We start from the raw sequence: 72,089 nt of genomic DNA, 5'->3' as shown, positions 1-72,089 counted from the left end.
GAGAAGGAGAGCATGGTTAAAACAAGAGAGTTTGACTCGCTCCCTTTGTTAAGTTTGTATTCTGTTCTGTTTGACGTGTAAGTGGCTCTGACTTCATGGAGGTTTCACAGGGTGGTTCTGTTTGTGGATAGTTACTAATGGAACTTTCTGTGGAGGGTAGTGAAGTCTAAAACTCCTGTTCTGACATCTTGAAGGGACTCATGTTGCTCAAGATGCTTCCTTGATGGCAACACTGTTTTGAATATATACCCCAAAACGAGAAGCAGTGGGGACTTAGTTATTGAGAAAATAAGAAAACAGCTGTGTGAATATAGATGTTCAGATTCTCTACTTCTTTGGGTGCATTATCACACTCCACCGCAGGCCACTAGCCCAGGAGTAGGTGTCCAATGTCCAACACAAAATAAAGTCCAGAATTCTCTCTCTCTCTCTCTCTCTCTCTCTCTCTCTCTCTCTCTCTCTCTCTCTCTCTCTCTCGCTCTCTCGCTCTCTCGCTCTCTCGCTCTCGCTCTCTATCTCTCCCTCTCTCCCTCCCTCTGTCTCTCTCTATCTCCCTCTGTGTGTGTGTCTGTGTGTATTTGTGTGTACTTTTCATTTAATTTTGTTTTGTTTGGGCATTTTTTACTGAGCTTTTGCTTGTTTGTTTTGAATTTGCAGGCATTTATTTTTGAAAGAAAGACAACAAGAGAAAGACCATAACATTTAGAGAATAGGGATATGGGGGAGGATATATGAAGAGTTGGGGAGAGGGAAAAAAAGATCAGAATATATTGCATAACACACACACACACACACACACACACACACACACACACACACACATGACTGGAGAGATAACTCAGCAGTTGAGAGCATGGGCTGGATAAAAAGAGTATTCAAGTCTTGTAGTTACTTTCTTAACATTTTTCTAGCCAATAGTCTGAACTAACACATCAATTCTTAAGGCTCAGTTCATGTTCTATACCACATGTAAGCTTTGTTAACACATTGGTCTTCAGAGCTGTCTTTCTCCTCAGAACTTTAGAGCTTTAGAGATGGATGGAAACTTGGAGTAGGCCATTTCTTAGTGACCACACAGGACGATCACTTGTTCTTATTACAACTCTGTGAGAACCAAAAAACAATTCCTCCCCTCTGTGGCAAATGCAGCTAGAACAGATGGTTTGGCAAGTGCTTGGTGAGCTAATTGTTGGCTTCCAGCAGCCCCGTGGCCAGGAGCAGCTGTACCAAGCACAACGGGCACCACACAACTTGTTCTGATCTCGTCATGTCTTTAAACATGATTTCATTTCTCCCTGCCAAATAGTATATATGCACATACAATATACATAATACTATGGTAATTTCTGAAGGCCAGAGATACAGTTACATACTTCCTTGGGTGAACCCCAGAATCCACAATAGAATGTCATCAATGAGTGAAGGATAGTCATAATTGAATTACTAAAGGTAACAATATAATGCTATCATAGAAAAGTAAAATATAATTTGAAAAATGACTAATATCCGAATTAGATGTGAATGGGGGGGAGAGAATAATTTCATGAAATCAGTGAGATGAGTTATTTCTTCACAAGGTGTTTTTGGAAAGAGCAGTTTAAAAATATTACAAGGCAAAGGAGGAGGAATCGGGTTTAGAAAGAAAAACAGAATCGAAAAAGAAGGACAAGTTGAATATTTCTAGATAAGAGAGAGGTCTGTTATTGTAACCAAAGGAAAGAGGGTTGTTCATTGTAACAAACAGGAAGCTCGGAATGCTGTGTCTATATACTGAGACTTAAAGTGGAAAATAAAAGAATATGAATAGTGAATATAATACAAGCACTAAGCAGAGGCATGAGCATTTACATATTTGGAGAAGTTTATACAACATTGGAAATATTCAGAAACAATCTTTAGACTGTGTCACTTTATTAATTTAATTGATTTGAATAAGTAAATACCATATATATGAAATTAGCTCATTTTAAGTAGCCTCTGTAATTTGTGTTTTAGTTTTTTAAAATCATGGTAATTTTCCTAATTTTATCAGTTTACTATTAAAATACCATGTTTGAAGAAAGCTTCTAATATTAATCCAGCTATTTAAAAATTAAGCTAGAAACATTTCTTATATATGATATTAGCCAATTTTCAGAGCAACACATCATGTAACACCAGTTCATCAGCACAAAGAGGAACTCTATTAGACATTTGTAGAATGTTGTCTTCATGAAAATATGAATAAGTGTTATTATTAAAGAATACATAGTTGGGGATGTGAGAAAGATTTATAGACAAATTAAAGAATGACTTTCTATCAGGTGATAAATATGGCTGAGGCACATGGATCTTTATGCTAACAAAAAGTGTCAATAAGTTATTAGGAAAAAAACTAGTGTCTTAAATAGATGAGACAGGTTTTTTTGTGGATTGGAAGGCAACATATTAAATGTCATTATTCACCCACAATTTACTGTAGATTAAATGCAAGTCCTTATGAAATCTCCACAGTTTTCTGTCATCTAGACTAGCATATTTTGAAACTTATACTGAAATCTAATGCCTGAGGATAGTTAAAAAGCAATACTGGCAAAGAAGAATAATTCTCTGGAAATTACAGGCTTACTCACTACACCGACACAACAATCAAGCGTGTGTGAAATTGCTGGAGACGTGGACACATGGATCAATAGAATAGAAGAGAAGACACAAGAATAGGCCCATACAACTCTTCAGCTGATTTTTGGCAAAGGTACAAAAGCAATTCAGTAATGAAAGGAAAGCCTGCTGAAGACACAGAGCAAGAAAAATTGCATGCCTCCAGAAAAAAAGAAACAGGCCTTAGCTCATATCTTACTCAAAAATTAACTTGAAATGATCTTAGGTTAAATCTGAAATACGATACCAGATGGGGAGGAGCTTTAGAAAAAAGATATCTAGATTCTAGGACAAGGAGGGATGTTCTTACCTATCTGTCATAAAAAGCACAATTATTTGATTGTTTCTGTTTTTGAAACAAAGCTTACTGTTTAGTCTGGCCTGGAACTGCTTGCTCATGACAATCCTCCTGATTCAGCATACAATTTTTATAAAAAGAGAAAAAATGACAAGACTTCATAAAATTTAAAGCAGTAAAAATATTCTTCCAGGGGATGCTCTTTAGCACTCTTTCTATACTTTTTGGGTTTTGTTTTGTTTGTTTGTTGTGTTTTGTTTTTTGAGACAGGGTTTTTCTGTGTCCTGGATCTCACTCTGTAGATCAGGCTCACTCACAGAGATCTGCCTGACTCTGACTCCCAAGTGCTGGGAATAAAGGTGTGTGCCATTGCCACCCGGCTCTTTCTATACTTTTTAGAAGTTGCTTCGTAGGCCCCTAAGATTTCTCTATATGTGAAGTTATTAAAAGTATTTTCCCTATTAAAAACTCATCTTCAAGATTTTTTCAATTAATATTTCAAATCACAATTTACCTTGTGATCTATAAAATGATTTACATCAGCTGTTGAGAAAGAGAATTTTTACAAGCTTTGTTGTTATTTCTGGACAGACAACTGTAGCTAGAGTTTTCCTGCCTTGCCCACAGTCAGGACAAATCGTTGTCACCTGCCAGTCCCACAGCCACTCAAACCCAACACAGAGGCTTATATTGCTTACAAACTGTATGGCCATGGCAGGCTTCTTGTTAACTGTTCTTATAGCTTAAATTAATCCATTTCCATAAATCTATACCTTGCCACATGGCTCGTGGCTTACCAGTGTCTTCACATGCTTCTTGTCATGGTGCGGCTGGCAGTGACTCCTCTGCCCTCCTGTTCCAATTCTCCTCTCCGTTAGTCCCGCCTATACTTCCTGCCTAGCCACTGGCCAATCAGTGTTTTATTTATTGACCAATCAGAGCATTTAACATACAGACCATCCCACAGCAGACAATATTACTCTTCTCCCACCTTTTACAGGCATTTGGTAGATGACCACTGCAATGGTGCACATATGCAGTTCTTGAATAGAATGGGATTGCCTGTATATTTAATTATTCTGATTAATGTCTGGAATCTATGTAACTCATTATCTAAAAATTCCTACTTCTAACAGGTGACATTTTCAGCAGTCAGAACATAGTATTACTCTCTGATTTATAGCAGCCTGGGTTGCAAGCCATAAATTTATCAAGTGGAAAAGAATAAAAAACCCAGAAGAACCACTGATAGGAAGTTTTTAGTTCTGTATCTTGGGAGAGGGGGTAGTTTTACAATCACCAAGTTTAATAAGTTATTACCACATAATGCTCTTGCTTAGCCTTAAAATGGTGCCTACCTTCTCAATTTTATAGCCTTTTGAAATGGTTGGTTAATGTAGAAGAATGTTTTTTATCAAAAGGGAACAAAAACATTAAGTCTAGTTTTTTCTTGTATTGCTGTTTGTGATTATTTATTTATTTATTCATTGGTAAGGAAAGGTACTAAAAGCTTCCATATTGATAATATCTTTGAAAAACTGATGCTGTTTTTCACATGCCATTAAACTACTCCCTTTATTTCTGAAATTGATGTGGAGGCAAATATTTATACTGTGTTGATTCTGCTTTTTAAATTGCTTTCTGAAAGGAAAAGTGAAAACAGAAATAAATATGTTTGTGACTCCCAATATACAAAAATAATATATTTTTCAAGGATCATTAAAGCCTTGGATCTTGGCTGTATTTAGATAGTTAGCATCAGAGTGACAATCTACAGCACCTTGTGTTTTAAACTCTCAGAAAAAAATCAAAAAAAAGTTTTGCTTTAATTAAGAAAAGCAAACTTTTTATTAAAAGTAAAATCAACAGATAAATGTCTTTTCTTTTTCTTCAGCAATTTAGAGTTGTTTTTAGTATTATAAATCATAGATGTCTTCAATCCCAAACAATCAAATTGATTTTAAGGAGTCCAATTTCACTTTTAGGCACAGAGCAACTGAAAGTATTCTTTCAAAACCATAATATACAATGTAGCAGGTCTTTTTTGGGACCACCAGCTCCCAAATAATAACTTGGAGACTTATTATTAAGTATGAAAATTTGACCTTAGCTTAGGCTTGTTCCCAACTAGCTCATAAAACTTAAATTAACACATTTATATTAATCCATCACAGGGCTCATTACATCTCTTCCATACTGCATGTCTGATTTCCTCCATGTCTAGCTGGTGAATCCCCTGCCCCTCAGTTTCTCCCCCTCTCACCCTCACCCCCACCCCCAAGCTATTCTCACACCCCGGAAGTCCTGCCTATCCTCTCCTGCCTAGCTACTGGCTGTTTAACTGTTTATTGAACCAATCAGAAGGTGCCTTAGGCAGATGAGGTAAAACAGACACATCTTCACAACATACAAAAGGATTATCTCACAACAATGCAATGCTTACTTATAATGTTAACTCTACCAGCATTTACAATGTACTCAAAAAAATGAACCATTTCGCAATTCTAGATTTACTTTCTATCATCAATATTTCTTCTTGCATGTAAACCTCCATGCAAGAAAAAAAAGACACTGGACAGAGACGAAAGCTAAGCCAAAGTCAAGGATGGGACAACATACTCCAAAAGGAAATCTCTGACCTTGTGAACATTTTATTCCCCTGTTTATATGCACGATGCCAGCCACACTTAGCCTGAGCTTGCTGACTTGTAAGTTTACCACATGCCCAGTCTCCTTCTTTAATAGCAATTTGTTAATAGCTTGAAATTGGCAGGCAATCTGAGGTCCATACTTTCTTTGATAGTGTTGCTACAATGGCTTGTTGTTCACAAATCAATGTTAACAAAGCATTCAGGAAGGGAGCGGTCACAAAACCCAGTGGTGAGAGTGTGGCTCCTGCTGACCTAGTAAAGAAGCCTCAGTTGTATTTGTTTGGTCACTGGGTGCTCTGTGAAATCCAATGATGAACTTTTCTTTTTAACCTTGGTCAAAAATATTGATTGACACAGCTACACATTATAACAAGTTAAAGTATTATTGTATTTAATAATAATAATATTATTATTATTTATATTTTCAATATTGCTTTGTGGGCTATTTTGTCAATATTTTTCTAAGAAAATAATTTCTGGTATTTTATTGAAAATTTCTGGCATCCACATTCATCAGGAACATTGGCCTTTAATACTGTTCTCTTGTTGGGTCTTTGGTTTGGGTTTCATAATAATACTGTATTTGTAAAAATAATTGGGAAGTGCTCTTTCCTTTGGTATTCTATTGACTAATTTGAGGAGTATAGTGGTAGTTGTTTAAAGGTCTGAAAAATCTGTACTGGAATTTTCTTAGTTGTGAGATTTAATTGTTTTGCTCCTATATTGTTGGTCATTATGAGTCTGTTTAAATTAGTTACTTCATCCTGATTTAACTTTCATAGATCACATGAATCAAGAAATTCATTCATTTTTGCATGGTTTCCATTTTGGTGGAATATAAGGTTTTAAAAGTATGTCTTCATGATTCTCCAAATTTTTTTCAGCATCTTGTAATCTCCCCCTTTCCTCTCTAATTTTATTAATTTGCATCTTCTCTTAATTTCTTTTGGTTTAATTAGCTAAAAGTTCATCAATCTTCTTAATTTTTTCAAAGACCCAGTTTTTCATTTTGTTGCTTCTTTGTATGTTTTTGTTTCTATTTAATTAATTTCAGCCCTGGTTTTGATGATCTCTTCTCATCTGTTGTTTTGGCACATGGTTTGGTCTTATTTTCCAAGGCTTTAGGTTGCATTGTTAAGTTGTGAATCTGAGATCACTCATATATTTTGATGTAGGCACCAGAGTTATAAAGTTTCCTCTTAGAACTGTCTTAATCAGGTTCTGTAGATTCAGGTATGCTGTATTTTCATTTTCATTCAATTCAGTGAAATTTCAAATTTTCCTTTAGATTTCCTTGTTAACCTAATTGTCATTCAGTAATGTGTTATTTTGTCCTCATAACTTTTTAGTCTCTGTAGTTTCTTTTGCTGTTCATATCTAGTTCTAATTTATTGTGGCTATATAGAACGCACCATATGATTTCAACCTTACTATATTCTTCTATATTAACTATATTGTTTCTTTGTGTCCAAATATTGCTGATTTTAGAAGAATTTTCATGGTCTGCTGAGAAGAATGTGCATACTTCAGTGTTTAGATGGAAGTTTCTGTAGATGCCTATTAAGTTAATTTGATTTATGATACCATTTAACTCCAATGTTTCTATTTAATTTTTGTCCAGATGACCTGTCCATTTCTGTGAGTGGTTTACTGAAATCACCCCAGGTTTCAATGTGTTGCAGTTAAACTGTGTTTTAGATTTTAGCATCTCTTTTTTGGAAATTGGGTAATCTGTATTTGGTGCATATATTATAATTGTAATTTGATTGGATTGTTGTTTTAATGAGTATTAAGTGAGTCTCCTTATCTCTTTCAACTAGTTTTGGTTTGATGTTTATTTTGTTAGATATTAGAATAGATAACTGCTTGTTTTTATTTACATTTGCTTGGAATAATTTTTCTATCTTTTATCCTAAGGATCCCATTGTTGATAATGAGGTACGCTTCTTGTAGGCAAGAACAAGATAGATCCCATTTTATAATCTAATATGATAGTATTGTCAATTTATTGGGGAACTGAGATAACTTTTATTAAGAGGTAGTCTTGAACTGTGTGTACTAATTTCTGTCATTTTGTTATTGTGTGGTATATTCTTAGATATCTTTTGATTAACTGTTTTGTAATTGTTTACTCATTCCCAGTTAACTCTTGGGTATGTGCAAACAAAATTAAAAAACACATAAAAAAATCATCCACCATGATCAACTCAACTTCAACATATGCAAGTCAATAAATGTAATCACAATATAAATAAATTATAAGACAGAAACCATACGATCATTTCATTAGAGGCAGAAAAGGACTTTGACAAATTCTAACATCTCCTCAGGATAAAAGCCCTGGAGAATCTAGGTGACATACAACAATATCCCATGGCCAATATCATGCTAAGTGGAGAAAATCTTAAAAACATTTTCACTAAAGTCAGGCATAAAACAAGGATATGCAGATTCCCCTCTGTTGCTCCACATAGTGCTTAATATCTTAGCTAGAGCAATAAGACAGAAGAAAGACACAAAGAGAATACAAATGGGAAAAGGATAAGGCAAAATATTCTTGTTTGTAGACTATTATTACACATGTAAAAGACTCTAAATCCTCCACAAGAAAATTTCTACAATTGACAAATACATTTATCAAAGCATTGCTGCAAAATTAAAATACAGAACTCAATCATTAATCTTTCTATATACAAATGACAAACATACAAAGACATCAGAGAAACAACAGCCATAAAAATACTGTGTAGTAAATTTAACGAAGCAACTGAAAAAGTTGTGTAATAAAAACTTCAGGACATTGAGGAAAGAAACACAAGGAGATGGAAAGACTTACTAATGCTAACGAGTTGTAGGACTAATATCATGAAAATTGCCACTCTACCAAAAGATACTAGAGGAAATTTAATGTAATATCCATCAAAATCCCAGTGCAATTCTTCACAGAAATTGAAATAAAAGCTTAACATTCATATGGAAACACAGAAGACTGTTGTGGGATGGTCTGTATGTCAAATTATTCTGATTGGTCAATAAATAAAATACTGATCAGCCAGTGGCTAGGCAGGAAGTATAGGTGGGACTAACAGAAAGGAGAAAAGAAAGAACAGGAAGGCGGAAGGAGTCGCTGCCAGCTGCCGCCATGATAAGCAGCATGTGAAGATGCCAGTAAGCCACAAGCCACGTGGCAAGGTATAGATTTATGGAAATGGATTAATTTAAGCTATAAGAACAGTTATCAAGAAGCCTGCCACAGTCATACAGTTTGTAAGCAATACAAGTCTCTGTGTTTACTTGGTTGGGTCTGAACGGCTATGAGATTGGCAGGTGACAAAGATTTGTCCTGACTGTGGGCAAGGCAGGAAAACTCTAGCTACAGAAGACCCAGGATAGAAAAAAAAAAAAAAACAGGATTACCAATAAAACCATTGCTAAAGGTATCACCAATCTGTTTTAAGTTATACTGCAAGGATAGAGTAGTAAAAAAAAAAAAATGGTAGTGTCAAAAACAAACATATTGCTCAGGGGAGAGAAATTTTTAAAAACCAGATAAAAGCTCACTCTCATATAGCAACCTGATTTTTCACACACTTTGCTAGTAGCTGATTTTCATTATACAAGCAGTAAAAATGTTTTCCACAAATGTATGTTTGTTCCTAGGAGTATTCCTTAGGAAATATATCCAGAAATAGGATTTCTGGGTCCATATGGATATGTTTGGCTCTGGATAATAGTAACAATTTCCAATAAATAAATAATCTTGTCTTCTAGTATGGATTCACACTGACAAGGCATTAACTTCCTGTACAGAATCTTTGATAACTACTGAAAGTGGTATATTTACCCACTCATTTTTACTATGAATAAACTCAAATGTTAATTAGCCACTTGCTCTTTGTGTTTTATGAATAGTTTGTGTGTGTTGACCAATTATCTGAGGCTTAAGTTATTTCTTCTCTTCAAAGTAGTTCAGTGCTTTCACAAATTAAGAATGTAGGCAGCCCAGGACCTGGTACCACTGCCTAGATGCCTCCCAAACAGATCAAGCCAATCGACCGTCTCATCTATTCAGAGGGCCTGATCCAGTTGGGGGCCCCTCAGCCTTTTGTCTGAATAGTATTGTAAAATTAAAAAAAAAAAAAAAAAAAGAATGCAGGCAGCCTATTACATTGTGTTTCAAATACATTTGCTTTTCTAACTTGGGTATTTTCCTTATATGTTGTTGTTGTTTGTGTTGTTGTTATTGCTGCTGCTGCTGCTGCTGTTACAGAATGCCACAGCCAGACATTGTGCAGAAGAAAGTGAGGGGCATTGGAGCACTCAGCCTTAAATGGGATGTCTCCTCCAAATCCTTCCCTTCAGTGATCAGGGAACCCTGCAGAAGAGGCAGAAACCTTGCAAAGAGGAGCCAGAGGGAATGGAATGGATCTTTTCCTTCTGTTTGATTTTGTTTGCTGGTTTGTCCAATCCAAATGTGTTAGTTTTCCTATATCTTACTATGTTTTATTTTATTTTATTTCAGTTTATTGTATTATTATCCCTTACAGGCCTGTTAGTTTTCTAATGAGAAATAAAAAGGGAGGGAGTGGATCTGGAAGGAAAGGGATGTGGGGGGGGGACCTGGGAGGAGTGGAGGAAGGGGAACCATAACCAGAATATATCATGTGGGAAAATAATCTATTGTCAATAAAAGGAAAAAGAAAAACTTACAAAGAAATAAAAAAGGATTTGGGTTTTAAGCCCAGTCTACCAGAGGTTCAAAATCCCAGCTCTATCACATGCTGGTTCTAAAAACCTTGAGTGTCTTATTTTCAATTCTCGATACCAAGGATGTGACAATAGAACCTGACTGATACACCTGTTACGATGAGAGAATAAATAAATGAGTCTACTCTACATCACTTGGAAAATTAGCAAAGTAACTTGTACTATCATATAGGTGTCCTCCATTGATGGTTAGAGACAGCCATGTTGCTCGGCTTTATATGAGTCTTGACATTGAATGTCCATTCTTGTTCTCTGTTAGTGATCTACTGAATAGTAGTCAATAAATGTAATTCCACACTTGTTCTTGACAAGAAACTGAGTTCTACTGTATTAGGGACATTAGGTAAACTGAGTTCTACTGTATTAGGGACATTAGGTAAGCCAAGTTCTACTGTATTAGGGACATTAGGTAAACTGAGTTCTACTGTATTAGGGACATGAGGTAAAACTCATTGTACCTTTCCTATTTAATTTTGCTTTTATCAATAATGCCTTACCAAAAATACTATTTTCTCTACTTCCAAATCAGCAGGCTGAAAGGGAGATATTATAAACATTAATACAAACGTACATGTTAAGATAATTTCTAATTAATTTTCATTTCACACATCATTGTGTCTTCTATGATGGCTTTTTCCAGTCTACAAAATGGGATTCTAAGAATTACTCTCACAACTTATATTCTGTAGACACTTGTATGTAGGTGATATTGTTGAGTAGGCCCTTTAAAATTCATTTTAGGTTCTTGGTTGCTAAGGTATGCAAAGTTTACCAAGAGAATATAATATAGATTCTGATTTTTTAATAAGAACATTCTGTGATGGAATATAAGTGGTTCCAAGAAGCAGATTTTGTGAAATTGCAGCCAAGTGTGGAACACAAAGGGAAACCTGTGGCATTTTCTATCACTGTGGTTGCTGTGTTATGGGAAAAAGGCAACAAATTCTGCCAATAGAAAGAAATGTTATCAGATTACAGTGTGAGGTAGTGAAGTAGGAATCAAAGAGTGGAAAGAAAATATGGACATATCCAGATATGCCACCGGTCTACTAATAACATCTTTAAAATAGGTAGATGGCTTTTAATATGGGCACTTGGGAACCAAACTCAGGTATCTCTGTGCAACAGATACTCTACTGATTGAGCTATCTTTATCATTGTCTCTGATTTGACTTGTTTTAAAGATACTTGTTTTATACATATGATCCATAAAAGTAATTTCTACCAGGTCAAATAAACTCATGAAAAATAGGCATTGTCAACACATTAAGGCTACCTCAGTTAAAAATGGTTTTGAATAGCATAACATGACCTTTTGTTTCCTGACAGTTAATCATGTAACTAGAATCTTTGTCTTTGGAGCTTGACTTGGCCTGGTTATTTATAACTGTAGATTGAGTGTCCCATAGCCCTTGGAACCACAAGTGTTTAGATTTGAATTTTTTAATTTTGGAATATTATGTATACATAACAGATATGCTGAGAGACTAGAATCTAAGTACAATATTCACTTTGTTTCATATATGCCTTATACACATAACTTGAGGTGGAGGTTGCACAGTGTTTTTAGTGCATCTGTGTTTTGACTATATACTTCATAAGATATCAGGGTCTGGAATTTTCCATTTGTAGCATCAGTCAGACTTTGGAGAATTTCAATTTCAGACTCAAATTAGTGATGCTAAGTTTGTGTAGTAATCACTCACCCTCAGTGAGTGGTCTGCGACAACTCCATCCTGAGCCCACAGACTGCTTTAATGCCCAGTAGATACCAAGATATCATAAAAATATCACTATTATAGAAAGACAAACAAACAATAAATCTCAACTAGAAAGTGGCTTTCTTAATGGCATCATCCTCCGGCAAGGCCACAGCACAGTAGGAATAAGCACAGGCAGAAGATCAGAAGTTCTGTTTCAGACATGAGCAATCTGAAACAAATTGCACTCTCCCCTAAACCCAGGCTTTTCCCTGTGAAGCAATGATGTTAACTCTTAACTCATAATTATTACATTGTGCCGGGCGGTGGTGGCGCACGCCTTTAATCCCAGCACTCGGGAGGCAGAGCCAGGCGGATCTCTGTGAGTTCGAGGCCAGCCTGGGCTACCAAGTGAGTCCCAGGAAAGGCGCAAAGCTACACAGAGAAACCCTGCTCGAAAAAAAAAAAAAAATTATTACATTGTATGTGAGGGAGCTCTGCCTCTTTGACACACCACAAATACTCAGAATAGCAAGCAGCTCAACCCAATTCTAAACGTTCATGGTTTTCCAGAACCCTTCATTTAATTTCTATTCTAATTCAAACCTGATTTCATAATTCATACCAATGTTAGCATGAACACATTGCTTTTCTAAAGTATGTGCAATTTCAATAATGCCCTTTTATACCACAGAGGTACAGAAAGCCCTGGCACATACATATTTGATATACAATTCACTAAATACCTGGAGAAGCCATTTAATAAATGTCAGTTATCTGAATAAAATTAATAACGAACACTGTGTGTCAGATGCTGTAATAAATGCATTACCTGGATTAATTTATTTAATCCATACTATAAACTAACAGAAAAGGAGCTATTTATGTTCTCTGTGCCTCAGGCAAAGCAACAGAGATAGCAGAATCCGCTCTGTTTCAGAAAAGTTGCTAAAATAATAAGCAGTCTGATTTTGTGCAGCTGTTCTTTGTATTGCCAGCTTTAGTTGAAAAATACAAGGGACCACTCCAAATTCAGGCTGTAGAATCCCACAGAATCATCCAGGTGGCTGGTTGGTAAGAGAGGTGCACAAGAGCTAGAACTAGAAGCTTTTACAAGCAAGGAAGAGGTCAGCCTAGTCCAACCCCAATACTGTTAATCAAAACAACATTTCTGTAAATCACTGGGGATTGTAAATGATAAAGGAAATTGTCTTCCTTTCAATTTTGACTCTCTTGATTTTGTGTATTCTCCAATTTAAAGACCTTCATTTTTTCACACAGATATAGGGTGTATCTATCAGAGAGTTGCAAAAGTTAGGGATCTCATTCTAAGATACCAAAGAGACAGAGTAAAGACAGACTTGTGTTGGATACATTCCATGGCTTTTGGTGACATTTTCACCATGGAATTGACTGTGGTTCTTTTTATTTCTAAACATGCAACTATAAATACGTTAAACTTGCTTTAAACTATGAGAAATATTAAATATTACTTAATTATCTTCAAGAAATGATCAGCATTTTGTTAGATATTTTGAAGCATAATGAAAGAAGTATTTCAAATAGAAATGACATCTGGCAGAATATATAATGATTATACAATTAGAACATTTTGAAAAGCTTATATATATTAAATTTTCTACTACAGTAATGAAAGAATACTTCTAAAGGCATATGGTTACATTATGCCTTCAGTCAGGAAGCAGAAAACAGGGGCACAGATGACTTCATCCTTTTTATGCAATGCGAAATTAAAACCCAAGGAATGATGCTGCCCATTTTTAGGGTGGGTCTTCCTGTCTCAATTAACCTACTCATAATAATTCATCATACGCATATGCAGAGTTCTGTCTCCTAGGTGATTCTATATTCTGTTGGATTGATTATCAATATTAACCCTCACACATTGTGATTTTTGGTTGTCAACTTGACTATATCTGGTATACACTACAATTCAGAAATCCAGATTTTCTGCTTGGTTTGAAGTGGGTGAATCCATTTCTAGTCCAGATCTTTGAGGTAGGAAGACATACACCTTTGATACAGACCTTCAGGTGGGAAGAAATACCTTTAATATGGGCCATACTGTCTACTGGAAGTCTATATAAGGACATAGAAGAAAACTTTTGCTCTTTGCCTTCTTGCTAGCACATCCTTCCATGGCATTGGAGCCTACTGCCTACTTCTTTGGGGACTCCAGCATATACAGATCAACTGAGTCATCCAGCCTTGTGGTACTGAGCAACTACTAGATTCTTGGTTTTCCTATTCACAGCTAGCCGTTGTTGGATTAGCTGGACTACAGCCTGTATAAATATTCCAATAAATTCCATTTGTGTGTGTGTGTGTGTGTGTGTGTGTGTGTGTGTGTGTGTGTGTGTAGAGAGAGAGAAAGAGGCAGAAAGAGAGAGAGAGAGATTCATTCCTGAACTTTTGTGACTCTAGCGAACGCTGAGTAATACACATGTATTTGCACATAAAATGACATTTTTTAGTTAGATGAATTATTTACTACATCCTTAATGTTATGTAAATGCTAATAACAAATGACAGATGAGAAAAAGACAACCAAAGGGGGAAAAAACATTTTCATGTTTTAGAAGCAACAAGTTCAATTTTGAAAAATGTTCAGCAGGACATGAAAGGAAAACCAAAGAAGACTTTTAGACACTCCCTATCTATTCAAGGATTGTGAATTCCATTCAAAGTTAGTGGTTCTAATACATAAGGGCATTGGAAGCACCTGAAGGATTTGCTAAAACCCATCACTGGACCACAACTTCTCAATGTCTGCTTGACTAGCAAATTCCTTGGAATTGCTAAAGGTGTTTCTAGGGTCCACAGTTTAGGAACTTCTACTCAAAAAGGAACCTCTGAAGAACTTACAATGAGGGAGAGATTCCCATGCAGGCAACTCAGTTGTACTATACAGTTCATAATGGATTCAAGAGGTGGTTATATAAAGGATGGCAAAAACTGTTTGCTGCTATATGCTATGGCAGTGAAGAAGAAAAGGGATGTTCAAGAGCTTCTGAAAATTGATGGTTCTTCTCAATGTTCTGACTGAAATACCTGGGTGAATGACAGTGATATTTTCTGTAGTAACAGTTCTTTCCAAGACCTACATTAATGGGAAAAAATGGTGTAGACACACAATGCCTGGGAGAAAATGGTGCCCTGTTGAGCATTTAACACCTTTCTCCATATAGGAAGAGGAGCAGGTAGTAGAGAACGCTGACTGAAGTGTTTAATAATTTACCTGTCCAATCAATGTAATGTCTCCAAAGAGGAAAGATATGAGCACTAACATATCAGTATATAGTATTTTAAACAAAAGGCAAATTCTGAACCTAATAATGTCACACAGGTATGATGGGCATGACTTTAAAACACCTTAAGTTGAAGGAATCACTATAAGTTTCAGACAAGCCAAACCCAGGCCAGGGTATGTTTGTGATACCAGATCACAGCCCAGGTGAGCAATGGACACAACATGCAGTAGAGGTGTGAGTCCCGGGGATGTACACAAGAGGTCAAGTGCAGTAGTGCATGCCCTCGGTGCTATCACTCAGGAAGCAGATACAAGCAGAGCAGATCTCTCTGAGTTCAAGACCAGCCTAGTCTACACAGTCAGTTCCAGGCCAGATAAGACTGAATAGTAAGAATAATCTGTCTTAAAGAAAAAAAAAAAAAGCAATGGAGAGAAGTGTGAAGGGGCGGCCTCAGAAGAACAGGGGAGTTGCAGTGGGAGTCTAAACCACAACATGGAGGGCAGGAGTATAATGGATAGTTTTATGAGGTGGGGTTGGTAACCAAGCAGAGTGTGCTAATTCAACAGCTAGATTTCAACAAGTCACTTTATCATCCTGCAGAGCACCTCTTTTGCTCATGAATTGTCACTGCTCATGGCCAATTTTTACTTTACCATGTAGAGAAGGAAGTCACTTTCCTAAACACAAAAAGAGCTCCATTAACTTCCAAATACAAAATGAAAGCTTGAATGACCTACCATTAAATGTGCAGGTTCTTTTGGTTTTGGTTTTGGACTTGGTCTTATATCTAGTACTTATGCATCCCAGGTTGACCTCATACTTGCTGTATATATGAGGATGACCTTGAACTTAAGGTCCTAAACTTCTGATCTTCCTTCTTGTGCCTCCAATGTATGACATGGAAGTATGACAGGCATATGCCACCAGGCCTTGTTTATTAGTGTTTGGGATCCAACCTATAGCTTGTTTCTTGCTAGGCAAGCACTCTACCAACTGAGCCAAAAACCCCAGCCCCTAAATATGCTTCTTGAAGCTATTAATTGGGCTGATCAAAAACAAAAGGAGGTCATGTAGTATTGGAATTTCTGAACATTGAAGACTCCACTATATAACAAATTTGAGGTCAACATGAGCTGCATAGTGTGACCCACCCTCAAAAGAATTAACTAAGAATAATAATTATCCTACCTTGTAGATCCCATAGCAACTAAATTCATTTTTATTTTCTTTTAAAGGAACTATCCAACTGTGTATCTGAGTATTGAATAGGACAAAATAGACCCCCTTCCTTTTTTTCTAAATCCTCATCTGTTTCTTGTAAGAAATAAATCATTTCAAGTTCCTGTTTATGTATTTATTGCTCTTACACCGGTATGAATTAATTTAATGGGCAAAAGTGGTGGTTCATACTGTATTCACGGTGTGGGGGCAGAGACAGGGGTAATGCCACATGTTCACCAGTCAGGGCTACACAGAGATAGGAAGTGACAAGCAGGGAGGGAAGGAGCAACCAACAGGGAGGGGAAAGAAGAAACCAATGAAAATAATTTATTAAAGTTCCAAGGCATCAGGATGATACCATAAGGAGAAAGATATTAATTTTGGTTTTCCTTACCAATTTTTACTCTAGCATTCTTTGTTATTTTTATCTGAATCTCGAAACGGCTTCTTTAAAAAGAAAGAAAAATGAATATCAGTTGCTCGGTTTCTATAGTAACCAAATCTAATTTCTGGATTTCTTCATGAGCTATGATCACGTTGAAAGCAAAAAGGACTCATGGGTCTTGCAAAATTTATAAAGTCCTGAACAAATAAGACTGGCATCTTTTGGCATTTGTTTGAAATGAAGCAGAACTGTAGCAATTCTGTGTCACAGCCATAAACCTCTCCCTTCAGCTTTCCACCTGCTATTTATATCAGATAGGGTTTAATGACATGACACATACTTGAACATCTTTTAGGTCATCTTCTCAAGTTGCAAATAAACCTTTTTTTTTTCAAGAGAAAAATGAAGAAATCAGGATATCTTCACACAAACATTTGCTCTAGAAAGCTGAAAGATAAATATACTGGAGACGAAAATCTTCCTGCTTCTTTCTGGTAATTTAATCATTAGAATCAAAATAATTCAAAACCTAAGCCATGTGCTTGAAAAGGACACTTCAGTAGTGATCTCTCTGGTAGAGTTTCTCTCTCCTAAGAAAGAATGAGAAGGGAACTAATTGAGGAGGGCATGGAGGACCTAGAGTCTTCCTCCCACCCTCTTGCCTGACAGCTGTGAGTTATGAGGTGTTACAGAGTAGAACAGAGTTACCATAAGAGCTGTCCAAATAACTTATGGCACTGAATCACAGCACCATCTTCAGGAGATAATTCATGTCACCAGTGAATGGTCAGCAATATGGATTTTTCTCCCAAACACCATATTTAACAGGCAACACCAATGAAAGGTGAATTTAATGGCAGAGTGAATTATTTAATAGAATTGAACTGTAGTCCAACATGGAACAAGAGCCGATTAAAATGTATGCAGATATGATAAAGTCATTTAAATTAAATTCTGCATGTGAGTAGCAAATAATAATCAGCCCACATTGCTAAGATGCCAACCAAACCAACGACTAAAAAAGAGTGAAGAATAACACTATAGAATGTATATATACTTAGCATTGCCTTTTCCTCATTATAGGTGTAAGTTTAAATTAAATTAAGCTTTAAATTAAATTCTAAATGTATATGATAGATATTTACCACATTACTTTAATATCACTTCTACAAAAGTAATTACTTGAATAAATGAAAGTTTAATTTATGAATTAAGACTGTCTTCAAATGGGAGCTACCATCATCTCATCAATGGCTAATTAAGACAATTATGAAATAATTATAATACACAAGAAGACTGGTAACATGTCAGTAGTGGTTCCATTTGCATATTACACAATGGGGCTCAAAAGACCTTAAGTAGCCTTAAGGCGAATTGTCATTTGCCATTGGCCTTGACCTTGTGATTAGTGTGACATTCTGCCCTGGTAGGACTCCCCAGCTCTGATCAATTGCTAGCATGTCTGGTCAGTTTATCTTACATGGCTGGAGACAATTTTCTGCATTGGGCAATCTAGTTTATTCTCTGCTCTGTGTTGATTTGAAGTTTTCTTTCTGAAATTTAAGGATTGGTCAGAATGTCCTTGGTCCCTTTCCAGTTCAAACAATTTTCCATTCCACAGATTCTCTCAATAAAAGAGATAATTGTACTGGCCAGAAGTTTTATGTAGGGCATGCATCAAAGCAAAGAATAAGTAGCTAGCACAATATTACATGAAGTATTGAAAACACTATGTACCCAGTTTATCTCCAAAATTGTCTTGTGAACTCATCATTTTCTTCAATTTCTATCCCAACACCCTAGCTCAGATCCTCATAGATCTTTTATCTGCACTTTTCCATGCATTAGTTTACAACATATTTCCTAACAGCTTCTTCCTCCCACAAGCCATCCTGCCTGCCTGCCACTTCCTATTAATCACTTGAAGGAAAAGCTCCAATTAAGTCACACCTCTGGTCAAAGTCAACAACTGTCTATACAATGGGATTGATTTCTCTCTATCTTCATGTTCACAGCCTGGCTTTGTCTCATGCTAATGCTCTACAAAATTCTCAGTGATGAACAGGAGAACAACAAAGTCCAGGCACCTTCCAGGCTGTCAGAGACTTCCTTTCTCCTACCTCATTCTGTGCAGACACAGTATATAACCATCTCTTTGCTTGCTTGATTGCTTGCTAGTTGTTTTGGTATGCAGAATGAACATTCTCCAACATCTCTGTTAAGATAACAGCTGCTGCCCCCCTAGAGGTTGGCAGATGTACCAGGCGTTGGACGAAACGCTCAATTACTGCTGCACATTGACACCCAAGAGAGTTCCAGATTCCACTTGTAGATGGGAAATTTTCTCTGATATTTCTAATCTGATGCATCCCAGATCATGATGATTGATGTTTCAAGAAAGGAAAATAGTATACTTTCTTAAAAGGCAGAAATAAATGGAGGTAGAGTTGAAAAAAAAAAAAAAAAAAAAAAATATATATATATATATATATATATATATATATATATATATATCATAAACCACTTGTGGATTTAGATACAATTTTGCTGAATTTCCTAATTCATCCTTACATTTACAAAACATATGAATCAGTAAGTATTTGAATCTAATTCTATTTAAATTCCTATCATCTATGGTCAAAATAGGCTAAAAATTTTCATAGTATATGTATATATATATATATATATATATATATATACATATACATATAAGAAAATAATATCATTATATAACTAAATTCCCTTCTATTAAAACTAGGAGCAATTACCAATAATTTCTCCCACATATATTCATCTTTATATCTTATTTTAACCATACCCCCACATATTGCCATCATATTTGTATGAGTTACCATCATATATACTACTGCAATAGTCTCCATACTCATGCTTAGTGTGTGTGTGTGTGTGTGTGTGTGTGTATGTGTGTGTGTGTGTGTGTCCCCAACTCTGCAGCTAGACTAGAGGCCAACATATTCCTCTTGCTCCTTCCTCTTAAAAAGCATTGGAGTTACAGGGTCAAACCCAGGCACAGTTGGTGTTTTAGGTGAATATTGGGGATTTGAACTCAGGCCTTCATGCTTGAGCAGCAAGTGATTTTTATCTATTGAACAGTCATTCCATCCAACTCATACTTCAATTACCCTCACAAAAAGAAAGTCAGACTTGATGACAATAAATACTACACATACAATATTTGTAATATATATGTACTGCCTTGTGATATTTTATCTGTGCACCCCAATAAAGCTTATCTGAGGATCAGAGGAAAAAGCCAGCCACTATAGTAAACTATAGTGTAGAGGTCAGGCAGTGGTAGCACATGCCCTTAATCTTTGCATTTGAGAGGCAGAGATTCATCAGGATCTCTGTAAGTTCAAGGCCACACTTGGAACAGAGCCAAGTATGGTGACACACTCCTTTAATTCCAACAGTAGTCAACCATAGAGATCTGGAGGTCTGTACAGACAGACAAGAAGTGATAGACTTTGTGGAAAGTGGAAAGTAATGTAGCTGGGTGGAGAGAGGAAGTAAGAGGGCAAGACACAAAGGCATATAGGTGTGTGTATATAGGATGTAACTCTATCTTGGCTGAGGATTTCCTAGGATAAGAACTTGTGACTGTGGCTTATTCTGTTCCTCTGCTTTCTCGGCTTTCACTCCAATATCTGGCTCCAGGGTTTTATTAATAAGACCATTTAGCAATTCATCTTACACTACCTTGGTTAAAATTCCTTAAAGTTTTCAGTTTCCATGCCCCACTCCTCACTTTTTGCATACCTTTCCAATTTCCATAAATCTGGCTGTATGAGTCAGAGCTGTGAATTACCGTTTCCCCTCAAAAGTTCATAACTGTGTAATTGATTTTACAAGGCTAGTGGGCTAGAACTTTGGGGTTGTGCTGAGTTGGAATATTGTAGATTTGGAACTAAATGATGTTGGACTATTTATGCTTAATCTTACTAGCCACTCACCGCTCACTTGAGTCTGACCTGGCATCTTTTCACCTATCAGATGAAACCTTTAAAGTATATTAACTTAACAGATCATTAACTTCCACCAACCCTAAAGGTAAGATTGTCATCATATAATATGTAAACACATAGTTTTCTCTGCTTTGCTGTGGAGTGTCTAGTTGATGTGCCCACCATGATACTTTCAAAATGCTTTCATTTAATACTTTATTTTGTTGTGTTTTTCTGTGGCTATAAAAGTTTGTATAATCTCTTTGACACTGGAGAATGTTATCCAGGGCAATCTCAACCCATATTCTAGTGCCATGGTCACATATATTTGACTAAGTATAAATGATATCCTAGTTCCTTTTAAGGAGAGAGCTCTTTTGCATTGGTAGTTTGGGCACTTAAATGTAGGGCACTAAAGATGATCCCCTTTCATTTGAGGAGCCACTGAATTGACATCATGTACTGGCAGGGGCCCTTTGTTTCAGACCATCTGTGTAGTCTCTATTCGTGGGTATTGGTGAATTCTTTCCAGATCCTGGAACACCCTTTGGTGTTGCGGGTGGCCTGTGCACCTACTAGTAGTTTGCTGTGAGATTTCCTCTTTTATTTTATTTTTTTTTCAAAAAACAGATTTGTTCTTATCCATTTACAGACAGTTTGGTCAAAGAAATCAAACCATCTGTTTTGTAGCATTCAATCTCTTCTCCTGCCACTTTCCAACGTCTAATTCTTTCTTGTGTTTTAACTTAATAATGCATCCACTCTCATTTGTGATGTCTATATACTTCTTGGTATGGGGCTCTCCTCTGGGGTATGGCCAACCTGCCAAGAGCCACGCTCTTAAATAAAACTGACTCCTCAGTCAGAAGACATCAACTCTCCATATCTCCTGAGTTAGGGATGAGGGTTCATGAATCCCTTTCCACTACAAGCTAGAATGTTGCCTGGCTTGATTTTGTGCTGGTCTAATGTAATCAACTACATTTAATATGAGTTCATGAGTTCACCCATCCTGTCAAGTCCAGAAAACAATGTTTTACTCTGGTCCTCCTCAACCTCAGGCTCTTACAATCTTTCAATCTCCCTTTCCCTAAGGGCTCTGAGCTTTGGAGAGGGGGTGTAATATAGATGTCTCATCTCTAGATGAGCAATTCTCATTCATTTATTCTCTGTAGTTTGATCAGCTGTGGGTTTCTGTGTTAACCATGAGCCACTGCACAAGGAAACTTTTCTGATGAGTTCTGGGAACTTATTGAAACTGTAGGTAAAAATAAAGGAATCTAAAGGGTAGTTTTACATTTGTTTCCATCTAGGAAAATAATACTAGTTTCCCCCCTGGGGCTTATGCATTTCCCATTCACTGATTCTTGTCCAGGTATTTAATAGCAGGTGGGTTTTTTCTGCTTAAGTCATACCTCGAGTCATGTCAGAAAGCAGTGGATTGTATCCATAACAATTGTGCCATTATTGCATCCATGAGTATATCTTGACCAGCTAGTCATTAATGCAGTTCACAGGATTCACCTCTAGATAAGACTGTTGGTTAATCTTACCACCCCAGCATGCCGCACAGCACTTCACAGTACTATGAAAACTATGTAGAAGGGAAGAAGCTTCTTGTTCAGTATTGACTTTATTTTTCTCTATCTTGTGGCAAATATACGTAGCATCTTCAGCAATAGAGCCTTGCCATTGAGTTCTGGTGAGCAACCAAGAGCAATGGCAATGGATGGCATTGTTTGAAGGGGGACCTCTTTGACATTTCAGAGTAGCAACTCAGGGAGATGCTATAGCACCCATTGATGGGTTCAGTAGTACCACATGGGGCACTGGACTATTTATTTGACCACCTGTGAATTATGGGATGAGAAAAATTACCTTGTAAGTATAGTCCAGTTAGACTCATGTATAAAATATACAGTATATGTGAAGTCTATAAGTGTGTGTGTATATATATATATATATATTGAAGCTCATAAAATAATAGGATTCCATATGCTTTTACAAACTTCCTTAGTGTTAGTTATCTCCCCCCAACACCCTCCTTTCCCCAACCCTTTCACCCCTTTCCCTACTTAAACCTCCAAAACACCAGATAGCATAGAAGCTTGAAATTTTCAGGAAAGAAAAAAAAGATACTGAAACAGAAATTGGAAAGTTAAGGGAAGAAGTGTTTGGGGAGAACAAAGATAACATGATTTGTCACTCTGGTGGGTTTTATATTGTATAATTATGGTAATTTAACTTTCAAATATTAAAATATGGGGAAATTTTATATTCCCAAAGTTAATTGTTTTATGTGGGTTGATGTGCATGCTAAACTAGATGTCCTACAAAATAAAACTAGAGGTCATAAATGGACAGCTTCTTTAATGAGAATTTAAAAATTACCTAAGAAAAGAGTTGATAAAATTGTTAGTTTACAAAAAATATTAAGTATTTTAGACACCATATCAATAAAAAAGAAGGGATTGATAAGTAAGACATTAGGTTGTTTCAGAACTAAAAATAAAGCAAAGGAATCTAACTTTCCTTAATTGCTTACTCTCTTCTATTCTTCTCTGTGTCTTTCTCATTAATCTTGTTCTCTTGTATTTTTTTTCTACTAATAATCAAGCAGAAAAAAATCTGTTTCAGCACAAAAGATTGCTCTGGCCTGTTATAAGGGTTCTAATGGATCAGTTGGTAAAGTCCTTGCTTGGTAAATATAAAGACTTGAACTTCAATCCTTAGAAGCCAATGCCAGGCATAGCAGGATGGATCTGTAATCCCAGTGCACTGTGGTGAGATGAGTGGTAAAGATCCAGAGGATCCCCAGGAACCCACGAACAACTAGCCCAGAATACCCAATGGTGAACAACAGAGACTGTGTCTCAAAGCTGACAGTAGTAACTAATACTTGAGATTGTCCTCTGACCGCCACAAGTTTACCATGGTGGTGGTGGTGGTGGTGGTGGTGGTGGTGGTGGTGGTGTGTGTGTATGTGATGAGGTTTGCTGAGCCCCTGAATTTTGTTAAATCACTTGAGATCACTTCTTGTGAACTTATAAAGTACAGTTTTCTAACTTTTGTTAATAAATTCAAATTTCTATTTTTAAGAACATTTCCCTTTGACTGCTTAGCTTTTAAAATGGAGAAAGAGAATTTTTTAAACATAATAAGCTTCCTCTTCTGACCTTTAGTTTTCATTTAAGGAAGGTCTTTACTAGAGATACACATTTTTTGCACTGTTTCTACTTATAGCATACTCTCACTAATTATTTTATTCTATTTATGATCATTGTTGAATTAATGTGATTATCTACATGTCTTTTTGTCTGTTGGTCTACTGTTAACCTATAACTATGTTTCATACTTGTATTAAGGACTGCAATATAGAGATTTTTATATAACAGTCAAACCAACAAATAACAAGAAGTTTTAGTATTTAATAAGCAGGTGATTGTGGTTCATTTTGTTTCATGTAAGTTTGGTCTTCTACTCCTTTTCAATCTGTTGGATTTGATCCATTGTCTTAGTTTTAGTGTAAATGTTAAGTCACCTTGTTTATCAGTAACTATGTTTCTATGTGCTTCCTTTATACATATGCTATATAGTATATTTATGTGATAATGTTCCTCAGAAACAGTTTGAGGAGCTGGAAAGTTGCCTCATTAGTTAAAACAGCATGCTGCTCTCTCAGAGGACCAGAATTCAGTCCTCAGCACACACACAGCAGGTAGCTCGCAACTGCCTGTAACTCCAGATGTGATGCTTTGTTCTGGCTTCTATAGGCACTAGCACACTTTTACACATATGCACAAACGTGCGTACAAATGAATAAAACATAATCGTGCAAGTATTTTTTAAAGCAGTTTGATTCAAATTGACTTAAAAGTGATACAGGGCAACAGATATCATATGTTTTATGAATTTTCAATCAACAAATAAAATTATTATAAAAGTAAGTAGCTTCCATGTAAGCTTAGCCTAAATTCCTTTAAATAAATTATGTAACAAAATGTTTAGGGCAGAATCTCCCGATCCAACTGCCCCAACAGACTAAGCTTGGTTACCTGTCTCAACATGTCAATTAAAGAGAAGAGTAATGATGAGGAGCAAAGAGAGGAAATTTTGTCAATGTGGCCACATTGAAAGGAACAAATTAAAGTGTCTAGTAGCCCATATCCATCTTCAGAGCACTAACAATGGCTTTGAATATAAAAATTGACAGAAAGGATACAAGTTATTCATGATTAAGCAAAGCTAATAAGATATCTCCTTTTATTAGCTCAGCCCTGCACATACAAGGTAGTCTGAAAAGCTCATGTTGAATGCAGACACAAGCTGGTTTTCAGGATGGTTTCTTCCCTCCCAGGAAACTTCTCTCTTGTCCTTATGGGTAGTTTCCTTCAAAGGGAGGGTATGATTAGTGGTGGGGGTCTTTGCTGTTCCTACAGTAATAAGTGACTATAAATTTAAGGTCATGACTTATCTTTATGCTTTAAGCATTAAAATGATGATTAAATAAGTGATTAGCATGGAGTAATTAGTATGCTGAGTCAATCTGACTCAGAGTAAAGGGGCCAGACAGAGACTGAAGACAGAGATGCCAGACCTTTATCCTGCCTTTCCCTTGTGACCCAGATGACAAGCCCATGCCTTTTTGACAACGACAATCACTTAGTGCCCATTATAATAAAGCTTAAGTATTCAATAAATTAATTTGTTTCAACATTCTGATAAAGGAACCAGAGGTATCATGGGTATGTGTGGCCCATGTTTCCAACATGGCTTCCTTGGTTGTCACTAAAACACAAGATCATTGTGTTAAAAATTGTTTTTCTCAATTCAAAAATTTTGCAAGGAAAAATGAGAGGAATCATCAAGAAAATTTTCTGAAAATATTAGACACATGCAAAAAGTTAGACACATAAAATATATTTTAAATGATGTTAAAGGGAAAAATTAAATACTTTTAGATGAGAAATGACTTTGTATTATAAAACAATATTGGGTTCTAACATAAAAAAATTTTCAAAAATGGGAGGGAACAGGTGAACATAAAGCCTAAGTGTGTCATACAGAGATTTGTCAAAGTCAAAACTGGTAGAAAATGGCATATGTATGACTAAGTTGTCTATAACTAAAGGTTTAAAAAAATACCTAAGGCCAAAATTTAAAACCTGATGCATAACTGGATCCTGAGTCTGTATACCAAAATAAGGTTTTCTAAAAATTTTATTCTGCCTTTAGTAATATTTATTTTCTGAGGAATTTCCCCAGAAAACTAACTTAGAGAACAATAATTTTATTTTACTCTTTACTAAAATGTATTAGAGTCTACCCAGATGTCTCCAACACAAGAAAATGAGTAAGTCTTAGCAATATGTTTTCCCATTGGATTGAAGTCTTTGTCACAAAGCCCCAAATTTAACAATTAAAAAAATCTATTATAAAGAATTGTTAGTACTTAGAACATTACTGCTCTATCAGATTACATTATTTTAGTGGACCAGATCTTTTGGGCACCATTATATCACAGAGGTTAAAATAATTCAAATTTCATCAGTATAAAAGGATAGTAAATTACACTACATTAGAAATATGTAACACTCAGAATTTCAGAATGTTCAAAACTAGAACTGGGTCAGACAGCCAAAGAGTCATGATACCAAGGTCATGACTGCTTATTAGATTCTGATTACTCTACTGTGTCTGTTCATTAAATCAATTTAATTGGTACATACTTGACAAATCTCTTTCCTAGGTTCTACTTACTGCCCTAGAAAATGAATTCATCATTTTATCATACCCTAACAACATCTAAGTTTACACAGTGACTCTCTTTCCCTTTTTCTCACTTACAGTACTGTATCATGGGGTAGTTTTTAGTCAGAAGGACACAAAAGGGAAGGAACTTTCTATGATTTTCTTACACCTTCCTACCCACCAACCCACTGTTTTCTCCAAAGTCAAGCCACAGTTTAACTCCAAAGTCGCATAGTAGTAGTATTAATAGGATGTAAGTATACTCAAACTCTAACATGATGTGTTTAGTATTTGATAAAACCATGATTAGTATCACTTTGTATCCAATGATTGAGTCCCTCTAACTTAATACTAAGAACAAGACAGCTGACAGACATACTCCTTATCAACAGTTATGTAATGTCCTTCCCTAAATCAGAACTCCTCTATCAAGATGGTAAGTAGATCAGTCTCTGAACATGAGCTTCTAGAAGTATAAGCCAAGATAAAAACCTTATTTCTTCAGAACTTGCCTACCTTGGTATTCTATTACAGTAACACCAAACTGATTAATACAGGAGGCTTTGTGAAAATATCATAGAAGCCAGTGAATTACCTCCCAGCTACCGTGAGCCACAATCCCACATCACAAGGTGTCTTGTTTTAGCCTCAAAAAAGACTTCTCAAAATCAAATACCGTGGCAATAGGAAGTCTCTGGAAAAGCTGATTCCTAATTGATAACTGATTTTTCTTCTCATTTCAAACCACAGCTATTTAAAAAGGCAAATGTACAGGGGATGGGGTTGCAGTTAGACTCAGTGGGTAAGAGCATTTGCTCTTGCAGAGGACCTAAGTTTGGTTCCCAAAGCCCTCACAATGCTCTGTAACTCCAGTTCCCAGGAGATTCAATGCTCTCTTTTGACCTCTGTGGGCACCAGGCTTGTACATGGTGCACCTACACACGTGCAGACAAAACACTCCTATGAATAAAATAAATCTAATTTTTTCAAAAGTCATCTTAGAATTCAGCACAACAGCACATCATCTCTCAAAGGGCTCCTAGAAAGGAGAGGCACACCCTAAAATCATATTCCCAGCAGCACACAGTCCATCCTACTTGCAGGAGCACATACTTCTTGCACACATCTTTCCTGAAGTGAAAACTCTTCTGTTGTCTATGTACCCATGCCAGAGAGTAAGCACAGTGGCCGCCTGTAGCTGGAGAGCTTCTTTCCAGGTCCCACCAAGCCCCCCACAGTCCTCCAACCCAAGTATAAAATAATCACTCAAACGCTTATATTACTTATAAACTGTATGGCCATGGCAGGCTTCTTGTTATCTACTTCTTTTATCTTAAATTAACCCATTTCTATTAGTCTATAAGTTACCATGTGGCTCATGGCTTACTGGTACCTTACATCTTGTTTGTCATGGCGGAGGGTGGCAGGTGTAGCAGGAATCTTAAAAGTTCTTATTAATAAAATCAAACCCGAGGCCAGTTATTGGGGTCCATGCTGGTAGATCAGAGAGACAGAACAAGCCACAGCTAACCTCACCTGGTCAACTTCTCAGCTGGTCTTGTTTCCTCAGACTGGAAGACTCTAGGTCCTCATCCGGAATGAATCCCAGCTGAACTGCTGCTGGAAAGCCTGAAGCTTAACCAGTCACAGGCTTAACCAGCCAAATGCCTCTAGTTTCTGGTCCTCAAGCCTTTTATATACCTTTCTGCTTTCTACCATCACTCCCTAGGATTAAAGGCTTGCTTCCTGGGATTAAAGGTGTGAGTCACCATGCCTGGCTGTTTCTAATGTGGCCTTGAACTCACAGAGATCCCAGATGGATTTCTGCCTCTGGAATGCTAGGATTAAAGGCGTGTACTATCACTGCCTAACTAGTGGCTTTTCTGTTCTCTGACCCCAGATAAGTTTATTAAGGTACACAATATTTTGGGGAACACAATACCACCACATCCAGGTCTCTCCCTCTGCCTTCTTGTTCCCTCGATTTTCCTCTCTGTTAGTCCTGCCTGTCCTTCCTGTCTGTTAGTCCTTCCTGTCTGGCTACTGGCCAATCAGTGTTTTATTTATACATAGCAATATCCACAGCACCCACCATATATGCACCATGGATGAATGGGTACATACACGAATAAAAGACAGCAAAATTATTTTAAAAAAAAAGAAAAAAAAAAGTAGAAGACAAATCTCAGTGTGTATACTTTTGTTGTAGATTTTAGGACCAAGTTTCCAGATTTGCTGTATTCTCTTATAATTTCTTCAAAAGACAAGCACTCAAATGATATTTTATAAGTATGCCCAAATTTGAGCTGGCTCAAAATACAACTTTATCAAATTCCACAGATGCCTGGAGTGTAAGGATATATGCTTATTTCTGGGAGTATTGCAATCTTGCTGCCTCAGCCTCCTCAATACTAGGATTACAGGTTTGTACCAATGGAGCTACCATGAAGGTCAGATTCTCTAGAAAATCCATAAGAGAATGCCTTAAAAACTATGAGCAGGCTAGATTAAAGATAATGCTTTTCAAATGCATAAAACAAAACAGATATATAGTACTATGATAGTTGTTCCCAGTTTAAAAAAAACACCCAGAAAAATAATCCCTCATCAATTACATTTCTGATTTTTATCATATTTGTGAATCTTGATCACTTATTATAACAAGCCAGCTCCTACTTTTTTGCAAAAAGTACCATATAACGCCAGGCGGTGGTGGAGAACGACTTTAATCCCAGCACTTGGGAGGCAGAGCCAGGCAGATCTCTGATTTCGAGGCCAGCCTGGTCTACAGAGTGAGATCCAGGACAGGCTCCAAAGCCACACAGAGAAACTCTGTCCTGAAAAACCAAAAAAAAAAAAAAGTGGTATATAAGAAGATTCCTTTCCTACAGTTGCTTTTGTTTATTTGGCATCTTCATTGTCTAATTTAAAAAGTCACAAAAGCTTTCAATGATCATTATTTTCAGTGGTCAATATCATTGCTAAGTACAGAATTATCCTTTGTTTAGATTAAGACATGAATCCATGATTATTTTAATCATCATTAGTAAAGTAAGATAAATCATTAAAAAATATATATAAATAGGTTGAAAGAATTTATGATTACTAGGCAATCTTACAGAGGATAATTCCTCAGAAGACAAGAATAAACACATCCAAGAATTCACAAGGACAAATAAACAGATAATCAAATGAAATCCCGAGAAAACACCATAAAATAAAAAAGGACAGAAATTAACTCACACCTTTCAATAATAACTCTAAATATTAATGGTCCAAATTTCCTAATAAAAAGACACTTACTAAGAGATTGGATTAGAAAACAGGATCCATCTTTTTGCTGCTTACAAGAAATACACCTCACAACTTACTATAGACACCACCTTAAAACAATGAGAGAAGGCATTCCAAGCAAATGAATCTAAGAAACAAACTCTGTGTATATTCTAAAAATAAACTTTATACATTTTGAAATAACTGCTTCAACTTCATAAAGGCATAAGACCTAACTACATAATTATTATAGCTGATATTACCTATTAATAAAGTTGAATATGCATTAATATTAAAATATCAAAATAAGGTATTAGGTTAGTTCACATAATCATATACATATTTATCTAAACACCAAAAAATATTAGTTTAGTTTATATTGTGACTTTTAAATTGATAGAAGACAAGAATCCTACCATAAGACCTGTGTAATAAAAATGATTCTAAAGTATCTCTTAAAGAATAATCAAAAAGACGGGATCTTTTTGCTTCCAGATTCTAGTTCCATTTCTCACTATCTTAGGACCTCATGAAAGTCTGTGTTACAACACTTCCACTTGTCCCAGTTTTTGGCTGTCTTTGCATTAGAAGAGATTGTCTGAAACTTGCATACATTAAATAGTAAAATACAGCTCTGAAGAATATTCAGGAAGGGAAATATGTTCTTTAATAACAGGTCCAAACCCAGAAAGACAAACATGGTATATAGTCACTTATAAGCGGATATTAGCTGTAATGTAAAGGATAACCATGGTACAAATCACAGACTTAGAAAGCCTAACAATGAGGGCTCTAAGGACACATAGATCTCCCCGGGAAGGGGAAATAGAACAGACTTAGCAGGTGGACTGAGGGCAGGTGGGGAGCAGACCAGGAAGGATCAGGTTTGGGGGAAGAGGGAATGGAGAGAGTGCTGGGAGAAACAACTGGAATGGGGGGGGGCGCATTTGGGGCAGCAAGGTAGAAACCTAGTGCAATGGAAACTCCCTGGAATCTACGAGGGTGAATCTAGCGAAGACTCCTAGTAATGGTGGATATGGGGCCTGAACCAGCCCTCTTCTGTAACTATAGGTCTCAAGTGGAGGGACTGGGACACCAACACAGCCACAAAACCTTCGACCTACAATGTGTCCAGCCTTCACGATGTGCTGGGGTGGTTCAGAGTGTGGCCAACTAATGACTGTGCTAATTTGAGGCCCACATCAGGAAAGGGAGTCCATGCCTGACACAGCCCGAATGACCAGAAACTGGAAGCTGAATAAACCATAGACCTATGATAGAAAAACATCAATAAAATGATTCCTAATAATATTCTTACATATTCATAGATTGATACCTAGCCTAATTGTAATCAGAGAGACTTCTGATTAGAGCAGATGCCCAAATCCACAACCAAACAAACATTAGGTGGAGAGAGAGCCCAAATTGGAGATCTCCATCAGGTCCCTCCCCTTGAAGCTCCAGTAACCTTGTTGAAGAGGGAAAGGATGAATTGTAGGAGCCAGAGGGGGCTGAGGACATGAGGAGAACATGACATCATGTTAGTCACAGACGTCAAGTTAGTAGGGCTCCCAGGGGCTCCCAGAGACTGAAGCAGCAATCGCGAGCTTGTAGGGGTCTGGGGCAAGTCCTCTGCATATATGTTATGGTTGTTAACTTGGTATTTTTGTGGGAATCCCAACAGTGGGAGTGGGAGCTATGTCTGACTCTTTAGTCTGCTCTTGGAATCTTTTTCCTCTACTGGGTTGCCTCGCTGAGCCGTGATGTGAGGGTTTATGGCCCAGTCTTATTGTATCTTGTTATGCCATGTTTGGTGGCTATCCCTGGGAAGTCTGCTCTTTTCTGAGAGATAACAGAAGGGAAGTGTGTCTGAGAGAGAGTGGACGTGGGGGTAGGGACTGGGAGGAGAAGGGGGAAGGGAAACTGTTGTCGGGATGTATTGAAGACAATATATAGATGATAGATAGATTGATACATAGATACATAGATAGATAGATACATAGATAGATAGATGATAGATACATATATACATACATACATATATACATAGATTTATACATAGATTCACAGATACATAGATAGATACATAGATACACAGATAGATACATAGATATATAGACAGACAGACAGACAGACAGGATCTGTAAGTTTTGTTTCCGGTTTCTAGTTCCATTTCTTACTGTGTCTAGGGATCTCAAGAAAGTTTGTTACAACACTTCCACTTCTCACCATTTTGTGGCAGTCCCTTCATTAGAGGAAACTGACTGAAACTAATGTACATTAAATAATAAAATACAGCTCTGGAAGATATATGGGAGGAATGCCTTCTCTAATGACAGATCAATTGTTATAAATGGCAAGTATATCAGTATAAAACTGTGGATATGATTCATGTAACTCACAGACAGCACAATGCAACAGCCACTTAAACTGTGTAAGCAGAGACGACTTGAATGTCTCTCTAACCCTTATACACTGCAGGTTCTGAATTTGAGCTGGCAAGCAGCTACAAATCTCATAATTTCATTTGTATGTGTTTTGTCATCACCAAAATAAGACACAAATGTTGATAGATAGTTCTTCCATCAAACAAGAGAACAATGGCAATCAATGATTTCTGAGTATTCTGTCAGGAAGCATTCATTCATTAAAAGACACAACAATCAAAGTATAGCCTAGCCAGTTGTTTGCATTCCTATAACTACAGCACTCGTGAGGCTGTTAATGCATAATGACTTCAAAACCACCTTATCTGGCATAGTGGGAGCCTGTCTGAAAAATACAAAAGTGAATAGATAAGTCTACAAATATGTATTGAGTTAAATTGATAGAAATGTGTGCCGGTTGCTTCCTGTCAACTTGAAACAATCCTAGACATGTCTGGGGAAAGGCAGTCTCAATCTAGAAAATGCCTCCCTGTAAGATTAGCCTGGAGGCAAGTCTATGTGGTGTTGTCTTGATTAACAATTAATGTGGGAGGAGCCAGCTCACTATGGGCAGTCCCACATCCCTAGGCAAGTGGTCCAGTGTTGTAAAAGAAATCAAACTGATCAACCCAGTAATCAACATTTCTCCATAGTCCCCAGTTCAGTTCCTGCTTCCAGATTTCTAACTTGAGTTCCAGCCCCAGCTTCCCTCACTGATAGAGTAGCACCTGAGAAATGTAAGACAAAAATTAAATGCTTTCTTCCCCATGTTGCTTTTGGTCATGGTGTGGTATTACAGCAATAGAAACTCTAACTAAAACAAAGAGAAAAACTTCTTCATGATTCTAATTTTACTTGAATAAAAATGAGTACCCCTTTAAAATATGAGAAACTAAATTAGCATAACAAATAGAATTAATTCCACTATTCTGCAAAATCCCATAATTTCTGTGTTGCCAAATTTTCATGTAGTGGTTTAAAAAAATTACCATAACATCTCTTCCTTAAGATCTCAAATAGCATGAATATTAGCTTAAATTTTTAAATTATACATAGTCATATTAGCTTGATAAATTATATCAATGGCAGCTACAAATGTGATTGTTATGTACAAAACAGTTTTTGTTGATAAATACTTGAAGCTACTATCAACTATGACCCTCAACACGAACAACTTAGGAGCTTCTATCTTAGAGCCAAGACTTTCTAATGCACACCCCAAAAACCCAATTGGTAGAATCTGCATAAAATAATCTTATAATAAAATTGTACTATTCTGCACACTGCACTGAATTAGGACACATATGTAAGTGTTTGTTCAAAAGCCTCACTGTTTTCTAATAGATGAGAAACATTCATTATGTTTTGAAATTTGAAAAGAAAGGACAGCACGTAAGGGTAGTGAAATCATGTCCACTGTAGCTATAATATTACTTTTCTTCAATGACTGCAGGAAGAAAGAGAAAATATTTTATGAGTATTTAGCAGAATTTCAGTTTTGACCAAACAATCATATAGTTCCCTTAACAGGAAATTACATTGATAGTGATATTTAGATTTTAATAACCTAAGGATGTATTAGTAAGGAATATGTGGTGGTTTGAAAGAAAATGGCCCCCGAAGGGAATGGCACTGTTAGGAAGTATGGCTGTCTTGGAGGAAGTGTGTCACTGTGGGGGCAGGCACTGACGTCTCTTTTGCTCGAGACTCCCTCAGTGTGACGTTCAGTTGATTTCTTGCTGCATTCTGGTCAAGATGCAGCCAGCACCACATCTGCCTGCACACCGCCACACTCCCTGTCATGACGAACCTCTGAAACTGTAAGCGAGCCACCCCAGTAAAATGTTTTCTCTATAAGAGTTTCCGTGGTCATGGTGTCTCTTCACAGCAATAAAAACTCTAGATAGGATATAATTATGAACTAATTTAAGCAGAAATTTCCTCCACTTGACACCACAAAATGTTCAAAGAAGATTGTAGAACTGTGACTTTTGACTTCACATGTATGAATTTTCCACACTGATTTTATTAAATAATCATATTAGTTAAAAATAAATCACCATGGTGTTTTAAAGTTGAAGATAAAAATCAAATAAAGAAGTAAGCTATTGTAAGCACTATAAAGGCATAAACATTTATCTTCATTTCTCTAATCATAAATTCTCCTGAAGTAAAATGTAATCTCTTGTCCTGTTTGAAGAAATATTCGGAGCCATTTAATTCAACACGTCGCATTCACTAGTGCTGGTTTTGGCAAGATGCCAGACAGGAGAACAAGGCTCTAATTTCTAAACACTCTTGAAAGCTTATTATAGCTTAGGCTGAAATACAAAAGTAAAACAGACAGATCAAACACACCTGAATTCTAGCATCTACTTTTATATGGTCCTCACTGATCCCCAGAGATGAATTTGATTAAACAGATAAGCAGAAACTATACTGCTGTTAATTTGTTACTAGGATAAATTTATGCTTCAAACTGAGTGATAAGAGCGTACTAAATTCAGTCTGACATTGAATTTTATTAAGTGTAAGATAGCATCATTTGGCCAACATTGGCATGCTTTGCTATGGAGAAACTTCATGTAATAAAACCACAAATTTAGTATGATCAATCAGTCTAGGGAAGATAGAAGGCGGGATGAAAATGATCCTTGGGTTTTTTTTTTCTTTTTTTTTTTTTCACTCTCACAAGAGACAGTTCTGAGAAAGAAAAGAAAGGACTCCCTTTTCTTTAAGTTAAGATCAGAAAATAGTAAAGGTTGTGGTATTCTAGGTCTGACGTGGTCGAGCGTGACTGCAACCCCACAACAGGAGACAGGTATCTTACAACTGGGAGTGAGAGGCTAACCTGAGATACATGGGGGAGAAAACCTATCTCCAAGACAAGAACAAGGAAACTGATGGGTCAAGCTGGTGAGAGTTTGCTTGTACGTTGTACCTAGGAGGAAGGAACAGAGTGTTACATACATAGCAGATTCCTGACACCAAGCAGACAACTACAATTTTAAGTATAGACTCAATTTTCCAAGTGATTTTTCAGTATAGTTTAAAAAAACAGCCATTGAAGCATTCTATAACTTGAATTTTAGATTGGATAATATTGATTATCTGTTTTTCTGACTTGAGATAACTCAAAGGACTGTAGGTTTCTCATTTCAAATAGTTTTGTTGAATATCAGTAAATAAATTATAAAATTCCCAAATGGCTTTAATTTATATATTTCTTCCATTATGAGGCAGAAGGGATAATTATTACCAATTTATTACCCAAGAGGAGAGTCAGTTCTTAGAAATAAAATATTCACTAAGGTTTGCTGTATCTGATTTCAAATTGTCCATTACAGATTAACACTGAGTTAGGGATACAGGAAAATTTCCTGTCCAAAAGCTTGCTAAGATGCAACATATGGACAATAAAATGACTTGGCAAAATAATTTAGAGACTAAAGTGGTGTGAAATGCTGTAACCATGGCTTATGCTGATAAGCAAGGCGTCCTATAATGGTCTCCAGTGCCACAGTCACAAACACACTTCTCTTGCTTATTCTCTTTTGTTCGTTTTATAACTCCACACAAATAATTTTCAATCCCATAGCCGGACCATATTTTGTGGTGTCTATCCCTACTGTTTTGAGCAAGGCTAAGGAAAACATACTGCAATGTAAAATTATTTGAAGTTGAAATCCTTATGCATATTCTATTTTAATAGCTGTCTGGTGATTGAAGTAGCTTCTTTCTTAGAAACATGGAACTATTTTCTGACTGAGCAATGAAGCTAAAAATAAAATATGAGTACATGGGGATTACACTTGTTCAAACTCTATTAATTATTCTGGAACTCTATGGGATTTAATCAATATTTAGCATATGCTCTAATGAGCAAACAGACAAATGAAATATGTACTGTATTTTTTAAATTCACCAAATTTTATTCCTTTCCTGTGTTTTTTTATGTAGCACACACAAAATTGATAAAAGAATTTTGGGGAAAATTACATTTCCACATTTTAATATACAAGATGTCATTTTGTGGATGTACTCAGGAAAACGACTTAAAATTTAAGCTGTTTTTTCTGAGAATGATCAAGCTAAACTCAAAGTGCCATTCTCTTTGTCCTTGTAAAATAACCCTTATATTTCAGGGAGGAAACTAACACATTTAATCCTTTCTTTCAAAGTTGTAACTGAATTTGAAATCCCAGGGACTCTTAACTATAGAGAGCTTATATTCATGCATTGCTTAGAAACAACAATACATTCCTAGAAATATATCATCTGGTGATGTCATCATTGTGGAATATCATATTATGTAGTTACACTAACAATGACAGCTATGATGTTATTAGATGACTTCATCTAATGGGTTCATCATAGTATGTTCAGCTCCACATTGACTAAAATATCCTTAAATAGTGGATGATTTTATAAGAATTTAGAAACCAGTAAGAGCTTAATGATAAGTACTTCCTCATGTGTTTTGCCTTCTACTAACATTCAAATTCCTTATGCATTGGATGGAAATTAGAATGATGTCTCCTTTCAAGAGCTGACATAATGATCCTTATAAAGGACACAGTACTAGCTGTCATAGTAAATGTGCAATAAATTTTATTATCATGCCACTGGATGATAGGAGTCAATTTTCAAGTATGCTAAACAGTACCTTCAGTGAATATTTACTGTTATGCCAGGCATTGCCTGACAACCTTACATCATATATTTAATCTTTGTGATGTCACTAATCCATTTTATGTGCAGGAGATAGTTATAAAAATAGGACCTAGTCTCAAGCATATGAAAGGGTAATATTTTTATTTCTTTCACATTTCCTGTTTTAAAGAGGATACTTTAACAATAAGACATATCCCATAAGCTTATTAAAAGTGAGAATATTCACTCTACTTCTGCCTGCTTTGAAGCCTTCACTTAGTTTGCTATTGTTCTGTGCACTTCCTGGACAAACTTAGGGCTAATTTACTTCATTATCATGATTTGGTAATAAGAACTGTCTTTGTTTATTTTTGCTGGATAGGTTGTTTAACTTGTAAATAATAGAAGGTTAACTGGCTCACAGTTCCAGAACAGATAAGTTTAAGACCCATGGCAACATCTGGAGACTCTTATTGCCACATCATGAACAGCAGAAAAATGTCACAAATTCGAGCCTGTGAGCAATGGAGAGGGAAGGAAGTGGACATCCTTTATAAACATGCCACTCCTGTGTAAATGACCTCATTCTCATGAGTAAGACATTAATGTATTCCTTAAGACAGAACCCCCATTCTCTAGTCATCTCTCAAAAGATTGTGCCTCTCAACACTATTGAACTGGGATTAAGTTTCCAACCAGGAACTTTCGAAGCACATTCAACCATAGAAAGAGCTATGAAATAGTCCAACACCCAGGAACAAGCACAGGTGCTCCTTAGCCACAAAGGGGTGATCTAATAAGTCTGTGTGACAAATCCATTGTATATTGAAAATATCAAACCAACAATGTATTTAAGGCCAGGCATGGTTGTTTATGTATTTAACACCAGTACTCAAGAGGCAGAGCCAGGTGAATCTCTGTGAGTTCAAGGCTAGTGTTCTAGGCCAACCAACACTATGCAGCCAGACCCTGTCCCCACAAAATTACACCTACCCTCCCAAACATTGTAGGCTACATTAAACATGTTTAGAATACTTACATTGGCCTAGAGTTAGGAAATAAACATTTAATTTGGGCTTAATAAAAAGTTTTTTATCACATATGACTTATTCAGTACAATACACTATAGATTATTGTCTTTTACCCCTGTGATTAAATGGATACAGACCTTTAGTTTGCTGCTCTTGTCTGGCATCAAGACATAGGGTGATGCCACCAATTCAGCAAAAGCTCAAATTTTAATAAATATTTTCTACATAATGCATATAAACTTTACACAATTGTAGAGTAGAAAAATAGTATGTCTAACTATCACAAATCAGACCATCAACAAGTACCTATATACTAAGCATACAAAATCCAACAAGTAAAAAGAATTCCAACTCTAAATTTGAAATGAATACAATCTCACTTGTTCAAGTGTGGCTCTATGTATGCAATGGAAAAAATATTGTTTTGTCAACCATTTGATAAATATAACAGCTATTATCATCTTCATCATTATAAAATATTTACTAATGTAACTCTCCATGTCTATGCCCAAAAAAAAGAGAATTTTTGAGGGGCTGGAAAAATATCTCAGTTGTTAAAAAAAAAAAAAGAAAAGAAACTCTTACTTCTCTTGCAGGTGACACAGTCTTGGTTCCTAGTGCCCACATGTGGCTCACAACCATCTGTAACTGCAGTTGCAGGCAATCCAGTGCCTTCTTCTGACCTCCACAGGCACCAAGCATACACTAGTGCACATACATGCATGGAAGCAAAAACCTCATACACATAAAATAAAAATAAATCTATTTAAAATTTAAATGCAGCCAAACTGTGATACTGTATTCAGAACTGTGCTCATTGTTAATAAACTTTCTAGTAAAAAGAAGATATAAATTTGCATTGCCATCATATTACATTGGTATCTTACAGGACAATGTTTTAGTAAAATGTTTAGGGAAAATTTTTTTTGAAAGACTTTCATAAATAAATGCTTTCCATCCTTACAAAATACCTGATTGTTATATCACAATTGTATTCTCTTTAACTCTAAATTATTAGGAATTCATGGATAATGTTATATACATGTCCCTTTAGTTTTAAGGTCATGAAAATACATTACAAGATATATGCATCTGTTTTTATAATATTTCATCTATTTCTATACATATAATTCATATGTAGATGACTTATACAATCTTTCCTATGTGTCAATTATCTTCTTAAAATCCTTAATGAGAAATATTCTGCATTGACCAGGGATTTTTAATTCCTAGACCTTGATTCTAAAAATTACAGTAAATGAGCCTTAAATGATTTTTTTTTTTTTTTTTTTTTTTTTTTGGTTTTTCGAGACAGGGTTTCTCTGTGTAGCTTTGCGCCTTTTCCTGGAACTCACTTGGTAGCCCAGGCTGCCAGGCTGGCCTCGAACTCACAGAGATCCGCCTGCCTCTGCCTCCCAAGTGCTGGGATTAAAGGCGTGCGCCACCACCGCCCAGCACCTTAAATGATTTTTAAGATGATCAAAATTAATGTAAACTTTGTGCACACTGTGTGATTTCATGGTAAATAGATCTGTAGCTTGCCTGGAAGTTGAGATCAGTGGTTGAAAGCCACAGCTGAATGTCAGTGGAGTAGTGGAGCACACACTTTATGGTGTATCTGGTTTTATATTCTAAGTTGTCTACATGGCAGGATAATCTTCCTTAAGTCACTAAATATAGCTGAGCATCAATTTCCCAACCGATAAAATAAAGAAACCAAGACCTACTTCACATGTGATCTTTCCATAAAGTTAATGAAGGCTAAAGACCAAATTTCTGACAATGTACTGAGGTTCTCATTGGATTTGTAAAATTGTGTTATCTTTTAAATAAAGATGCCCCACATTTTGAGCATCTTTATAACCTAGAAAATTGGATCCTTCTTTCATTCATTAAGAGTTTATACATAAGAAAAAAATTAAAATTACATATACACAATTAAAATTAAGTATAAAGCTCTGGTAATAAGCTAGAAAATAGTAAACACTTAATAAGTGTTCATTATCATTCCTACTATCATATGCTATAGATAATTTGCTTTCATTTATTTTTCAATTGCTGTGTCCAAATGATTGTTTCATATCTTCAGTAGTGTGGGTTAGGAATATTTAAAGGGAAGCTTAATGTGTCAGCAAAGTCACCTTAATGTGTTTAGAATTCAACTTGGTATGAAGAACTCAAGAATTAAATATTTGGTATGGGCTGAAGAAAAGAGTGGCTTTTGGGATTTAATAAAGACAATGTTTATATTTTGCTGAAAATATCAAGATGTTTATTCAGAGAAAACTGTGATATCATGCAGAGAAAAGTGTCTGAGATCCCATACACTTGTCAGTTGGCAGATGCAAGAACAAATGAGAACTTACCAGAATTATACAAATCTTATTACCTACACAGAAGCAGCCAAATGTCATGAATTTAAGTGTTTACAAAAATGGTCATGCAAACATCTGAGTCATAGTATTGGAATTCGGAACATCTGATACCTGTTTTACATATACACATTCACATATTAACTTACAATTCATAATCAAATGTTATCACACTTTCCAATACCATATCTAGAACTTACATTTCTATAAATTATAATTATATAAAGAACCATAAATATTAATGAACTATGATTGAGCTCCATTTTGGACTTTTTTCAAATTAATACATATATATACATATATATACTTGCAATAAATAAAATCTACTCATCAGAATGATGTAATTTATATTTCAAATAATAGGTGTTTGAATTACCGAATTACTGACTCATTATGGAAATGTTCTCTATGATTTAGGATAAAAGGAATTTGAAGTAAATATGGCACAATTGCTTGTTGCAATGCCTTAAATCCTGAGGGAATTTGTAAATCAATGTTAGCAGAAGATATATGTGAGTTACGTGTGTTTAATATAGATGTCCATGGTGTAATGTAAAATTCTATTCAGAGAAAAATATTTGTCTTGTACTTGACTCAGTCATGAAGTCCCCTGACGAATTAGCTGGGGAACAGTATGAATGTGGAAATTATTTAGTTCTGCTTTTGCCCAATAATAATGACAAAGTTTGTAAGGAATGTTTTTAACAGTTGGTTGAGTGGCCTCTAATCACAGTGCTATTTCCTGCTTCAAGCTATGTCCATTTAGCAGGACAGAACTCGTCACCACGTTCTTTGTGTTGCTCTTCAGAGAAGTCATTCTCACGGCTGAAGAGCTGAGAAGGTAGCTGGTTGACCTCTCAGCATAGGCCTTCCCTCGGCAGCAGAGCTGGCTGTTGAAGCGCTTCCGGAAGCTTTCGCTGAGCAGGTAGAGGGCAAAGGGATTGACGCAGGAATTGCTGAAACTCAGAACCCGGGCCACTAAGGTGACAATCATGTGACCCAGAGAAGGGTCGATCTCCTTGTAGTTGAAAGACCTGTACAAGTAGAGGACGTGGTTGGGAAACCAACAGAAGACGAAGCAGGCCACGAAGACGAGCACAATCTTAGCCAGGCGTTTCCGGGTCTCCATCTGTAAAAGCAGCAGAGATGGCCGTGGGTCCATGGGAAGCAGAGAGAGCCATGGCCCAAACTCACCTCCCAGATGCAAGGAAGCTTATCAGGGCACGTGGTGACTCCCAAACACACAAACTGTTGCTTTACCTCATTAAAGTGTTTGCTCTAATAGCTTGACGAAGACAATTTTGTCCACCACATTATTTTCTTTTAAGAATATTTAAGATTTATACAAGGTCAGATGATAAATTACACATGACAGTCTTCATGTCAAAGCAGTAGCATTAATGAATGCCTTAAAATGCTTATCTTTTACTTACAGTAGGGCCATGTTAGTAAAAATGCAAATTATTTTGCTTATAATAAATAAACTAAATTACTTAAACATAGAATACACACAAGTGGACATATTTTCCAAATATCATGGTATTTTAAACAAGAAAAAAAATGACCTATTGAAACAGGACTTGACTTTTTTTATAATTCTCACTATTTCTTCTCCTTTGTTTCTCTCTCTCTCTCTCTCTCTCTCTCTCTCTCTCTCTCTCTCTCTCTCTCTCTCTCTCTCTCTCTCTCTCTCTCTCACACACACACACACACACACACACACACACAAGTAAATAATAAAAAATGAACAAACAAATAAACATTGAGATTTAGGCCCCTGGCTCATATAATAATGAAATTTTTCTGGGATTGGAGAGAGAGCTCAGTGGCTAAAGTCATATGCTGTTAAGCCTAGTGAACTCAGGACTTCCATGGTAGATGAAGAGCAATAACACCAGGAAGTTTTCCTCAAATTGTCACACACTCACTCTGGCATGCCCATGTATGCACACAATATAAATAGATAAATAGATGATAGATAAATGATAGATATGTAGAAGGATAGATGGAGATGATAGATAGATAGATAGATAGATAGATAGATAGATAGATAGATAGATTAGATAGATAGATAGATAGATAGATAGATAGATAGATAGATAGATAGATAGATAGGTAGATGATAGAGGTAAAATAATTTTTAAACTTCTGTAATAACTATCAACCCTAGTAACATTATTAAACTGGATTATATTTTAGAGTATTTTTCATAGAATTCATGCTATGCTTACTGTTTTATAAGAAAATCTTCAGGTCTGTAATAAATAGAACTCAAAGTCAGACATTTACTATTTTAACTTAAGAATGCTTTGGTAGAAATCTAGAGTACAAAATTTAGATCTTATTTCCCAATTTTCCTAAATGCTTAAGTACAACAGTGTGAGTAGGGACACAGTTTATCAGAAGATACTAACAGCAATCTTCACATTTTCTAAGATGGAGACATTGGTCAGCAGCTAGAGTACTTAAGAAAGAACTGGAAAGTCTGAACACCCAAGTATAGCTGACCTGGAGAAATAGAATGCAGTGGTACTAATGATACATCTTAGTACCCTAAGTTAGACAACCCAACCATGTTAGAAAGTATGAATATGGAATGTAGAGCACTCCCTGTGTCCTCCCTGGATGACATGGCATGGGGGTAAAACTATCATGGCAGTCTGAAACTGAAGATCCAAGTCCATTAAGTTGGGCTTTGAGATGATGTCCTGGAAAATGTTAAGAATTGGTTATCCAATCAGGGCATATAAATCTCCAATTGGAAATTTAAAGAAAGTAAGGCAGAACTGACAGCACTAAAAAAACAAGCTGTGGGTATTGAAAAACTCAATTTAAAGGAAATCAAAAACCAAAACTCAAAAATGCAATTATGATACAAGTTGGATTACAAAACACCGAGTAAAGTGTCTAGTTATGTAAAGGGTACAATGAGCTTGTGGCATAGATGTTTTGCTTCCCTGGTTCCAGATACTTAGACAACAAATGATTCATTTGTCTGAGACATTGGTTCACTATCTGAATCTCTAAAATGAATGTCAACTCTTCATGTTGATAGTCATTAATTAATGAAGACTACTCTGCACCATGGAAACCTCGGCCAGCTCCTGCTGCTGACTGGTGGCTCAAAGCTCCATTCTCTCGCTCCATCTACACCTGCCACTAACTCTAGTAATCTCAGATTAAGTTTGTTTGCCTTCACACTGGCAACAAGCATCCATTGCCTCCCTGTAAGATTTGTCATTATAGAAGTTCTAGCCCATTAGAGTATTTTTTTTTCTCTAGGACTATAGAAAGACACAACTGGAAAAACAATTCTTTCACTTTCACAAGAATAACTTTAATTGAAATTTTTATTGCATGCTTTTTAACAAAAAAAAATTGTAACTACTCTACATGTTACCAATTTTCATTTTGTTTTGTTTATTTGTTTGTTTGTTTGTTTTTCTTTTTTTTTAAAGATTTATTTATTTATTATGTATACAGAAGAGTGTGCCAGATCTCATTACAGATGGCTGTGAGCCACCATGTGGTTGCTGGGAACTGAACTCAGGACCTCTGGAAGAGCAGTCGGTGCTCTTAACCTCTGAGCCATCTCTCCAGCCCTTGTTTTTCTTTTTTAACCCTGGCCTGGGAATTGAACCTGGGCCCTCTGGAACATCAGTCAGTGCTCTCTAACCACTGAGCTACCTCCCTCCTCTCTGTTACCAACTTTCAACTAATGTGTGCTGTCTATGGGGAAGGTTGTACAGTTGCAAAAGGCCAACAGTCCCAACCACCAGCCCCCTTGGGCATCACATTCATTCCCTCTGCATCTCTGAAGTTCCTAGAGCCTCCCATTCTGCTACCCACTCAAGCCCCATGCCCAGCCCTAGGCAGTGCCCTATTCTCTTTACAGAGACATCCTTCTTTGCATTTCCAGTTACCCTTACAGGGATACCAGGAAAAGATAGTAGTCAATTTACACTTAAAATGTGGAATTTTCAGATTGATGATCTTCATCTTTGTGAAAGTATATTCATATAAAATATTTTAAAAAACAAATAAACATTAATTTTTATTTATTATCCATTCATGTGTATATGTGTGTGCATCTGTATATGTGCGTGCATATGCACTTGTGTGTGGAAGTCAGAAGCCAACTTAGTGTATCCACTATCACTCTCTACTTAATCTTTTGGACCTGGTTCTCTCTCTGAACCTTTTGTACAGATAGTAGTGTAACTGGCCAGCAAGCTCCAAGGAATTTCCTGTCTGTACACGCCCCCCTCATGCTGTTAGTTACAGCCCATACCCGACATTTTTACACGGCTCAGGGGATCTGAACTCAGTCCTCACACTACTATGCAGGCTCTTTACCAACATAACTGTCACCAATCACAAAGACATTAATTTCTACTGATAATATTCCAGTTCTTGTCAGAGGCTCAGATGCCTGATAAATAGGATCAAAGGAAATCCCATTTATATGGGACACAAACACATATAAGAAATTCCCCAGGAATCCTTTCAGTTAAGGCAAGTGAAAGCCCAAAGGCTGCCTTTGTATGTCTTGGGATTAACAACCCATAAAATAACACACACACACACACACACACACACACACACACACACACACACACACACATCCTGACTCAGCTTACCTGCTTTTTGGTATGTTCATTGTATTCTCCCGGAAGATTGTGTGCACTTTTAATTAAAGTTTTTGCAATGTGGTAATAATAAATGCTGATAATAACAAGAGGTATGAGGAAATAGACAAGAAAAATGAGTATGGAGTGAATCTTTGGATGTAACTCATCTGTTTGCGGGTAGGGTATGCATGCTGTGAAACTGTTGTTTTCCAAGCTACCAATTCTTGCTACTTCCGAAAACACAGCTTCAGGGACAGCCAACAACACGGAGACTACCCAGATGCCCACAGCCTTCACACTGGTCCACAGCACCACGCCAGAAGTCTGCATGTCCATGGGGTTCACGATAGCTCTGTACCTAGAACAAGAGGCTCAAGTTACTCTTTAGGAAGGAAGGAAGAAGGAAGGAGAAAGAAGGGAATGGGGGATAAATGAAAGATAGAAAGGAAGGAGAGAGAGAAAGAGAGAGGGAGGAAAGAAGGAAATAAATCTCGCTGGCAGTAGAGATACCAACATTTCTTTCTTCCCTGGCTGTTTCCTAATGTATGGAAGACACAAATTCCCTGGCATCTCAGTGTCTCCAATTCATTCCAGGGCTTATTGGCACAGAGCACAAGCAGAGAGAGGAAAATATTTTAAAGTAGAATCTCCTAAGCAATGGTGGTTGGCTCTTCCACAATGATTTTTATCTTCAATCAATGTACAGTATATGTATCATTTTTCAATTGAATTTGATCAGCTATTAGATTTTTTTATTTAAATTCTTTCATTTCCAATCTATCATTCATTATACTTGCTATCAAAGGAAAATAACTGAGTTGTTAAAGGTCTGCAAAGCAATGCAGTTAAATTTTACCTTGATTCTGGTCTTATAGCTTCAGATTTTGAGACTCTCAACATTTTTCCTTAACAGTTTCCTAAACAATAAACCCTAGATACTAGTCCAGAGTGGGATTTTTTTCCTCCACAATCCAATTGAAAGAACTGAAAATTGAAGAGTCCTCTGGTTTTATAGATCTATTTCACTTTGTTGGACCAGATAGAAGCCCTACCCTCTCACCTCTTGTATATTAGCGGCAATGTATAGGATTGACAGGGAGTAGAGGACTCACATTCTGAGACGCAGTGTCTTCATCCTTAACTTTTCACAGCCAACTCCAAACTTTAAATGAAGTAATGATAATGCAAACAAACCAAATTATATATAAGCATGCTGTATTTGTCTTTAAAGGATCTGAAGATATAATATATCTAAGAGATAAATAAGAAAATGTAATAAAAAGTGATTTCAGTCAGACTAATTCATCATTGTCTATATTATTTAGAAAAGTCACTTAAGGTCTTTTTTTATTTTCACTCTAAAGTAAAGATAAAAATATCTCCCTTCCAAAATTTACATATTTATTGACTTTTAATGGTTATCAGATATCTGATAAGGGCAAATTACCATTAAATAAATAAATAAATAAATAAATAAATAAATAAATCTGCTGATTGTAATTTTTTGATGGAAGAGGATGGATAACACAGATAATAAAGATCCATAACAAACCTTCTTTTAGGTAACCAAGAACCACAAAGGACATTCTAAATATCCTTGATATTTATAAAAAATAAAAGGAAGATGTCCCTCTCCACACTATCTAGTACATACTCTTGCAGAGACATAGTCTTAGGTAATTTGAAATACTAAATCAAAGTAACCTAGACTGGGTGATTTATAAACCCTAGAAAGTTATTTTACAGTCCCGAAGAGGAGGAAGACCAGGATGAAGACTTTGACAGATTCAGTGTCCAGTGAGAGTACCCTTCCTGGATGGCGTGTGTTAGGTCCAAAGCAGGCTCCCAAAACATCAGTGCTGATGACAGTGTCCTAAACAGAAGGACTCTGCCTGTGTAAACAGAAGGACTTTATTGGGTAAACAGAAATCTAAACTCAGCATTTCTCAGGAGCTACCAGGAAAGCCACTGCCTCCCTTATCCATCCCAGCAGTCAACTACCTCAAATGCCTGGGCAAGGACATCTAGTTTCAGAATGGTCTGAACAGCCTGCTCAGCTCTAAGACCCCCATCCTGATGACTATCATATAACACCAATTTGCTTTCTCAACCAGCCACGAGCCTCTATTCTCCCAGGCAGCCTGGAAGTTTGTTCCTCCAAACGTTTTTCTTTCTATTCAGAGTGGTCCAGTTAGTGGTTTCACTGTGCCTTTGTTTATAAGCAGTGTCTTCTACTGGGCCCTTCTGGAGTTTTTTCCACAATGACCCTACTCTAAAGACCTGATCACCTCACAATGTTTCCACTACCTGTCACCATTGTTTTGTGCAAAAAGATTTCAATTTATGAATTTTAGGAGGATAACAAACCTCCAGACTATAATGGGTATTATGCCCCTAAAAAGAAGGCAGAGAAACTTAAAGGGTTAGAAAATGAATGAACTTTTCATTGTGTTAAGATTACTAGCAATAGGTCAAATTCATTTAAGAAAATAAACCTAGCTGGAGAGTATGGTAAAGATGAAGAAGACCTTTTCAACAGGGATGATTCTTGTCACCTTCTGCAAGAAAAGAGGGCTGTATCTCAGGGGAGCGGGGGGGGGGGTGTCTCTAAATAATACACGACTAAATGAAAAGACAACAGTACAAATTTGATACACAAAGAATTATAATAGAAAAACTACAGATTACCAAAGCTGTCAGTACTGTAACATAGTTTACAACTATAAATGAGTGTTTGTTTGTTTGTTTGTTTGTTTGTTTGTTTGTTTGTTTGTTTTGTGGGGGAGAAGGGAGTACTAGGAAATAAACCCAGGGCATTATGCATGCAAGGCAAACACTTTACCACTGAGCCATAGACCCAGCTCTGAGAGAATATTAATGCTGCAAGTATATCTTTGGAAGAATATAAAGCAATAAGTAAAGTCTTCTAATGAATATTAAAGTGGGCTGCCTTATCATGCCTTCTTCAAATATTTACATAAAACATGAGAAAGATGTCCCTCAGCATAAAACCTATTTAATTAAACTCAGTAGCATAGCAGATATGTGTAAAATGTTACATTTTCCCTTACAAATAGTCTCAGAGAGATATTCCTAATTGAAAACTGAATTAAGGAATAACTAATCAGAAGACAGACATAGAGAAGTATATTCACCATCCATATATTAAGCATCAATGAACAGATTTCTTCATCAACTTGAATCTCATTTATGATATATATATGTAGTATAAATTTGGTATAAATATAAAACTGAATTTAATCATACTATAAAATAAACAGAAAATTAGATCATTTTTATTTCTTGCAAAAATCATCAGAACGTCTCAAAAATCTCTTTCTTTAAGCATGTCTGGTTAAACTAGCATCTCTTTTCTTATCAAGCTTTATGGTGCAGAAAGGATGCCAACAAGGAGTCCAGGTGTGAACCACAGATTAACAGAAGCAAAGCTATTGCTCATTGTTGCTTCACTAGTATAACGTCCAGAACACACAGTGTGTTCTCAGTAAATGGTTATTGGTCTGAGTATTAAGGATATCATTAATTAAAATCAATTGTGGTAAGTGGAGCTGCTAAATAGTGGGCGGAAATAGGCATGGTGGTGTAGAGTGGAGATTATCTAGTGACGTTGGAGTGCATCAAGCTTCAGAATCATCTGAAGAACTGGGGGTGGGGCAAGAAGGACAAATTGAGTTTTTCCAAAAATTGCCTGACAGAGTGAGTCTCTAGGATGTGAATTGAGAGACTCTGCCTTTATTCGACTAATATTTTTTCAAGGCTGCACGTAGGTCATGATCAGAAACAATTAGCAGTGGGTATCATTGCCTCAGGCTTCCTGCAAGCTTACTGGAGTAATGGGTACACAGCACCAGGGATTTCTGGGATCAACAGAAGTCTGGTGTTTAGAGAATCAGATGCCTTCCCTGCAGGTTTTCGTCTTGTTTTTCATATTAGGTAAACACTACCTTAGGGGCATAAGTTTTGTGTTATGTTGTCACCCTTCTCTAGGTAAAATATGTGTTTATAAGGGCTTTCAATGAGGACCCAGCTGCCACAAAATCCAGCCTGGAGATTCCCATCTCACCATGTGTGTCACAATTAGACAAATAATCACATAGCTCTAACTGAATTGTGGAAACAGTATTAATACTCAAGAATAACACAGTGCATTTTAAGTCAATGATGCTACTTCTAATGAGAAGGAAAATGGAAGCGATCTAGCAGTGATGGAAATCAATTGAGTAAAAGACATAATTTACTGCAGTCAAATATAATATAACACACTTTATTTAATACAGATGTAATGAATTAGGTGCAGAAATAACCGTTCATTCTGTGATAATGGTTCTGTAGAAATCACAGCTGGGTTCTTACTATAAAAGGCAACTTTTCTTTTGAGATGACAACTCAGAAGCTCTCAGAAAAATTATTACCTTTTGTGAAAGTATGGGTCATCCTATATTTTTCAACTTTTCATTTTCCCTACACTTGTTCTCCTCCCTTTTTATCCCTGTTATGTTATTGACATTTCTATTTAAGCTTTGTTAATTGGACCAAACTGAAAACAGCTAGGGTACTCAATGGTCCAAGAGAGGCGATGCACCAGTCTTTGTCTTTATAATGTGAGTATCATGCTGACTCCATAATTGCTATGGTATGCATATGATGCCCCCCAAAAAAGTCCTAAATACAGGAGGCTCTTCAGTTTTCTGCCTCTGGTCAGGGCAAACGTACTTGCTTCCATGACAATAGATTGGAAATAAACTTGTGTGAGTTAAACTCAAGTTCTGAGTCTTGCTATTAATGCCATGCTTTAGAAATGAATGCTTGGTGTCAATTTCACCTACTGTAGTGGCTAATCATCGTGTTTGGCTCTAATTAAGCTTATTTCTTTAGCAGTCTGATTAGAGTAGTTCGCTTGAAGAAGAGCAGTCAAGGTCAAACGTCATATTTTAGATTTGAAGTTCAAATAAAACTTTTTTTAAACAATAGTAGAACTGGTGCTGAGAGGACAAAATAAAGTTCGTAAGTTCTTTAAAATTTTAATCACCTTTCCATGGGTGATTTAAAATAGTGTGTTATATAAACTAAGTATCTATTTAACAACAGCATCAAAAACTCTCCCCTGAATATTGTCTTACTCCCAGTATATATTAACTCTGTGACTCCAAATTAGTGTAAGTGAATATAAGACAGTAGAGTGAGCTCCTGGAAACTCAGATCCAGACTCATTAATAATTCAATATGAAAAATTAATAAGGAGGCCAAATACCATTTTTATATCCAAGTTAAACTGTTTAGCTAAATAACTTCAGTCAGTCCTTCATTCCCAAGAGAATGAGAGCACAGGTCCAATAATGGTGCCTAATTATAAACATTGCCCCCCACCCCTCAGCCAACAACCCAGACATTTCCTCCTGCATAAGAGACCTGATAGCATGATGCAGACAGCCTGGGATCAGCCTCCGTTCAGGAAGCCTGGATTTTCTGCCCAGCAGTCACAGGAGGGCTTACATTTTCTGAGCTTCAGGATCCACACATGGAAAATGACAAAGTTGAACCAATTGATCTGCCAAGTCAAATAATGGATACTTCACACTGCTAGAGTATGTGAAAGTGGATTTGATAGTGAAGACTGTGCCCACAGTATTGTTTTAAGACGTTAAAATTTAGCATTATTTTGGGGGGATTACTTGATTTCAACAAGAACTAGAAGAACTTAAGATTTTCAAACAAGAAGATGTGAGAGCCTAGTTTTGAAGAACACGTATAGTTCTAATTGCTTTCACTTAGAGGAATAGTATCTATTTCACAGTGTAAAGGGTGCACAGTCTAAACTAAACAGTTTCCTCAACTTAAACTTAGTGTTCTAACATACCAGAATGCCATCCTACTGAATCAGGAAAGAGCCTGCTCAAGTTCAGACACACACAGAAAAAATAAAATAAAATCCCAATTGAACTTTAATTTGTTTCCAAAGTGTGTGGGGAAATGCAGGCACCAGAGTGTGCAAGTTTAAAATTAGTGCAATTTTAAGTATTATTTAAATAGTTTTTATGTTTTTAAACTTCTGTTCTCATGTTTCAGCTCGAGTTACTAGGTTTCCATTTTATACATATACTTTCCTTTCCCCGTCTCCATTCCCCAACCTATCCCAACATCCTTTCCTCGGCTAATGCATCCCAATTCCCAACCATCCTAGCCCCCTGTCCCTATCCATCACTTTTCCAGTCTATCCCTTTGCTACCTGTTTACTCTTACCTGTCTGCGCTGAGGGCGGTGAGGGTGAATACAGAAACCCCCACAGAGGTGAGCTGGATGGCGGGGATGAGTTTGCAGCCCAGCTTGCCAAACACCCACTCATCAAAAAAGTAGCGGGAGGCGTCCACTGGAACGCAGGTCAGCAGCAGCAGCAGGTCCCCAGCCGCCAGGTTAGAGATGAAGATGTTGGGGACGCTCCTCATGGCGCTGTTGGTGAGGAATATCTTCACCAGCATGATGTTGCCCAGCAAGCCCACCGTAATGATGATTAGGTAGAGGGATGGGATCACACAGCGGATCACCAACTCCGCAGTGGTCCCATCCGAGCCAGGCAGGAAATCTTTTTCCCACACCTCAGGAACCGCCTCGCTCTCGTTCGCCTCCAAGGGCAAGGAGAGGTTGGCAAGAGACCTGGGGGGCATGATCTCTTTTCCCAGAGAACCTGCAGGAGTTTTCATTCACTCGAACGTCTCGAAAAGTACAATGAGCACGACGTGGATTTAGTTGATGAATCTCTAATCCTGGCAAGTTTGTGGTTCCTGGACTGAACCACCGCGCTGGTCCCGCAGAGAAGTCTGCGCGGCGCGCTCGGGAGCTTCGCCCTGGGAGAGGTTCCCTTCACTACTGCAGGTTTGCAATTTAAATCAAACAAACAAAAAAAAGCAAAGCCGTTGAAGCTTTTCCCCGTCTTTAAGACTTAGTTCCCGCTCTTAGCAAGTGGGAGAATAGAGGTCAGTCCCTGTGGGACCAAGAACCCTACCTGTCCCACTGGTCCACCCCAGGAACGGAAGTCATCCAGGAGCTGTCCAGCCAGCGGCAGCTGAAACGCTGGCACTAGCGCGGGGCCTTTTGTGTTCACCCCACAGCTTTGCTCTTCTCTCTGCCTTTCCTGTTGTACTGCTGTGTGGAACTGAAGGGGAGCTGAGTCCTTTTTATTTTTTTTCCTTCTGCGTCCCCATATACATCCATCCTCAACTGCCTCCGAGCAGGAGGAGCCCACGCAGGAAGTTTGTGAGCCTCCGAGGATTGAAGATTTGAGCTGGCAAGTCCCCAGTGTTTGAAACACTGAATTTAGCAAGCCAGCCAGGGACAAAGGACGAAGTTAATGGAAATGGCTCTGCACTTTATTCTATCGTCCTCTGGCCACCCCACCACCACCACCCCAAATCTGGAAATTCTTTCCTACAGTTGATGTATTGTTAACATATTTTATTGGGATATAGCGTGCATAAAGTGCCCATCTCTTAGATGTGAGCTTTGCCATCAGAACAAGCAGTCTGGTAGAAAGTACCACTGTGCATCCCTTCACCTTAGCTGGCTCTCTCTTGAAGATCGCAGGAATAGAACTTTTCAGAACACAAACATCTAACTTCTTCCCTTCTTGTCTGTAGGAGCTATACAAGCTTTGTGAGGAGTGTATGTGTTGTTGCCTCTTGTAAACACACAACTCTTACCCATCCATTCTCATGTTCACTAACATTTGGAAGTTTCACAACCTTAGCTGATTTAAATAAAGCTTCTATGAACATTTTTGCACATGGCTTCTGGTGCACACACTTGGATAAATTCCAGACTTGAATTTGCTAGTCTCAGAGCTTATGTTCACATGTGGTAAAACTTAAGTGTGTTTTTTTTTTTGTTTTGTTTTGTTTTGTTTTTTTTTTTGTTTTTTTTTTTAGTGAATTACCAACTTGTTTTTCTTTTTATATTAGTGTGATATTAACACTATGTATCCGTTTATGCATGTATATATATATATATATATATATATGCCTATAGCTGATAATGCCACTCATAAATTTAAACACTTAAAATTCAATATATCCATTTTATGAAGCATGATGCTATATGTCACTCAGAGTAGTCTTGAGTTCTTGGGCTCCAGTGACTCTGTTGCTTCAATTTTCCAAGAATCTGGAACTATTGGACCTAACTTTGCACCCAATTCACAATCTGTCAATAGGAAAAAAAAAATAATTTCCTGAATCACCACCATCATCAGAATTTTGCAAAGACTGCTCAGGGCCAATGAGTTGGCTCAACACAGAAAGTAGCTGTAGAGTAAGACTGGCAGCCTGAATTCATCCCTGGAGGCCACATATAGTGTGGAAGGATAGAAGCAAGTGGAATGTGCTGTCTCAGATTTCCTCGTGCAAACCATATTACACCCATACATACACAAAAACATAATAATAATAAATACAATATTTTTAAAGCTTTCCAGATATAATGGCTCCAAAGTTAGATAAAAAAAACACTCTTGTCATTGGAAAAAATGTGTGTCTTGGTTTGAGCATTAGAAGATAAAATTTAACAACTGGAAGTCAGTCAAGGATCACCTTTAATGATCTAGCCATGAGATGATAAAATGTGAGTTAGGTGCAAAGCCATTTGTTGATTAAGCAGCTTTTCAGACATCTCCTACCAAAGAACATTTCACACAGCAAGGTGGATATTGGGATTATAATCAATTTTTTTCTAACTAAATTTCAAGTCTGTGTTGTACTCTTGAATTTCACTGTAAGTCCATTGCAAAATTTAGATTAGCTAAGTGGGATTTTCATGTACATTTCTTTGAATAAACAAATATTCTTCCTATTTTTGCCCATTATACTTTGGCAAGATAACTAATATTAGTTATCAATCAGAATATGTCTTTAGAAATTTTATCTTCAAGGTTAAGTTTCTCTTATAACATTCAATCTCATTATGCAAAATTGTTTTGTTTTGTTTTGTTTTGTTTTTTTTGAGACAGGATTTCTCTGTGTTGCAGCTCTTGCTGTCCTGGAACTCACTTTGTAGACCAGGCTGGACTTGAACCCACAGAGATCTGCCTGCCTTTCCTGAGTGCTGGGATTAAAGGCATGCACCACCAAGCCTGGAGCCAAGAAAAGTTTGTTTTTTTTTTTTTTAATCTAAATCCTGAAAGGTCTCAAACTTTCTAGCTCAAAGTATTCTATTTTATTGATTCTGACTTTTTCATGTTTTCCCTTACAATAAAACTGTGTCACTGCCTCCCGCTAATTGCTCCCATGCCTCTCTCTGGTTGATAGGCTCTTTTGCTGTGGGGTAATGCCTTTGTACACTGGTTTAATAAAATGCTGATTGGTCAGTAGCCAGGTAGAAAGTATAGGCAGGATAAGCAAACAAGGAGAATTCTGGGAAGAAGAAGGCTGAGTCAGGAGATGCCAGTGAGCCACCCAAGAAGCAACATGTAATGAGATGCAGGTAAAGCCAGGGAATATGTGGCAATACATAGGTTAATAGTTATGGGCTAATTTAAGATATAAAAGCTAGCTAGCAAAAGGCTTGAGCCATGGCCATACAATTTGTAAACAATATAAGCCTCTGTGTGTTTATTTGGGTCTGAGAGGCTGTGAATTGGGCAGGACATGGAAAAACTTCCAACTACACTCTTTTTATTCCATTATATTTGTTACATATGTGTCTGTGCATGTGTAAATATGTATCACTTGCTGAATCTGTCTTTGTTGTTTGTGTGTACATAATTTCAAGACTGACCACTCTGTGTTGGAAAACCAATAAGGAGGGGCTCAACCCTGAAAGAAACTAATTATGCCTCTCCCAGTAATCATTGGTTACCTGTAGTTCTTTGTCTAGGGGTAAGACCCTGTGAGGTATTTCCCTCTTCCACTAATCTTAGCAGGTCTATTGGTACTGCCATTGTTCTAGTACTATTTATGCAGCCATTTTTAGGAAAGACTGCTTCACAGAAGACACTCTGATATTCTGGTTCTTACAATATTTCTTTCACTTCTTCCTTGATGTTCCCTATGCCACAGGGAACTGTGATACAGGAGCTGTGATGTAGATGTATCTACTGGGACTGCACTCCCCATGATCTCTGCATTGTGTCCAGTTGTAGTTTTTTGAGGCTTCCATTTGCTATGAGAAACTTCCTTGATAAGGGGTTGTAGCTACACTTGTCTGTGAATATAATGATAAGATTTAGAATACAATATGGAATTAGTGCTGATCTATCAAAGTGATGGTAATAGATTCTTTCCTAAGTCCATGACCTTACAACCCCTGAGAAGCTGCTTAAGTTAGTACCAGTCATTAGTTCTCTCTATTGAGTGGGCCTTAAATCCAATTACACAGATGTTTGTTTCCACATACATGTGAGAGCTACTTCTTACACCTTACAACTTACCATGCTGGTAATTGCCATGGTTCATAGGCACTGCAGCTGGATGAGACTATTTAACTGATTTAGTATCTTCTCAGCTTACATAGTATTTTCTGGAATCAAGGAAAATATACTATAGAAAAGTGGCTATAAGGTCAGATCCAGCTTAAATTATCTGAGTTGTGTATCATAACTATATGGTATCTTCAGCAATAGAGGCCCATGCTCAAATCTCAACCCCTAAGAGGCAACCTAGGGCTACATTGATAATCTATATTTTTTTGGAAATCATATGGACTACCCTGACCAAACCATCAAAAGGAGGTTTCTTGTGCCTGGTACTATGTTATTCTATAGTTATCATAGTTCAATGTATGTATATGAATGTATGTACAAAGCTAAAGTATAAGCTTCTTCTGATTGCCTGTATGTTCATAACCATTTAGATGAGAAAAGTGTTTAGTCCAAAAACTGTGTTAGCAAATATTCAAGTGATGAGACTCCTAGAAAGAAGGAATTTGTATTGGATGTTTTTTCATTTTTGAATAAATCTCTATGTACATTTATTTAGAGGTTAAGATTCATGGTAAAGGTGATTTTAGAGAATATATCAATAAAGACTATTATGAAATTCTACTAAATGATTATGGCTATGTAACAACTATTAGACACAACACAAAATTCAAAGTAGAATATGAATGTTATTTTACTTTTTAACACACATCAGAAACAGGCATGCACTGAAGGAACAAATTGTTTATTTTATTCATGTACCATCCATCTGCTGATATTCATATCTCACTAATAGCTATAAATATTCTTTGATGGGAGTACTTAAGTCTTACATTTTATATCAGAGAACTAAATGATTGAGGTAAGATGGCTTGCTTAATTCTACAAAGAACTCAATAAAACTGTATTCTGAAGCTTATTTTATGAGTCTAATGTCTGTTGAATCTCTTTGTTCCTAAAGGAAAACAAATACATGAATTGTGAATTGAAGTGTTTTGCTTTATAAGCATGGGGACCAGAATTCAGAACACCAGCACTATGCAAAACCTGGGCATAAAGGCACATATCTGTAATACCAGCAGTGGAATGACAGGGATAGGCAGATCCTAGGACCTTTTTGAAGGAATAGTTTGGTCAAAATGGAATACTCTAGTTTCAATGAGAGATCTGTCTCAAAAATTGGTAGAGAGTGATGAAGTAAGATAACTGAAATCATTGCAGGCTCCACATATTTATACACAAGAGTGAAGACACACACACCACATGTAAATACAACACACAAATGATGGATAAAGATTAAATAAAATTAAAAACTAAAATGCATGAATAAATGTAATTCTAATTTAAGTAAAGGGTGAGTTTATAACTGTGAGATATTGAATTCTTATAAAATATGCATTGTAGATTTTATGTCCCTAATAAAAAAAATAAAGAACCATGTCCTTGTCTCAAATTTGTTAATATAATTATTCTATAAGTGAATTGGAACAATTTGAAATTCATAGTACTCTGATAATCTTTATCTCTCACAATGTATTTCCCTTCAAAGTATTATGAAGAAGTCAAATTATATATATATATATATATATATATATATATATATATATATACACACACATATATATATATAACAGCATTTTACAGTTTCACATTGAAGAGCACTGGAAACAAATGTATCTATAATTATTGTTACTATTTAATAATTTTAGGCCTTTGCAACCAATGTTATGATAACAGAAAGGAAAATGTATAAAGTTTGAGAAATGAGAGAGCAATACAATGTAAAATCCTGAAAGAGTAGTGAAACTATCAGACTAAGAATTAAAGTCAATGGAAGACAAAAGAAGGTTCAAAAACAGTTTTGTCTCTATGAAAATATGTATTTAAAAGTATGTTGCAACAAATGAACACAGAGAAGTACAGACTACTTAATAGGCAATGCTTGGAAAACCAGTTCACATTATGAGAATGAGTCTCTACATAACACTAAATAAGTTAGAATTCCAGTGAATTAAAATCAATACGGTCTGAGTAAGACACGAGAAAATAACTTAAAAGTATGTTCATTTCCATTGGAGGAGTGAGTGCTTTATACTTAATCAAACATATGAAATAACTATCTAAAAATAATAAGTTAACAACTCATGGGACAATACGTACTTTAAGTAAGTTACATTCTTAGCCATTTACAGTATAAAAAGCTTTTGAAAAATCAGAGCATCTGGTATATTACTCTGAAAAGTATTGTGTCCAATGTTGGAAGAATTAATAAGATATTTGGTGGTTTGAAAGAAAATGGCTCCCAAAGGAAGTGGCACTATTAGAAGGTATGACTTTGTTGGAGTAGGTGCGACCTTGTTGGAGGAAGTGTGTCACTGTGGGGGTGGGCTTTGAGGTCTCCTATGCTCAAGCTACTCCTAGTGCCACAGTTCACTCCCTGTTGCCTTCTGATCAAGATGTAGCCAGCACCATGTCTGCCTACACTCTGCCATGTCCTGGTGATAATGGTGATAATGGACTGAACCTCTGAAACTGCAAGCTGCCACCTCAATTAAATGTTTTCCTTTGTAAGTGTTGCCAAGGTCATGGTGCTTCTTCATAGCAATAGAAATCCTAACTAAGATAAAACACTATGTATAGGCTTTTCTTATCTATCCTTCCAACCAGAAAACTGTTAATAAGGGTCTAAAATTCAGCTCATTGAAATTAAACCAATAATTATACAGCTGATATAATATTAGATTAATAATAACGAAAATGAATTGTGTTTCATTTGGTCAGAAAAGGAAAATGCATTCTAAGGAAAGACATAAAAATAAAACATAGATGTATATTGATTTCAGAAAAAATTTCTACTGTAAAAAATAAACTTTATACAATTAGCAGCAGAAAAAAATTGCAAGAGATAACCCATAGTAAATTTCAATACAGAAATATATGCTACCTAAAATGAAATGCAAACAGGAAATTTAATCAAGTGTTAATGTACCATAGGCTATTTAGTTAACCTAATATCACTTTAATGGAGTGCCATAAGGTGAATGAAAATGAAAGAGAGAAAAATATTACTGAAGAAATACTGCCACCAGTTTTGTGTATTTATTAAAAAGCTTAAATCTCTGGTAATACAGGAAGCTCAATAAATCCCAGATAGAACAAAGGAAGACATATTTTTCACAGTATGAACTGTCGTTTTCTCACTAAGATCAGTAATGAAGGAATGAAGTTCCTCCTTTCACTATTCCTTTTAAGCACTGTATTAAATGTCCTCAGTAATGCAATAAGACAAGAAAAGGAAATAAAGTACACTGGGAAGGAAGAAATAAAACTGCTTTTGTTCATGGGTGATATATAAGTTGATGTACAAAACCCAGGATAATGAAAACTAACAAGAAAAAAAAATGCTTCTAGCAAATAATAAAGAATTACAGCAGGATTTAAGACTTAAAATTAATGTACAGATACCAATTGTTTTCCTATGTACTATCAATATTTAGTGGGTTTTAAATTCAAAACACTAAAGTTTTTGTATTGAGTCTCTAAAAATAAATACATAGATGTAAATCTAATAAAATATGTACAATATCTATTTGTGGAAAACTGCAAAAATATAGCAAGTGAAATCAGAGAATTAAATAAATGGAAACAATTGTTGATATTCATAGATAGGAAGAACAACATGATATATTCATTATTGTACCTTCATCTATAGATTCAATACAACCCAAATAATAGCCTAATAAGGTAACATGTGAGTGTCAACAAAATAACAATAAGGATACCATGGATTTCCTGAAGACCAATAATAGTGAAAATAGAATTGGAAGAAAAAATAAAATCAGAGAATTGATTCTACCTGAAGACGTATTACAAATCTGTAGTAGTAAAAATAGTGTGGTAGTAGTGAAAGAATGAAAAGTTCGTTGGTGGAATAAAAGATAAATCCTGAAAGTATTCCCACAGAAATACAAACAACTGTTCTTTAACAAAGAACTAAAGGTAACTGAAAGAAAAAATTAGTAGAATCATAGTATCTAGGGTAAACATTAGAATGAAATAGTTGTTTTCACTGTAACTAGGGTAAGCATCAGAATGAATAGTTGTTTTCTAGAAGTACTTAGACCTTGAAGAAATTGTTATGGAAAACAGTGATTGTTTTCTGTTATCTATAGAGTTGTTTTTCTGAAGGAGCGTTACAGCCTTTGCATGACTGTGGTCGTAAGATGGTCCTGGGCCACCTGGAGAGTCTTGCATTATTGGGTACATACAAGCAGTGCACAGTAAGGATTAAAGTTTCAGGGATGTGATGATTTCCTTCAGAAAACATATAGATCAGTGACTTTGGTATGAAGAATTTGTTTTACCCAAAACACAACTTTAGTGTAATGATCAATAAATACCCCTTTGCACAGCTACTCCAGGTTCAGTTCTTCAAAACTGTTCCTCCCTGCTGACAGAGAGCCTAAATTACACTCTGTAAAGACCTTCTTTCTTTGGTCATCCTGCACAACACAGAAAACCTGACATTTGGCACCCAATGTGGGGCTCAAAGAAAAGAGAATCTGGACACTCCAGGAATGGAGGTAATATTCGCTCATGGTAAGCAAGACTCGAGGATTTGGCAGGGACATATCCATCTCAGGAGTGACAATATGTTCAGTTATTAAATACAAAAGCTCCAAAGACAAAGAATAAAGAAAGGAAAAAGCTTTTTCTGATAGAAAAGGGGAAAGGAAAGGGGACCTCCCCTGTAGAAAAAGGGGAAATATTTATGTTCAGATTAATTGGAAACCTACAAAGATGACAGATATGAAACTACTTAAAGAAGTAGTGGAGACATACGAAATGCATCCTCCCTATGTGAGATAGATTTTAAATACTGGCCTACCCAGAACAGAATTATTTCAAAAGGTTAAAAAAAATTAATGGCAGCTGGAACTCAGAGCTTTTGGCTGCAAGATACCTGTCACCACTTTCTGCCAAGGGCCCTCCAGCACAGAGCAGTCACACCTGAGTTCCAAGGATTAAATGGCAGCAGGGAGATCTTCTGCCACAACCTGAACTAGAGCTAGCCTGTCCTAGAGCTCATGTTGTTTGTTTGCTTACTTGTTTTTTGACTAAATGTTTTTGTTTGTTTGCTTGCTTGCTTGCTTGCTTTTCTCTCGTAGTGGGAATAACTCAATATTAAAGGTCCCTTTATAGGAGAAAAAAATTAAAACAAGCCCAACTTCTAGTACAGAAACAATCACAACCAAGGCATAAAATACCAAGTCAATGCTGTTTAAATTTCCAGAGGTATTAGTCATTCATTATATGGAGTATGTTCTCTTCTTTTGATCATCTAATTAATGCTTAAATGAAAGTCCAATTTTTGTGGTAAATAAATTTTAAAAGTAAATTTTGTAACTTTGAACTATATTATTGAGTATGCTCTTATTTGTTTATCATTACTGAGGATTTGGCTCTGCTCTTTAAGTTACTTTCTGAAAACTCTTGGTTAAATTCTATTTTAAAAAATGTAATGCCTGACACAGAGAAAGTTATTAGCTTATTAAACAATGTGGCTGCTAAAGCAGTAGCTCATACAAATAATCTCTTACTGATAAAGAGCCTACAAAAATTATTTTTCTACTAAATAAAATGCAGGAAAAATATTTGTTCCACACTGTTAATAACTGGCAAGTCACATTAACGTGCTACTTGGGATCTATAAAAATGAAAAAGGATCCTCTTTTTAAGATTTTATAAAAATACTCCCTGGGTATTGCCTAAAGTTACTTCTTAAAATTCTATAGAGATTGTTTTTAATGCTTTTATAGATAGCTCTTGACAAATACAAAGAGCATGTTTACACAAAAATTCCACATGCTCCATAAAAAGCTTTTACCCACTCTGGGTTATACAGCTCAAAAGTCTAAGCTTGCTGTAATCAATCAGCTTTTATTAGATGTTCCCAGCCATTAAATATTTTAACTAACTCTTCTGTTTATTTAAATTTGGATAATAGCTTATTGGATGGACGAAGAAGAATCAGTCTTATGGTCACAATAGACAACTTTGGAGCCCCAGTTTGCACATCCTCACACATGTGTGTACCCTTAAGGAAGGCTGAGGCTGAACATTAATTGCCCTCCTATATAAATTAACACATGAAGGACAGAGATGCACTGAGATTAGAAAGCAATCTAACTTGAGAGAAAAAGAATACTGCAGGAAGACTATGAATGGAGACAGGATATAGAGGAAGAAAACATTGGAATTGGGTACTTGAGAAGGAGTCTAGTGAGCAGTAAGTTAACATAAATGGGACACAAGTAGTTTGGAGATGAAAAATGAAAGAACGACACAGAAATGGAAAAAAGAGGCTTAGTGTGCTCCTTCAGCTCTGTTTGTTTTAAACACGGGCGGGAAAAACCTGCCTAGGAGGAAAAGCCAAGAACGGCTGTGGCTGTTTTTTGATAAGGCAACATCCTAAAAAGTTTTCTTAGTCCTAACGAACCCTCTGCTTATTTTTTTTTTTTTTTTTTTTTTGGATTAGAATGGATGTTTGTGTGATAATAAATACCTAAGGTTACAAAGGTAATACTTGGGTTGACAGAAATTGACTTGGAGATGCATGTCTAAAATTGCAAAATTTTAATCTTATAAAAGTTACTAACTTGTTATAAACTGTTAAAAGATAATTAAGACATAGAAGTTTACGGCCAATCACCTTATAAATGATAAAATTCTTTAATGTGTTCAGAACTAAGTTTGCAGTTATGCTAAGTACAAATTTAATTCATTTACAAGGACAAGCTTTGGCCTTCTGTGAATGCTTTCAGATTTGGGCCTGGGACCAGTAGCTAGACACAGGGTTTGTTTGGAATCGGGTATGCTTGGTGTGGATTGCCTGGTCAAATTTTTGAATTCTTATTTTTGTACAACACAACAAAAAAAAAAAAATAAGGATGACCATGTAGATAGGCTTGGGATGGATTTGAAAGGGAGAATGGAGGTAAATTGAAATCAGGTAAACTTTTAAAATATTCCTTCTGGAAAATATGGTGGTCAAAAAATATAAATATAATTACATTTTTTCTTAAATTTTCTTAGAGGCCAAAAGGAGTTAAACAAAAACTACAGTCATCAATAAAAATTAGGTTATTTTAGCCAGGCGGTGGTGGTGCACGCCTTTAATCCCAGCACTCGGGAGGCAGAGGCAGGTGGATCTCTATGAGTTCAAGGCCAGCCTGGTCTACAGAGTGAGATCCAGGACAGGCTCCAAAGCTACACAGAGAAACCCTGTCTCAAAGAAACAAAAAAAAAATAGGTTATTTTAAAGGTTTCATCCAAAATTATTTTTGGTACAGCTTGAGAATCTGTTACATCAAACTGCCTATAGAATGTAGTAAAAACTAAAGACTTCCAACAAGTTCTTCCTCCATGGAACTCTTGGGTTTGATGTTATTCACAGTTTAGTTTCATTTTCAGTAAAAAAAAATTCAATTGTTTTTTACTTCAGGGTTTTCTATGATTATTTCTTAAGTATTTCTAAAAATCCTGTTACCTAGTTTAAAAAAAAAAAAACAAAAAACTAAGTCTTCTTCACCTTAGAATTAAGATTGTCCTGAATTTTAAAGATACCAAATATTTAATTAAAATTCTTAAACTTAAATCTTTAAAAGTTAATGACCATTGTTAATTGAATGGATTTGGTTTGTTTTTTAGTTTATGCTTGCCCTTGGTCTGATAAAAGATATGACTCGAATGGGCAGTGACACACATCTTTAATCCCAGCACTCAGGGTGGGGAGGTGCAGAGGATCTCTGTGAGTTGGAGGCCAGCCTGATTTACAGAACAAATTCCAGCACAGGCTCCAAAGCAACAGAGCAACCCTGTCTCAAAAAAACAAAAACAAAAAGCAAAAAACAAACAACAACAAAAAACAAAAAATCAAACTCTGGCAAGAAAAATAGTAAAAAGAAGCTCATGAGAGCATGCCCTTTATTAATGGCATTATTTTATGCAGGATAAAGACTAATTTTATACAATACTCCAAGCTTCTAATACATCATTAGTAATAAATGGACACAGCTTGATATCTGACAATACAACTGTCTGTGTTTTGGACATTCTCTACTGCCAAATATGTAAAGATCTGTGCTCAAGGGGCACCTCGGGCATACACAGTGCCTTTCCCTAACTAGTCAGCTATGGAACACAGTGTCAGGCATGACCCAGGGCCCTGGAAACTCCACTAAAATACCATTGTATCTTATCTGAAACCTAACTTTGTCAAACAGCTCCTTATCCGTTTCCTTTCTAGGACCCTACAACTAAAAAAGGATAATGATCCTGCATGTGCTAACAAATGGTTTAAAAAAAATTGAATCATGTTACTGAAGCCCCTTACTATCCACAGGGGGGGGGGGTCGAACTATTGTGAAATGACACCGTCAAATACTTAATCGACAAATTTTAAAAAAAAATTTAAGGCGGGGGAGGTGGGTAAGAAGCTAAATCCTTACATACTATGTTAACTTTAAATTTAAATTTTTGTTTTCATTTTAAAGGATAATGGCTTTTCTGCTGCCCAAAAGCATTTGCCTTAAAGTAAACACAACCTAAAGTAAGTGCTAAATAAAAATAAAGAGCCTGATGTCCTAACACCAAGATGAGGTTATGCTTGTGTCTTTTCAGAAAAAGAACAAAGTGCCAGATGGCTCCTGCTCTGATGCCTCTGTCCAGGACAACTAGAGACCACCAGACAAATAAAACATTTAAAGACAGACAACAAATCCATCAGAAAGATATGTGTCAAGAGGGAGAGTAGGCTGATAACATGGGGAGACATTAGGACTTAGACATTAGACATTTTGTTCACAGCAAAAATATTAACAAAAATTCATGAGATTTCTTATTCTGACTATTGTTATGCTTGTCTTTGCTGTCATATTTTTAGTGGCTTTAACAGTGTTGGAAGGTACAATGTAAGCTGCTGGGGAGAAAAGTTGGTTCACATAGCACTGGACCATAAATGCTACAATACCAACCCACCAGGCAAGTTGTGCCCACTGTAACAATAATGGCAAGATGGTTGTGAGTATAACCAACCACTTTCTGATTGGACTTGAAGCCTCTGTTCCACAGGAAGGATTTGATTTCCAGTATTGGAAACCCGATCAAAAGCTTATGACTGGGGCTATGATACAACCCAAGGGCAAATCTACTGATGTTTCACTAAATGGTCATATTGTCCAATATGACTTCTTTATTAATAAAGTTGTCTATACTCCTATATTTGTACCACTCTCAACTTTGGTAAGAAAAGCTTATTTTTGCTGTGAGTAATGATTAAGGCAGACTCATAACTGATTAAAGTGATGAAAATAATGACTAATTGCTCAGCCATAAATGGTTCATCTATATCAACCTCCCCCCATCCAAGTTGAAAGGAATATCACTGAAGATGTTTAAAGAATTTAAGAGCTAGAGGATGAGGACAAGAGCTGCCCAGTGTTGTCTTCTTGACATGACTATTGGGCAACAGACTTTTCCTCAGGAGAAATAACACACACACGTCTACACACCCTGTAAAGGAAACCCAGGACAAACAAAAGTAATGATTTGCTCCAAAATCCAAGTTGGTGAAGCCTGAGGCTTGTTTGTTTGAGGTTGTTAACAACAGGAGTTTGGTTGAAGGGTGACCCACAGAAGATGGGATTATACTTCAACACTGGTGGTGACTCATAAAAGTTGCATCCCTGGAGCTTGCTGCCCAGTTTACAGGGGGCTCTACAGTTCCAAAAGACCTCATTTTAACAGGTTGACTGGTCAGTCTCCTCCTGACCCAAGCCCACCTGACCCGAACCTACAGTTGTTTACTGCTGCTATATAATGCTGAGAAGGGAGGAGCCTTTGAGAAGTTTCCAAGTTTCAGCTGTCCCAGATGTGAATTGAATTACTTCCTGAGTCTCCTGAATCTTTTCCTCCCTTCTGGAGTGACTATTTCAATTCAGATGAAATGGCTATGCAAAATGGCATGGCTGGTGCACACATTAGCTTACACCAGCTGTGGTTGCTTGCACTAGACCTTCACAAGATCAAGCCAGTAAAAATTCCACCATGAATGGAGGAGAGCTCTCAAGGCTCTAATCCTGACTAAGGAGCTATTTCAGATGATGGCTACTGAGGGAGGGAACAGTTACTTTGCCAATGTGGCCTCTGACACGTTGTTCATGCCCCCAGTGGATGGCAAGATGCCTGTTTGCACATGGTCATCACTAACCTGACTCAGGCTGAGGTATGGTGATCTGAATAAGAATGGCCCCTATTGGCTCATAGATTTGAGTGCATGCTCACCAAGAAATGGCACTATTAGAAGATGTGACTTTTTGGAGTAGGTATGGCTTTATGGAAGGAAGGGAATCCTTCAGTGTGTTATTGGGCATGAGCTTTGAGGTTTCAAAAGCCCAAGCCAGGCCCAGGGGCTCTCTTTCTTCCTGCCGCCTGCAGATCCAGATGCAGAACTCTCACCTCCTCTACAGCACCATGTCTACCTGTGTGCCACCATGCTGACAACAGACTAAACCTCTGAAACTGTAAGCAAGCTCCAATTAAATGCTTCCCTTTATAAGAACTGCTATGGTCATGGTGTCTCTTCACAGCAACAGAACAATGACTAGGACATAATGCTATTAATAATGGTGATAATCTTTCACAAAGGGTGTGAGTGTAAGATGGAATGTTGAGTCCTAGGGACAGTTGGCACGTGGTAGAGAGGAGTAAATCAGATTAAAATACCTTGCATTCATGTAGGACATTTTCAAATGGTAAATTAAACATTATTTACAAAAATTAAAAGAAGATAAACAGATAAAAATGCCACATGTAAAGATATCCTACATCATATTTTAATGTATAGCAAATTATTTTGTAGCATGATATTTTAAGATATAGCAAATTAAAATAACAATGATTTATTCTATACACATATTAGAATGGCTATAATCCAAAAAACTGGTAGCACTAAATAATGAAAATTTGGGACAACATGAACCCTCATTCAAGGATGGCAGGAGTGCAAAAATATAGAACACAGCTTGGCAGTTAACTTGCAAAACTGAACATATTCTTAGCATATGGTCCAAGTACTGTCTTTGGTGCTTATCCAAAGGAGTTGAAAACATGTGCTCTATGGATTCTGCTTGACCTGACTGCTGCTATCTTGACTTGTAACTGCCATGATTGCCCCAGAATAACCCTACCTAGTTTTTCCTGAATAGTTTTCCAACAAACCATATAAACAAACTGTTAGAACAGGATAGTGAGCATTATAACCCAGACTGCAAATGCAGAGTAGTGCCTCATTCTTTGAGATAACACACCATGTATCTACACGCAAGCTAAGATAACATTACTTTTGTTCTAACCCAAATATATATGCCTCTTTCTCACCCACCCAAAATATGGAAACTCAGCTGGTCTTACTAATACTTAGGACCACACTTCCACCAATTGGTCTCCCAATAAGTTATAATCGATGCTCTCTTTATTCCAGTTTACAGCACCTCAATGCCAGTCCCTATCAACTAGAATGAGCACATCCAGAACACACACACACACACACACACACACACACACACACACACACACACACATGCACACACATGCACGCACATGCACGCACATGCACACGCACACACACATACACACAGACACACACAAATCAGCCTGTGGATGCCTACATCAGGCTTACTATTGTAAAATTTTAGAAACAATTAAGATGTCTTTCTGCAAGTCAACAAAACAAAAGCAAACTATGATAGATCAAACAATGGATATTATTCAACTCTGAAAACAAGTTCTAAACTGTGAAAAGAGTCAGAGAAAATGGGTATATATAACTAGGTGAACAAAGGCAATCTGAAAAGGATGCACACTGTATTATTCCAAGAGCTACAGACAATAAGGAAACCAGTGGCTGCCAGTTGCTGAGTGAGGGGAAATCTGAATACTCAAAGTACAGAGGATTTGGGGTTAGTAAAAAATACTCTGTATGATACCATAATTATGTGTCCAATGCATATAACATACACCACTAAGGGTGACTTGGCGCCCAACGAGAGGGCAAGAGTTTCCACCTAAAACCTAAGAAAAGATTCTAAAACGGAGCTAAAAACAGCTTCCTCTCAAATGAGCAGCAGCTGCCGGTTTGAGTTTCTGGCGGGTTCCTGGTGTGTGCGCTTGACCTGCAGTATGGCGGGAATGAGGCCTCTGCAAGTGGTACATTAAGCTGCATGGTGGATTTAGCCTTTGCTAGTACAAAACAAAAAGAGGTTTCTGGGCTATACGCTGCTTTGATAAGAAGCATAGACCCACTATTTCTGAGAGTTGATGGCTCCCAGAGCTGGCGGAAAACGTACCACCGCCATGTTGGGAAGCTGAAGTGGGTGGAGCCAGCAGCCACAGCGCCATTTCAGGCTTAAAAGGCTGCAGTTTAAAGGAATAGGCTCAAGGAAATATAAAACATAAGCCGCATAAAGAAGGCTACCACACAGAGAATCTGGATTATGTTCTCTTTGATATTAGTAACTGAAGAGAAACATTTGATTGCAAAAGCTGTTGAGTTATGCCAAAATGTGTATTTTAAAGGTACCTTAACTTCAAAATTTGGATGTAAGGATATGTTGCTTTGGAAAGGAGGCTCTGCTTTTGTTTCCACAGAAAGCCAGAGGCTATGGATTTGTTCCAGATTAAGATACATCAGGTTTGACTAGCCAAGACCACCTAAAAGGTCTCTGATGACACCATGGCCCAGATGATCCAACATCCAGAATCGTTTCAAGGCAACTGGCTCAGACGACAACGGTCTCACGGACTACTCCATGATCCTAAAATTTTCTTTGTGTCCCCATAAGATACAGCGGCCCCCTCCAGCAGGAAGTAATAAGAGAAGCTATGCCCAAATTCCCAAATATACCAAGCTGACTTTGGAGATGTGTAAAAGTTAAAAACCTTCCTTTTAAAAAAAAAACGAAAGGGGAAGTGCTGTGGGATGGTCTGTATGTCAAATTGCTCTGATTGGTCAATAAATAAAACACTGGTTGGCCAGTGGCCAGGCAGGAAGTAGGTGGGACAAGGAGAGAGGAGAATTCTGGGAAGCAGAAGGCTGAGGCAGAGAGACACTGCCAGCTGCCGCCATGACCAGCAGCATGTGAAGACGCCGGTAAGCCACGAGCCACGTGGCAAGGTATAGATTTATGGAAATAGATTAATTTAAGCTATAAGAACAGTTAGAAAGAAGCCTGCCACGGCCATACAGTTTGTAAGCAATATAAGTCTCTGTGTTTACTTGGTTGGGTCTGTGCAGCTATGGGACTGGCAGGTGACAGAGATTTGTCCTGACTGTGGGCAAGGCAGGAAAACTGTAGTTACAACTGAGTATACTAATAAACTGTGTAATATTAATATATTGGGGAGGGGTATATGTGTTGAATCAGTACATCTTTTAAGTTGTGCCTTGTCAACAGTCTCTAAATACATTAGACAGTTTGGGCTATGATAACAAAATACCATACACTGGATTATTTCTCTGTATTCTCACAGGGTATAAGAGACTGCCAAGCTTCCTTGGCTATCTTCAATAAGGGCACTATTCCTTCTTTTCTAGTGACCTACTCACCATTTCAAGCCCCTATCTATACTACTTCATAGGTTTCCACATATGAATTTTTGAGGCATACAAACATTCAGACAATAATACATACAAAATATTTTTTCCTTTTAGAAAATGATGTGGTGGACTGGAGAGATGACTCAGAGGTAAAGAACATGGACTGCTCTTCCAGAGGTCCTGATTTCAATTCCCAGCAACCATCTATAATGAGATCTGGTGCTCTCTTCTGGCATGCAGGCATATATGCAGGCAGAATACTGTATATATAATAAATAAATAAATCTTAAAAAAGAAAGAGAGAGAGAGAGAAGGAGGGGAGGAGGGAGGGAGGGAGGGAGAGAGAGAGAGAGAGAGAGAGAGAGAGAGAGAGAGAGAGAGAGAGAAGGAAGGAAGGAAGGAAGGAAGGAAAGAAAGAAAGAAAGAAAGAAAGAAAGAAAGAAAGAAAGAAAGAAAGAAAGAAAGAAAGAAAGAAAGAAAGAAAGAAAATGTGGTGGTAACTGAAGCCAGAGTATTCCTGGGGATCACTTACAAACTCATGTACTAGAGATAGCATCTGTAGTCTAGGTGATCTATGAGAAACACTCCAATACACATAGATAATAGTGCAGTCAAGGTTAACCACTATCTAATGATCTTTGTCTTGAGAAACACATTTCTTGTGTATAATTGCTTCCAAATTTGAAGAAGTTATCACACAATGGACATAACATATATATTAGATCAAATTAAAAAAATCTGCTACTAGATTGAAGACAACCTTAGTGTAAACAGTATCTAGCACAGAAAAATTACAGCTAGTGGAATTTGCCTCTGTGAAGAGATACATTCAGGGAAAGAACAGGGCTTGTAAGAACAGGATACCCCATGGTTATGTTGTTCTAAAATGAATGGAAGTGATTGTAAGCTCTTGGTTCTGATAAATGCCTTTTTTCTTCCCAAATGGAAAAAAAGTGTTCAGATAAAGATGTAGCTCATCAGTATACCACTTGCCTAGCAGTGTGCATGGTGCCTTAGGTTGAACCTCAGTGCCCCATAAAAAGAAGAAAAAATAGAGGTGTTAATGCTATGTAGATTATTACAAGAATTGGAAGAAGGGAATCCTTCAGACAAATGGTTAGATAGATGCAGAAGCAGCCTTCTATGAGAGCACAAAAAGAAAAATGCTAACAAGAGCTCCATAGACCTATTATCCCCAGGGGAGAACAGAACTGGTAAGTATTATTAATTCACATAAACATTAATAACTTTTGACATTATCCATAGTGAAAAAAAAAGAAGAGGAGGAGATTGTCTAAACTACCTGAAAAATCTAAGTAAAACCAGAATAAGCCTGTGGCATTTGAGAATCAACCCACCTCCTCTAGTCCTCATGACACCCAGTTATCATAGTAGCTTCCTACTCTGTGTGAGAAGCCACAACAGAAGACACCATACAGTTTCTTCCCAGGAGGATCAGAGTACCACTGGTTATCAATCCCCACATACGTGAGCTCCAGTCCAGCTAGGAGCAGCTGGGTAGTCCAGAGCAATCTTACTTCATGATCAACTACTAGCATGTCAGAAGTTATACTCCAGATGTAGCAATCTACAAATACTGTGGCCCTACCATACTCACCTTCACTCTGGTTACCTTGAAGAGGGAGGGGCAAAGTGAAGAAAATTAGAATACCCGCCTTGCCCATTGCTCTGTCTGTAAAGCAGCAGTAGTGGTATTACTCAGATAAAACCAAGCCATATGTCCTGCTTTTAGAGCTGAAACAGTAGTTTTTGATAAGTGTGAGTGTTGAAGAAAGAAAAGAAAAGAAAGAAAGAAAGAGAGAGAGAGAGAGAGAGAGAGAGAGAGAAAGAAAGAAAGAAAGAAAGAAAGAAAGAAAGAAAGAAAGAAAGAAAGAAAGAAAGAAAGAAAGAAAGAAAAGGAAAGAAAAAAATCAATAACTCCACTCAAGGAAACTAACACTGGAACAAGACTTGGGAAATTTTAAGATGAAGGACATTGTTCAAATCAGTGAAGATTATAATGCCCTGTAGCTTCTAAGAACAATAAGCTAAATCATAAACCACCTACTTACTTAAAAAGAGAGAACCAAAGAAACAGGACAGAACAAAGCTGAAATACTGACCTCAGAGTCTATCTTTCGCAAAGGGTTCTGAATTTAATTGAATCATACTGTGAAGCATTTAACGCCCCCAAGGTACTATTAAAAACAATAGAGCATCAGTCAGCAATTAGTTGAAGCTAACAGCTGGATATGATGTTTACTGAGGCAGACAGATTAATAAAGAGTTCATGGAGGGGCTGGAGAGATGGCCCAGAGCTTCCGAGTGCTTATTACTCTTGCTGAGGACTAGAGTTTGGTTTCCAGGACTCAAAACCACCCATCATCCCATTGCAAAAGGGGTCTAACACCTCTAGCCTCTGCAAACACCTGAACTCACGTGAATATATCCATACACATACATATAATTTTTAAAATAAAATATAAATTTTGAAGAGTTCAGGGACAAAGAATAGCAAAAGAACACTGCTCAAACACTTCCCAATATATCATGCATGCTAATAAACTTATCTGGGGTCAGAGAACAGAACAGCCACTAGACAGACGTAGAGGCCAGAAAATGGTGGCACTCACACCTTTAATCCTATCACTTGGGAGGCAGAGATCCATCTGGATCTCTGTGAGTTTAAAGCCACACTGGAAACAGCCAGGCATGGTGACTCACGCCTTTAATCCCAGGAAGTGAGCCTTTAATCCAAGGAAGTGATTTCAGAAAGCAGAAATGCATATAAGACATGAGGACCAGGAACTAGTGCTTGTTAAGATGTTAGGTTTTTGAGCAGCAGTTCAGCTGAGATTCATTCTGGATGAGGACTCAGAGGCTTCCAGTCTGAGGAAACAGAATCAGCTGAGGAGTTGGCAAAGAGAGATAGCTGTTGCTTGTTCTGCTTCTCTGATCTTCCAGCATTCACCT

General features: G+C 36.8%; 1 protein-coding gene across 1 annotated transcript; it reads right to left on the bottom strand.

Moving 5' to 3' along the window:
* Positions 1-40,082: 40,082 nt before the first annotated feature.
* On the bottom strand, positions 40,083-52,266 carry Nmbr (neuromedin B receptor). Its single transcript, XM_028861539.2, has 3 exons — positions 51,298-52,266; positions 45,046-45,394; positions 40,083-41,534 (listed from the first exon to the last, which is right to left on the bottom strand). Exons 1-3 carry the CDS (start codon positions 51,753-51,755, stop codon positions 41,133-41,135), a joined length of 1,209 nt encoding a protein of 402 aa, XP_028717372.1. The 5' UTR covers positions 51,756-52,266; the 3' UTR covers positions 40,083-41,132.
* Positions 52,267-72,089: the final 19,823 nt, after the last annotated feature.

The sequence above is a fragment of the Peromyscus leucopus genome, chromosome 8a (genome assembly GCF_004664715.2).
Source record: "Peromyscus leucopus breed LL Stock chromosome 8a, UCI_PerLeu_2.1, whole genome shotgun sequence".
Taxonomy (NCBI): Eukaryota; Metazoa; Chordata; class Mammalia; order Rodentia; family Cricetidae; genus Peromyscus; species Peromyscus leucopus.
The sequence above is the reverse complement of the archived record's forward strand: the minus strand, read 5'-3'. Positions and strand labels throughout refer to the sequence as shown.

Excerpts from the sequence above, each read along its gene's own strand:
- Nmbr (XM_028861539.2), bottom strand. The coding sequence starts at position 51,755 with ATGAAAACTCCTGCAGGTTCTCTGGGAAAAGAGATCATGCCCCCCAGG. Across the intron at positions 45,395-51,297 it reads ACCGCCCTCAGCGCAGACAG|GTACAGAGCTATCGTGAACC; the intron begins GTAAGAGTAAAC and ends CTCTTGTTCTAG. Across the intron at positions 41,535-45,045 it reads ATGAACATACCAAAAAGCAG|ATGGAGACCCGGAAACGCCT; the intron begins GTAAGCTGAGTC and ends CTGCTTTTACAG.